The following is a 72,089-nucleotide window of genomic DNA, read 5'->3' on the forward strand; positions in this document are numbered from 1 at the left end:
AACCCCCTCACACCATAGCTATCCGAAAATGGCAAGGCTAGGATGAAAACATTATCACACCTGGAAAAACCCATGCCATAACAACAAAGAACCACATGTAATACCATGCATGCCAAATCTTGTTGAAGCTACTTGATCCTACTCTTCCTTGCTTTCTCCTTCCTTCCTCTTGCCTTCTCTGCCTTTCTTGATCCAATGCCAAAGTGCTCCAAGAAAACTTTGTGTCCAAGAGTGAGTGAGAGAGAGAGAGAGAGAGAATAATGAGAGAGCTCCAAAACTAAACTGACAATAAGGTACCAACTGATCCTCATAAGCCTTTTTATCAATTAGGCCTCTATTTTCTTCATTTTCCATTATTTTCCTTCATTTTCCTCCTCGCACGCAACATGTGACCTTTCACCTTCTTTTTCTCCTAATTTCCATTATTTTCATAAATTAATGTGTCAAAAATGCCATTTTTCCTTTCCAAAGCCTTATCTGTTGTCTTTGCCAATTTCCTTAGCCATAATAAACCAAATGAACACCCACACTAGGATGTCTTGCCCAACATTAAGCTTGGAATAAGTGTCCCATCAACCGTGGTTATTATTTTTGCCTTTATTAACTTTTATTACATGGAATTTTCACCAAGGTTGTTACAGAACCGACCCCCTTGGAGGACACTGCCCTTGGTGTTCAACCACACCTATAGCTCAGCAAAAGCACTGAAAAGCAAACATAGTTCCCATGGAGCTTTATAACATAGCTCGATGCAGTATTTACAATGATCACCCTGTTGAAAAGCAAACAAACATGACACCCCTACCGCTTATTAGAGCTTTATAACATAACTCATGGTGGTATTTACATCCATATACATATGTACATATATCAAAACATCACCCAAACATCTACCAAAAACATATACCAAAACATTTTCTCAACCAGTGAATAAGGAAGGATACATAGCTCACATCTGATCCGCCATCTCCCATGTAACTTCATCGGGCCCAAATATCTTCCACTACACTTTAATCTACTTGATTGCTTCATTCTGGAGCATGAGAACCTTTTTCTGCAATATACATTGAGGCTCTAACTGAAATTATCCATCTAGCTCCACCTGCAATACAGACCAATCAATCACATGATCAACATCTCTAACATTCTTCTTAAGCAATGACACATGGAAAATATCATGGAATTTCATTGTTGGAGGTAGTGTAAGTCGATAGGTTACTGGCCTAATCCTCTCAATAATCTTGAAAGGTCCACAAAACCGTGGTGCCAGCTTGGCACATGATCCAATCCGCAAGGAGCTCTTCTTCAGTTTGATGCGCAAGTAGATTTGTTCCCTAACTTGGAACTCCTTGAACAACCTATTCTGATCTGCATAACTCTTCTACCTACCCTGTGCTGCTTTCAAATTCTTCTTGATTACCTGCATTTCCCTCTCCATTTCCACTAACTTGTTTGTTCCAATCAACACCATGTTAACTGGATCACTCCAATTGATGGGAGTATTACAACTCCACCCATACAATGCCTCAAATAGACTCATCTTCAAAGATTCCTGATACCCATTGTTGTAAGCAAACTCTACCAGTGGAAGATACTCTTCCCACTTTCACCGCTGATGCATCAAGTACATCCTCAACATGTCCTCCAATACCTTGTTGACCCTCTCAATCTGTTCATCTCTCTACGAATGATAATTTGTACTGAAGGCCAACTCCATGCCAAAAACTACAAACAACTACCTCCAAAACTTGGAAGTGAACTTTGCATCTCTGTCTGACACAATCTTCTCTGGAACACCATGAAATCTAACAACATCTCTGATGAAGACCTGTGCTACATCACTCACTGAGAACGTAGACTTCACTGGAATGAAGTGTGCAACCTTCGTCATTCTATCCAAAACAACCATGATGGAATCATGTTGTCTCACTGTCCACGACAATCCTGTGATAAAGTCCATGGAAATGACCTCCCATTTCCACTATGGAATCACAACCTATTGTAGGAGTCCACTTAGATGCTTACACTTTGTCTTTACCTCCTGACAATCTAAGCATCTAGCCACAAACTCTGCTACATCCTTCTTCAGATTCAGCAAATAATAGAATTTCTTCGTTGTTGTCAATGTCTTCTGATAGCCTGGGTGACTTGAATATGGTTTCGCATGAAAATCCCTCAAGATCACCTTCATGAGCTCACTTTTGTGTGGCAGATATATCTTGTCTCCAAACCTGACCAATCCATTTGTTGTAAGACAATAGTCCACATCTTGTGCACCTGCACTTGTACCTGTACCACTACATGTGTCGTCTTGCAACATGTGTATAATCTCCATATACCTGACATCCTTTTAACCTGCCTGAAAGATCCTACCCTGTAGATTTGGCCCTTCGGAACTCATAGATTCCATATGATTTACCTATACTCGCCTGCTAAGAGAATTTGCAACCCATTTCTCCTTTCCTTTGATGTATCTGATCTCAAAATGAAACTTGTTGATCATTGCCAACCATATAGCTTTCATGGGGTTCAAATTCGGCTGGTCAAACAAGTATCTCAACCCACTATGATCACTCATTAACACAAACCTCATGCCAAGAAGATAGTGACTCCACATCTTCAATGCATGTATGATCGCTACTAGCTCAAAATCATGCATCAGATAGTTCTGCTTGTTCTCATTCAGTTTTTGTGACTCATAGCACACTACCTATCCTTCCTGCATAAGGACTTCACCAAGTCCTCTCTTCCAAGCATCTGTACATACTACAAACTCTTTGTCCATATTTGCAATCTTTAACACTGGTGCTTGTGTCAACAACTGCTTGAGCCGCCCAAAACTGGTCTCAAACTCCTCTGTCCATTCAAACTTATTACCTTTCCTCTGCAATGATGTAACAGGATAAGTATTCTGTGAGAAGTTCTTGATGAACCTCCTCTAATAACCTTCTAATCCCATGAAGGATCTCACCTCATCTACATTCCTAGGAGCTGCCCACTCCATGATAACTCTTATCTTCTCTAAATCAACTGTTATGCCCTCCTTGGAAACAACATGTCCCAAGTAATGTACCACAGTTTGAAAGAAACTGCACTTGTTGAGCTTAGCATACAACTGATGCTCTCTTAACAACCTCAACACTCTTGGCAAATTCGCGGCATGCTCTTCCTCATTTTTAGAATATACCAATATGTCATCAATGAACACAATAACAAACCTATCCAAATACGGACACAACACACTATTCATAAAACACATAAATGTAGTTGGAGCATTAGTCAAATTGAATGGAACTACAAAAAAATCATAGTGCCCATACCTGGTCCGAAAATATGTCTTGTACATGCCATCCTCTTTATTGCGTACTTGGTGATATTTGAATCTCAAATCAATCTTTGAGAACCCTACTACTCCCTTCAACTGATCGAATAAGTCATCAATCCTCGACAATGGATACATGTTCTTGATGGTCACTTTGGTCAACTGCCTATAGTTAATGCAGAATCTGACAGTACCATCATTCTTCTTCACAAACAATACCAGTGCACCCCGAGGTAATGCACTTGGCCTAATGTATCCCTTGTCAAGCATCTCCTTTAGCTGCAACTTTCGCTCTACCAACTTAGGTGTTCTCATCTTGTAAATTTTTTTTTTTTTTGCTGGTGTTGCCCCTAACACTAACTCAATAGAAATATCTACTTCTCTGTTAGGTGGAAACTCTAAAATCTCTGCGGGAAACACATCCTGAAACTGCTATAGAACTGAGTACCTACTCAAAACATCTACATCCTCAACTTCGTTACCTTTGTAGCTAGAAATATGCACTGCAAATAACACACACACTTTTCTGCGACTGTGCTTTGCCTGCATAACTGTCACCATCCTAGCTGATGTTGCTTTCTTCTTTCCCTATAAGGCTCTTGGTTCCCCATTGTCATCCAAGCACTCAATGGATTTTTCATAACAATCCACCTTGGTCCTATGAAAGTATATGCAGTCCATACCCAATAACATACTATATGATCCCAACGAAAATATGTTCAAGTGTGTTGCAGTGGGTGTACCATTCAAATCAAAACATAAGCTCTTACCCAATGATGAACTTGCTTCTTTGTACCTGTAGCCAACTGCACTAACCAAGATTCTGCATGCACTTATTTATTCAAACCAAACTTATCCACCATCTCAGGACTAACATAACTATAATTAGATCCAGGGTCAATCAAAATTGAAACAAATTGATCACAAAGCTTACCATCCATCTCAATGATAGATTCTTAATGGTCTACCTGCTTATTATCAAGTGTTGCATATATACGAGGAACACTATGACCAACATCCCCAACAATTTGCGCCTCCTGTGAAATATAGATCTAAGTTATACCACCCTAATTATGTGGTCAATCTCTCCTAAGGTGTTCATTATCGCATGTCCAACACTCCAACTGTCCATCACCATCACCTCTATAATGTTGCTATGATCCATGTTCCTGTCTAGCAGCATTGAACTTCTTTTTTGGTGCCACATTTTCTTTGTCTTTTGCATTATGAGGCCTTGTTCTTTTCGGCTGCAATTTATCTTTACCTTTATCTTTCTCTTTCCATCATTGTTGAGTTTCACTCTTACGCTTTGACTATTCATAGCAATGCTTCGATTTCCCAATAACTTCCTCTAGTGACTAAGGCTCATCATACTTAATCCTATCTCTAAATGCTAATGGAAAGTCACTGACAAATCACTGAAATTTAGCCTTCTCATCTTTAAGATATGGTGCATACCTCAATAGCTTCGGGAACTTAGTCATGTATTCTTCGTATGTCATTGATCCCATATTTAGCTCATAGAATTCATTGACCTTACTCTCATAGTACCTTTTTGATAAGTACTTCTTCCTGAAAAGCCTCTTGAACTTATGCAAACTCAAGTCCTTTGTTCTGATGTCTCTAACCCGCTTCACATCTTCCCACCAAATATCCACTTTACCTTTCAGCTTGAAGATCGCATTTTTTGCCTTCATGTTTTCTGTGTACTCATGCAACTCAAAGATCTTGTTCATCCTAAGTATCCAAGCCTCTCCATCTTCTGGTTTCTTCAAGTCTCCATCAAAGGTAGGTGTCTTTTCTTTCTTAATTCATCTGGAAAGTATCCCCTATCACTACTCCTATAAGGATGATAACAATGAAAATCATGATGCTCGTCAGAACCAGTACTACACTAGTAGAAAATGATGAAATTGATGACTAGGTGACTAAAAAAGTTAGTCACCACGATTATTTCAAGTGAATTACTACTAAATTTGAGCAATTTTAAGTGACCGAACTAAAAATGACTAACTTAAACGACTAATTTAGTCTAGGGATAAAATATACGACTAAATAATAAGTGACCAAACTAAAAGTGACTAACTTAAATGACTAATTTAGTCCAGGACTAAAAGATATAACTAGATAATAAGTGATAAAACTAATAATGATTAGCTTAAATGATTACTAAAGTCTAAGAATAAAAATATGACCAAATAACAAGTATATGAATTAGTCATTTATGTTAGTAATTTTTAATTATGTCACTCCGAAAATAGAAAATTGCAATTTTGATATTGAAGTGTTACATTTCACTACATGAATCTTTGAATCCATCTACATTGTTAAAATTTATAGAGAAAGGGGTCTCTGAATCCATCTACAGTGTTAAAATTATGAATACCCTTTTGTGTCTAAATTTTAGCACTGCAAATGGATTCAGAGATCCCCTTCTTTGAATCCATCTGCAGTGTTAAATTTAGAGACAAAGGGGTCTTTGAGTCCATCTGCAGTGTTAAAATTTAGAGACCCATTTAAGAGGGTCTCTAAATCCATCTGCAATGTTAAGTACATAAAAATGACTCAAAATGACTAAAATGTTCTAGTCATAACATCTGACATAAAAATGACTCAAAATGCACATACATTATCTTGAATCCCTTCTAACAAAAGCTATTATCCATTCATTCTGAATAAAAGGTGATATGAGATTACTTTTGCTATGAAATGTTTGATTTAAATCATTTACTTGTAATAGTTCATGAAGAGCGTTTTCATAAATCTTTTGGAGTTAATATGTTTCACATTACCTTCATTTTGAACATATTCTAGAATATTGGCCTGGTTGAAATCTCCCTAAAACATAACATATGATAAAAAAGAAATGCTAGTAAAGAAACAAAATTGCATAAATTGTTTTCTTTCTTCTATGCTATTGTTTCCTATGCTACCACCTTACAACATTTACTTTGAAACATGTTGTGCAGTTTCTAGTCTTATATGTTTGATGAATAGAGTAATTAGAGTTTATATAGACTAATTTGTTATTGCCGTCTTGGGTGATATTCTTATACACTCCAAGACAAAAGAGAAGCATGAGTGATATTTGAGGACGAGGCTATATGTGTTGCAAGAGCAATAATTGTATACCAAGTTAAGCAAGTGCACTTTCTATCAAACGAAAATCCATGATTTAGTTCAAAATGTCTTAGAGGAGGGCATAACAATGGACCTAGGGAAGCTGAATTAATCCTTCAAAGGTTGGCCATCACCAACGAATATTTCAAAAGTGAGACTCTTTATGGGTTTACCTAATTACCACATGATATTTATTCAAGGTTTCTATAAGATTGTACATTCAATTATTTTGTTGCAACATAAATGAGTATAGACTGAATGGACTACAAATTGTGAAGATAATTTTCAATATCTGAAATATTTATTAACCAATGCACCTATTCTAAAGAATTCATATCCAAATGAGGATATTTTTAGTGTGCATAAATGCATGTAAAGAAGGAATTGGTGGACCCCTTATGCAAGATAGGCATGTCATATGAATTGAAGAAAATCAAAGTACATGAAGGAAATTATGCTACCCATGACTTGGAGCTTACAACTATTATCCATGCATTGAAAATGTGAAGACATTATCTTATGGGATGAAATTTTGAGTTGAAAATAGACCATAGCGGTTTGAAATACTCACATAGACAAATTAGATGGTTGGAATTCCCTAGTGAATTTGACTTTGACATCAACAACATTAAGGGAAACAAGAATAAAGAGGCTAACAAACTCAACATTAAGAGGGTGCATGTAATGCATGATTCTATAACTATTATCATATACAACATAGACTTAAAAAGAATAATTTTGGAAGATTATGATCAAACTAACACTATTTACAAATTAAAGAAGGCTTACAACAAGGTAATTCACACCAAAAATTTAAAGACTACATGCTAGAAGAGGATGGAAACCTCTTGCAAAGGAACACAATTTTATGATCCTAATTCTCAATAATTGAGAAATTTAGTGATAAGAGAACTGTGTGATGCACCATATGTTGGACACTAGGGTACCAGAAAACTATTGTAGCTATAAGAATCCAATATTTTTGACTTAGTATGAAAAAACATGTGGTTGATTACATAGCCAAATGCATGTAATGTTAGAAGGTAAAGGCTAAACATAGACATCCAACATGATTTCTATATCCATTGTCCATTCCTAAATGCAAATGAGAAATTGTTACCATAAATTTCATCGCCAAGCTACCAAGGATAACAAGGTGAGATGATTCCATCATGGTATTGATGGACAATCTTACGAAAGGAACACATATTATTTCAATTAAGTTGATTGATAAAGAATCCAATATTGTGGAAATTTATATAAAAAGGAAATTGTGAAGTTATATTTTGAGTTGGGATAACCTAGAAAACAAAGTGATTGTTGGGATATATATTATAAAAGAGATGTAAGAACATATGTTAAAGATACGTAAAAATATAAAGGATACAATATAAGATAGGTAGAAAGTTGCACAAACAAAGGAAAAATGCATAGATAATTTAGATTGGTTGGGCATGTGTTATTCAAAGTGAAGGCTAAAAAGAGCTCACTAAATTTGCGAAGCTACCCAGAATTGGTAGCACAATATTGTGGGCCATTTGAAACCCTAGATAAAATAATGTTGGTTATACACATTCTTGCATTAATTACATCCATGAATATTCATAAAAGTGTTTCATGTATCTTTATTGAAAAGGTATGTGCCTAATCCTAACCTTGTGATTGATTAGACTATGGTCTAGGTGGAGCACAAACAAGAATTTTGGGTGGAGCCAATATGCATCTTTGACTCAAAATTTGAAGTGATCCTATACAAAGCCATTATCTTGGTAAAGGTACAATGGACCTACTGCAATCCTGAAGATACCACATGGGAGCATGAAGAGGCTATGTGGGAGGACTACCCATAGATTTTGCATATTTTGAGGAAATATGAATGTGCATTTGTGCATAAATGACTAAAGACTCCATTTTTTATAGCTAGGATTACTAAATTCCATAGCTTGGATATTTTAATGTCCAACTAGTGGTTGAGACCTCAAAGGTAAGTGGGACAACCTAAAGGATTGTGATGGAGAGAAGGGAGTACTCTTCCTTGGATTATGTAGGTTGAGGGGAGTGAGAGTTGGGCATTTGGAATTTCTATAGGAGTTACTAAATTGTAAAATTATAGAGTGCTAAGATGTAATTTTTTTTATGTATATACATGTAAACCTATATGGTGATGTGCATCAAATATAGTGAAAAAGTGTAGGGGGAGGAAAATGTAACACAACAATTTTGATCACTAGATTAGAAATGTATATTTTTAAATATGATGAATGTGTAAATGCCAAGATATATAATATGTAAAAATGTAGCAAAATATTGCTAGCATTATTGGATTTCAATGGTTTCATTATGTAAGGTGACCAATGTGTGAAACTCGCAATAGTCGGGAGGAGACATCAAAAAAAATTATCCATGTTAAGGGTTGGTGTGGTCTAGGCCTAGTGTGATTGTCAAGTGATTTTGATGGCTTAGATGCCCTAGGTTATGGTTTCTTATATCACATGCTAGTCCCACAAGTCATGGACACACTATCAGACAAAAAACTATATGTAAACTTTTATATTGAAAATAATAATATAAAATACATCATTGGTTATAAAATGGACAAGAACATATTCATGGAGGACCTATCATTCCATAAAGGAGGGGGATAAAAATGGGTCCAAGGGTAAATCACACATGCCTAAAATCCCATGTTATTAGCATAAATTAAATGTCATTACCATATAATCCCCATTTGACTTATTAAAACCAGTCATTGAATGCATTTTTGAGGTTGGTAGAAGAGTCATATCAATTAGTTATTGAAGCATGGGCTAAGTACACTCATGAGGGGAGTGGTTTTATTGAATGCATGTAAGAGGTGGGTGAGAGAGTCATCTCACCTAGATGTGAGAACATGTGATGAGTAAAATTATCTTTTGAATCATCTGAGTCAGAACATGCATAAGAAAAGGAATTTGAGTAGAGGAGATAGCTAACTTTCAAAAATAAAGAGGACAAAAAAACTAGATTTTTGGTGCTACAAGAGGAGAAAATACAATTTGTGTTGAAAACCAATCTCTAGTGTTGATATTTATGATAAGAACTAGCTTTGAATGTTTGTGAGGGGTTCTCATTTAGAAATCACTCAAGTGCTTGTGTAAAGGTTGACGTTGTAAGTGCTCCACTAGTAGCTAGATTTCCTAAATCCCATAACTAAGAGATTCCTTACCAATCTATGTTAGAGCCCTAGAGGGGATGGAGATTGTCTAAGGGACTATGATACATAGAAATAAATATCATCCTTAGATTGTGAAAAATGATGGGAAAGAGAGTTGGCTAGTAGGAATTATTGTAGGGGTCACATCACTCTTAATTTACTAGGTATTGGTATCTTAGTGTTGACTATAGACATCCATAGGAGCATGCTCACCTTTGTGGAATCATAATCCTAGATTAGGTGCGTCCTATTGTAGAGAGAATTAGTCCAAAAATAACTATGCTTGGATGGAATATTTGACATTTGTAGCTAATTGTGTAAGACATAAGGATAAATATTCCAATCACTCTATTATTTAATATGTAAATGTTATGCTTAAATGTTATGTATGTTTAAATGTTGTTTTGCATGATTAATTCATCTACATTCTTTAATTTTAAAATCATGGACAGTCACATGAGCCTATATGTCAGACAACATACATTCATTTCTTTCAAAATGGTATTAGAGTTGGATTTATGGTAACATGCCTTAGACTAAGGGTCTAGGTATGTCACTCATCGTCTTATTGGTATGTTGTCAAAACCTAGCAAATTTTCAAGTAGAAGAATAAGTGTGATGAGGTTTAATCATATTTATCTCAAACATCCACAAAGAAATGCAAAAAAATACCCAGACAATAGAGAAAGTAAATCATAAATGAATCCAAAGAAAAATTATTGGTTCTTATTCATCTCACAATGGATTTTTTTATAGTTTTACAAAGAGATCATCAATTGAAGAGTCAATCCTTAAATTTGGCATGCATACAAATTAAAGGCTAGAAGAAACAACAAAATATGCAACTAACTAACAAACTAGCATTTAAGATCTAGAAAGGGATCCTTCATGGGAGGTGAACTACTAGTGATGATGCTCCTTGGTGATCATGGCCTAATGTGTCACATTAGGTCCTCCCAGCTTAGATGGATAATTTCCCCACTTTCTTCTCAATTTAGTGATGGAGCTATGTATGCGAAATTGCTATTAGATAGGTTATCACTAAACTTGTGAGCACTACTAAAAATGATATGATGAGCAAGGTTACAATGATGTGCACGAGCATATGAATCAAACCCTACTCAATGTGTAGATGAAAAAAACTATGCTATAAAAAAAATGAAAAATATGTTGTTGTTGTAAGCTACCAAACACTACTAACATCATAGTGTGCCCATCATAAAATTCTAATATATAAAATGAAACAAAGATCTTATCCAAGATGTAAAAACTCATTGTGTAAGTATCTCACTCTTACACCCAAAATATTTAATCTCTAAGAATATTTTGACCTTCAAAATGATCAACATGCATACTTTTGTGACATTTCACAATGAATAAAAGTTATTATTTTACACACCATTTAAAAAACAAATGTCTAGAAGAAAACAAATGTCAAAAATCTTCAAATAAATTTAAAACAGATTGCTCAAAATTGAGCGCCTAAAAATATATCTATCCATCCCATAATTTAACACATTTTGCTCAAAATTGGGCATGTTGTTAAACATATTTTACCATGATCTAATTCCCACCAAAAAAGCAAAGGCCAGAACAATAGTTTTGCACAGCAATATCGATCTCCAATCTTCCCTGGAATATATGGAAATAGGAGGTCACACTGGATCAATATTTAGGATATCTAGATTGATTCCCATTCTTCAAATTGATTGAACTCTAATGCCTTAGTTGTAGATTTGTTCGTTTTCACACAGATTTGTTCTATGTTTTCATAGGAAATTCAATAGTTATTCACAGACAGCTAGGGTATCTCCCCCGATCTTGATCTTGCGAAGATCCACCATGATGAACGAGGGTGTTACTTTGAAAATATCGGCATCGATTGAAAAAAGCCCCTTTAGCCCCTACTCAAGTCTCTGTAACTTCATCTTGCAATCCTCAGATTTCTTGACTCTGAATCTCAATATTTTGGCAATCTCCTCACAACTTCGATATTATGCTCTAGGATGGCTGAGTCGATGTGAGCCACAATTCTTGCTTTAGGGTTTTGTCCTTGAATAACCCTGAGAGGTCGAATGCAAGGGAAAGAGTGATAATGTCGAATGCGTTGAAGCGGGCCAGCTTCGGAATAAAGAACGTTGAATCAACATCGTTAAGGAGGCTGACATCGACATCGCAGTTGGGTTGTGGGGGTTTGAAGCCCTGCCAAAACCAGGGGACCTCCATTAGCTCGGTGAGGGTTATCCTCATCTCAAGGTTGGGATCTAGGAACCGGAGAATGAGTTGCTGGACGTCGGAGGAAAACTAGGGCAGGAATTTGAAGTCCCCCTTGTGGATCTTCTTATACAAGGCCATCAAATTCGCATCATGGAATGGTAAGAAACCCGCCAGGAGAACGAAAAGTATGACCCCGCAAGACCAAATGTTGGCCTTGGCACCGTCATAGCCCTCCTTTTGGTATCTATTTGAGAAAATATTGAATATTATACTGAAATTCTTGAGTATGTAAATTGCTGGCAGGACTATATAAAAGCAATGGATACCTAATGGTCTCTTGCAATGGAGGCCTGGATCAGAATAGGTTTGCTCCCCTTTTGTCTATCAGAGGCATGCACATCTAAAAATACAACGAGAACAAGCCCAACAACACATACTCCTACACCAATAAACTGTTCGATTTTGTATCTTGTCTTCAAGAATATCCATGTAAGGAACAAGACACAAGGAATTGTCCAGCAATCCAGCAACATGACACTTGTTATTGATGTATAGTCATATGCCCTCACCACGACATAGTTAGCTTCAACATCCACGAAAGCCAACAAAACATAGTAGTACCACCGAGCCCGAAGCCATCTCCTGCGATATATTAATTGACTTCCAAACACAATTGACAGAAGAAGATAATTCAAGAAGGACTGTGAGGTCGGTACAACAATTCCTCTACGGGTAAGCTCATTTGAGGAGAATCCAGTGGATGTTATCAGCAGAGAAGCCACCTGACCCAGAAGAAGGGCTATCAATGTCTTCTTGGAGCAGAGTTTTTCAAAATTTAGAGCGCAAAATGGAAGATGTGAGTTGCAATATGCAAGCTGGTTTATCTCCACCTTTTAGATTTTGTTCCCTGCATTATCATGGGTAGCATGCTTACAGGGTTTGGAATCTGGTTGATTATCGTTACAAGTGTTCAACTTGTAGCTAATCCATGGCCCTAGAGGTCTATTCTATGTGTTGTTGTTATAGGCAAAGAAATAATTTTTCCTAGTTGGCACAATTGACATCTCTATTTTCTTTCCCTTTTCTTCTGAAGTAACTTAAAGAAACACATTCCAAGGTTTATGGGTTGCACTGTATAACATGGGTCGACTTTGTCTTTAATGTCAAGTTTGAGGTGTGACTCTCCTTCCAAAATATCCTGGGACTTGCACCCAACCTCATCCGTTTTTGACACATGCCATCCAAGGATGTGGAACTCTTCTACCAAAATTTCTTGGGACTTGCACTTGCCATCATATGTTTTTGGCACATGCCCTTTGAGGGGGCTGTAGGGCAGACGACATGAGAATGGAATCTTGGTGGATGTTTAATGCTCCATTGGCTTCATCAGTGAATAGGTGTGACTCCTTCCAAAATATCACGAGACTTGTCTCATCTGTTTTTGATACATGCCATCCAAGGATGTGGAACCCTTCTTCCTAAATTTGTCGGGACTTGCACCTGGCATCATCTATTTTTGGCACATGCACTTTGAGGGGGTTGTAGGGAAGACGACATGAGAATGGAATCTTGGTGGATGTTTAATGCTCCATTGGTTTCATCAGTGAACTGTAGCTCCAACTATAGTTTGAGCAAAATTGCTCAATGATCCAGAATTTTTGGTAATAGGTTCCCTATTTCAATGCAAATGTCTAATGTAACTTTGAAGTTATTGCAATTTAGGATCAATGTCAGCTATCATATATTTGATTTTGTTTCAAGTTGAGAATTGGTTTTCTTTCAATCAACATTTTTGATAGTTTTGTTATATGGCATTAGCTATGCTGTTCAGGTTATGTCATTACTATGGAATCCATTTGAGACTTGAGCCTTATGAATGTTCTATGCCTGTGGAAGATATCATTCCTCGAAGTTATAGCTGTTGACCTCATGCTTCTTAACAAATTTGTCATTATTTCAGTCAACTGCTTTAATGTAGGATATAGGTATTTGATTTCTCTGAATCCACTGTGATATCACATTGAGCCTTAGACATGTGTTGGAAGGTCTAACTTATTGGCTCAGTAACCAACTTCCAACCAGGATGTTAAATGTGTCTTTTGGGCAATTTATTATCTTTGTGCAATTTTTGCATTAATTTAAGGAAGAGCAAATGTAAATGACTAATACTACTTTTAGGTCTTGGAAGGTTCTGAACCAAGTGAAAGCACTTCTCAACTTGGTGTCGAAGCTGCTTAAGTAGTTTCTCTATTATCTCCATCACTGCATTTATTCAGTCATGCACTACAAACCTCTCTTTGGATTCCTGTAATATCACTAGTGCAACTTTTTTGCTGCCTTTTTTACAAACCCTCCACGTTCTATAATAAACAGAGATAAAATTAATACATTAAACAAATTCGAACAATGTATCAACTTTCGAGGCACAATATCCAGTTATGTTGAATAACAGGGAAAATTGTGATAAATCATCAATTTTGTCTTTATTTGCTATCTAGCTAAGTTGCATGAAATGTTGAAACATTTCAGAGTTTCCGAAACGAGTACGTTTAGAAATGTCACCTCCCAAAAATGGAAACGGTGATTAAAACATCAGTTGAAACATCATATATGTCTAGATATATATAAAAAAGGTTATAAATAAGTGAATAACACATTATCTTGCAAGAAAAAAGGGAATAAGACCCATAGATGACAATTTATAAGGAAAACCAAGTCTATATTAACTCTCATACATGATTACATGATGGTCAAGTTTTGGTCGAGTTTCGGGTACGGTTACAACTCGAAACACTGGGTTCCTAGAAGTTTCGTGCAACATAGCTGTCTAGTCATTTGCTTGAAAGAGGAAGATAGTAAGAAGAGGAGTTTGATATGAGTCTTGTTGTAGTTTTTCTTCCCAATATTTTGTATGGGTGAAAATATTTTGTTTTCTAAGATGGACTTTTGTCTGCAATGTTTGTTGTAGAACCACATTCAGTTTTACCAATCAACATTGTAGCCCTGTGCAATCATACTAGTTATATGCCCCTGCCTAGGATCAAGGCTCTTGCAAGTAGTGTTGTAAGTACTAATACTAACAAGATCACATGAAGTTAAACTATTAGCATTATGTTTTGGTAACTTTCTTAATCATAATGAAATTTTGTTAGAAATTGTGAGGGATGGATGAGACTGTCATGTAGAACACTATGGATGTACTCTGATTCATGATTTTTTGATTCGTTTGGTTAGATATTCTACACACCACTCTTACGTCATATATGGTCTTGTTTGGGATTGGAGGCTACTTCTCGAAAGAACTTTATTAAGTATATGACCTCTAGTTTTAGTTGCATTGTTATTCCTGGTGGTGTTCGAGAAATATTTTATATGGAGTATGGTACAGAAGTCAATTCTTCTCCACTGTCTGTGTAAATACTAAATGTTCATTTTATGGTAATGATTATGAGGTTCTATTTTTATTGAGCAAGAAATGCTTTCTTTTGTCTTTGTGAAACAGACAATAGATCAATAGGGAGAAACATGAGAGCTAGTGGGAACTTAGAAGCACTGGTTTAGAGAGAAATATCACTTAGGCACTATGCAAATGTATCATGTTCTTCAAGGAAATAGTATATGAATAGGTGAACTTACTTTAAAATTACTACCTTTTCACAAGTTGCTTTTTTGAGAAAGAGGCATGGATTTGTCCGTGTGGCTATTGAAACTGGCTGTCCCTTAGTCCCTGTGTTTTTCTTTGGTCAGGTTGGTGAACGTGAGAATCATTTATTTAAATTATTGAAGTTGTTTCCTTGAGATATCTCATTCAATTTTCAAAATTTCTTTTTTCTTTGTTTCTAATGTTTATTATTAGTATATAATGATACCTTACTATGCCACAACCTTTGTATTTTTTGACACCTTAGGTTTTAGCCTTTTACTAATTTTCCTTGTTCTTACTTGATATTTTATTCAGACTGAGGCATATAGATGGTGGAGACCAAGAGGAGAGCTATACAATCATCTTGCACGAGCTATTCGGTTCACGCCATTAGTATTTTGGGGAAATTTTGGGTAGTGATATTGGCCCTTCCTTTCAGTTTTTTGTCGATTTTATTTAATGACATTATCGTATTTTCCTTTGCCTTTTTTCTTGTGCTTCAGCACTGAAATATTTTCTCCTTTTATGTTGCTAGTAGTGTTTCTGGTTTAGCTGCTTCAAATTTGAAATATGGACTCTAGGGAAATTGCAAAGCTTAAAGGTGCATTTAGTTGTTTTATTTTAAAGCTTCCTTTGACTACTACTGAATCAAATTATGGACAAGGCACTTTATAAAAAAATGTGGGTTGCATTAAGTAGCTATCGGGAGCTAAGAGACCCTGAAGCCTAGATATCTAGATAACTTACAAGCCAAAAAATAACAAATGCCAGATAGGCCATGTGTATAGTACAAACTTTAAAACGAAATATATTGAAATCAAAGTAGGGCCAGTTGTCCCACTCAAGTTGTCAAGTCATGCAATAGTAGGAATCATTACTATTAGGTAAAGGATCTTCTTTGTCATTTGGGGGTGGCCCCCAACCTTGAACAATGGACCTAAGACCAGTGATAATGGGATCCCAAACATCATCTCATTGATTGGGTTTGGGAGGCTTCTCATCCTTAGAGATAGCAAGATCCAGGCAACAAAATGTTTCATTTTGGAAGGGACATGGAGGATTTAGCTATGGTGAATTTTGTAATGCTCCCAAAATGCATGTCCAGTTCAGTCTCAACGGTGACCTTTAGACCAAAGAGACCGAGCAGAATGGGCAGGGTTAGTAAAGGGTTCCTTGCTCATGTTGCAAGGTGCAATACCTTAAAACTTTAGAGGTTGGAATAGATACCCAATCTCTATCTCCACCTTGCAAACCTATACTTAGATCTGCAAATGGAGGTTTGAAACTTTGAACAAATTAGGAAGCTATCATCCCAGGTAAAGCATTTACTATGCTAACTTTGGTTAAACAGATACTCATTTCTTCTTTTTCATATGCAAAATTAGATTTCAATTCCAATAATTTTCCATGTTGCATCAGTGTCAATGTTCCAAGGAAGTTTGTCTCCTAATAGGGTGGCTTTCTAAGAGACACAGTGTTAGTTTTACCTCTTGCTGCTGATATGTTCTCCTTCAGCAGAGGTGTAGTAGGTTCTATAGCAGCAGTACCTCAATTCCTGTCCATAGCAGAGAGAGGCACACTAGTTGAGATCACATCAGTGTTGATGCTAATTTTAGGCAATAATGGTATGTTTTATGCTTTAGAGAAATTTTACTTCAATTTCTTTATTAGCCCAGTATCAATGTTCAGATTAGCAATCACATCAACATGATAGTAAAACGTAGATAGAACATAACATAAAGTTGTAGTCTAAAAATTATGCTTTTTTGCCTAGAAAGTTATGGAAATTCTGGTCATATTTTGAAAAAATCCAGCAGGGATTTTTGTAAATCCAAGTAAAAGATTTCAAAATTCATAATTCTAGGTGCCCTAGACCTTTTTGATGATGCTGAATCCATTTCCACCATCAAAAACATGATTCAAACACTATACAAGAATTTTTTAATTTTTTTCCCCAATTCCGGCCACTTTTGACCGTCCAGGCAATTCAAGTTATGGAAATTCTAGTCATATTTTGAAAAAATCCAGCAGGGATTTTTGTAAATCTAAGTAAAAGATTTCAAAATTCATAATTTTAGGTGCCCTAGACGTTTTTGATGGTGCTGAATCCATTTCCACCATCAAAAACATGATTCAAACACTATACAAGATTTTTTGAATTTTTTTTTCCCGGATTCCGGCCACTTTTGACCGTTCAAGCAATTCCTCCACCTCTATAGACGACTCCAAACATAAACAGTAGAAGACAAGCCAAGGCAAGAGGACACAACATGTGGCACTAGCCAGGGACAAACCCCAATGTGGGGAAAACCTTGATCAAATCTTCTTTTAGTCTTCAATTGTTCAGCAAAGAGAGAGAGAGAGAGAGATAGTACAATTTACAAATATGATAATTTATAACAACAACAAAAGAGCCCCAACCAAAAAAATCAATGCTGGTCAACAGGGTAGATTTTACCCTCAGCAAATCGGTCAACTTTAATCAACTTTGGCCTCCAAACAACAAGATAAAACAACCCTCAAAACAGTCAAATTCAGCCCAATGAAAGTTTGGTCAAATAGACCACCTGCAGTCAGCCCTAGCTATAGTCAACGCTGGTGAACATTCAACGTTTAACCTCGATTTCTGTGCCCAGAAATGTGGCCTGCCCAAACAGAGATAGCCCTCACAAAAACACAATCAAAGGAGGTCAACGCATGCTGGTCAATGCTTGGTCAAACTGTCTAGAAATTTGGTCTCCTGAAATTTCAGCCTCCTAAAATTTCGGCCTCCTGAAATTTCACTCTCCTGAAATTTCAGACATATGGAGAGAGAGAGGCCCATAAATCCGTACCTAATCTACGAGGAGAGAGAGAGAGAGAGAAGTGTGAAGATGAGTGTGTCCAAATGAGGCGAAGGCATCATGTATTGTAACAAACGTTGAGGATGAATAGACGTGACTATTGGGATTTTGAGCCTACATAAGTTTGCTGGCCGACCTTGACAATTTGACCATAATCAAAATAAATTCATAAATTTATTTTTACATGTCGGAATCGGATGATCTTTAGATCAATCCTACACCTCTTAGAAAGAGGAATCCAAGAAAAATATCAGCTGTCATAAATAAGATGACGCATGTGGAGTTTGGCCCTAGTTGCCAATTTTAACAGTTGAGGAGCAACAATGCAGTTATGTAGACTCCTAACTGGAACCTGCAAAAAGATTGTCATCCTCCCCGACTACCCCTAATCACACACACACACAACTGATGAGAAAATCTAGAAAAATCCAAAATAACATAAAACCCATAACTTATGGTCAGTTGTTTCGGAAAAGGATGTTGGAAGCTTCTGAAGTATATATGGATTTGAAGACGTCAAGGCTTGCCCAGAATGGGCCCCATATTGCACATATTCAGATATGAAAATTTTCATGACAACGCTCTGGAACTACCCCAAAGATGTCTTCAAGTTCAACACTCTAGTCTAGAGTTTTCTCCACCATGAATCATGAATGGCAAAGTGACGAGTCCTCTTTTATAGGCTCTCCTTGCAACTACCTTTTGGAAAAAAATAATACGAGCATGCCTTACAAACCCTCAATAGTAGGGCACTTCACTTCAATGGGTCAATTTCATTGATTTAGATGCTTTGATCAAGTCAAACATGCCACGTGTCATTCCTCCAAGTTGGGCACCCCTCTTGAAGAGTGGTTATGCTTTGAAAAGGGGCTGATCTAGGGGATTGTTCTGCTTCTTGTGCCAAGTGTCATTACCAATGTCTTTAGTCTTCCTTATTCTGAGGGCTTCCAATTATTTTATTGTTTTACCTATAATAAAAGCCAAAAAATAGGGACGTCCTATGTAAGAATGCCAACAAGGGGTCTATCTTGGATTCCCTCCTAACATGTAGGGTGCTACTCAAACAAAGTCATCATGCCTCCAAATATGTGAATTTGCCTTGAAAAATGTGAGCAATGCCCAAAATGACCTCCAATAGTCCAAACTGCATCAAATAATAGAGAAAGGTCCCCTCATAAACCAAGTCTTCTACCAAAAGGCTCTCTTAAGCCCCCCTTCAAATATAGCACTCAAGATCTCATACACATGAGTTGGTAACAATAGCCCATGGGGTAGATCTATGAAGACAACTACAAATTCATTAATCAACCTTTGCTCTTCCCCTTTTTTTGTTGGTTTTTGTTCCTATACCTTGACATGCAAAGCTTTCATGGAATTACATTGAAGGATGAAACACAAGTTACTTTTAACTAGTTTTGTCATTTTGTTTGTGGAAATCAACTTGTTTGCATTATGTTGCGACCTAATCATAGCTAGTGTCCTCCTTCAAATTTCATGTACTCATCCAAATTCATTGGAAATTTGGCGAAGGTCTTCAACCTCTACACTCATTACCACATCAATGTCAACTAAAGCCACGATGTAGATATCAAACTTAGTACATAGTTGTTGAGTTGTACTTTCAATGATTTAACCACTCATGTGCACTCCATCATAACATCATTGGCTACTGCGACTTGGAAATTTGGCTATGGATTGACTTTTGACTTCATTGATAATACTAACTTGGAATCTATAAAGTTATGGGTTCTGCCAAACTCAATAAGCACAACTAGAGTCCTCCCCTTGACCTTGCTCCTTACTTGCAGGGTTTGATATTGGGTTACCCCATGTATGGCAATGAGGGAAACTATTGGAATCTCTTGTTGATCTTTGTTATCCATGTGAGTAATTTATTCCTCATCCTTTGCTATCTACTCTGGCAATCATGTGGATCTTTCGAGGGGACTAGCACTTGTGTGCAACAATATACATAGCAACTAAACTTGGAGGAGAAATATTTTCTATATGTAGGCTAGCTTGGTGAAACTCTTTAGAGTAGTAGGTCATAGGGCCTTGTTGCTTCGTATTCTGAAAGGGTGAGAAGTAGTCTTCTTGGATGTAATCCTGAAAGTTCAGATAAAAAGCAGTGACATATTCATCTCGAGTAGTAATTTCATGTTGATCACCTTCATGTTCCTTCATTTGCCACCAATAAAATGTAGGTCCTTCTAGTGTAGGGTTGCAAATTGGATTTTCTAATAGTCCTCCATAGGATTTAATTGAAAGACATGTAACAACATACAAATCCAAACCGTTGGTTTAGTCTTTTCATTGACTACATCAAACTTGGGAATGGTAATCCTCTCAAGTAGTGGTTGGTTGATTAATATGATTTCCTTTTGAATTATCTTGATTTTGATGACTCCCATGTTAGGCCTTCCTCCCATTAATGTTTCCTACAAAGAATTTCAATCATTATCATGTCGGTTAGCCTTTTTCTTCGATCTTGGGGTCTCTGTTGATCTTCTTCCTCAATACTACTGCCTTCTTCCCTTCCCTTTTTCTCATTGCCACAATTAATATATAAATGGATTAATTCACTTGTTTCACGAGGTCTCTCATTCCATCCAAGGGAATCCTTATGGCTTCTTTCACTAATAATTCAATCTTTGGCTTTCTAATTATCTTCCCCATGAGATGCTAAAAAAGAAGCCATAGTTGGTGACTGCCCATGAGACCAAGAAAGTGGCTTTGATACAATTGTTATGAACCAAACAATTAGAAGCTGATTTTTTGTTTTGAAAGAAATTTGAATAGTGGTAAGTGTTAAATCTCCTAATACCAACCCAGATTTATTTACCTACAACAATTCTTCGTCATTCATTAATCTAGGAAATCAAGGTTTTCAACTCACAAAAAATTACAAGGAAAAATGCATTTACTGGAACTTTTAACTTGGCCCACATACGATGAATTTGGCCCAAGGAATTCAGCCTCTATGAAATCAACCTATGAAGGAACTCGGCCTGGAGTATTCCGGCCCAACAAATTGCCAGCAAATTGACATTGTGCCTTCCCTTTGAGCTGCCATTGTGCCTTAGGAAATTCGGCCCTGGCAAATCAGTTTCTCCAATCAAATTGACCTCCCTCTCTCTTCAACAACTTGGCCCTCCAATCTCCAACAATTTTTCCTCTTGATACACCCTCGAATCCTCCTAAACTTTTCCTCCTATGCACTTCAGTCTACTGAGCCACTCACACTAGAGAAAATCGCCTTCTCTTTTTGTGTCCCCTCTCTTGTGTCTTCACCTATTCCTTAGGCTTCTTTTTATAATCTTCATTAAGCATTGTATAACATGGGTCAACTTTGTCTTTAATGTCAAGTTTGAGGTGTGACTCTCCTTCCAAAATATCCTGGGACTTGCACCCAACCTCATCTGTTTTTGACACATGCCATCCAAGGATGTGGAACTCTTCTGCCAAAATTTCCTGGGACTTGCACCTACCATCATATGTTTTTGGCACATGCCCTTTGAGGGGGCTGTAGGGCAGACGGCATGAGAATGGAATATTGGTGGATGTTTAATTCTCCATTGGCTTCATCAGTGAACAAGTGTGACTCTCCTTCCAAAATATCGTGGGACTTGTCTCATCTATTTTTGATACATGCCATCCAAGGATGTGGAACCCTTATTTCTAAATTTGCTGGGACTTGCACTTGGCGTCATCTGTTTTTGGCACATGCACTTTGAGGGGGATGTAGGGCAGACAACATGAGAATGGAATCTTGGTGGATGTTTAATGCTTCATTGGTTTCATTGGTGAACTGTAGCTTCAACTATAGTTTGAGCAAAATTGTTCAATGATCCATAAATTTTGGTAATAGGTTCCCTATTTCAATGCGAATGTCTGATGTAACTTTGAAGTTATTGCAATTTAGGATCAATGTCAACTATCATATATTTGATTTTGTTTCAAGTTGAGAATTGGTTTTCTTTCAATCGACATTTTTGGTAGTTTTGTTATATGGCATTAGCTATGCTGTTCAAGTTATGTCATTACTATGGAATCCATTTGAGTTCCTTATCAACAGTCATCAATGAATGTTTCACATGCCTCTTCTATGATGAATGCATGGCCACTACAAAGTTATTATTTGACTCCCAGTCCCATAGGAGTGGCGAGAGACCCAATCAGAGTTTCTTCCTTCCAACCTTGGATGGTGGAAATCATTGATTTAATAATGGAAGCACACATGATATGATTTATGGCATGTCCTTCAATTTATGCAAGGCCAAGTTAGCTTCAAGAGTGGATACCATTGAAGAGAGATAATGGAAAAGCACCTAGAATTCATATGGCTCATCCTATGACTGTATAAAATTTGAATGCACACAAAAGTGTTGCAGAGCAACTATGGGTAGTTATATTTGGAATGTGTGAGATCATGTGGATGTATGGATATTTGATGGGTAATCTCTTGTTATTTTCTCACATCAAGTTTAGATTAGAACACCAACTAACTTTTGCACAATCTCTTAATTTTTATGCTTGTCTATTGCTTTTTGTCTATATTGCATGCGTTAAAGGGAAGTGGCCAAGAAATTCTTTCTTTATTTACAGTTCTCTTTATGAGCTCTTTTTTAAGTGGAAATCATTGATTTAATAATGGTACATACATGATATGATTTATGGCATGTCCTTCAATTTATGTAGGCCCAAGTTAGCTTCAAGAGTGGATACCGCTGAAGAGAGATAATTGAAAAGCACCTAGAATTCATATGGCTCATCCTATGACTGTAATAAAATTTGAAGGCACACAGAAGCACTGTAATGCAACTGTGGGTAATTATATTTGGAATGTGTGAGATAATATGGATGCATGGATATTTGATGGTTAATTTCTTGTCATTTTCTCACATCAAGCTTAGATTAGAAGACCAGACAACTTTTGCACAATCTCTTAATTTTTATACTTGTCTATGGATTTTTGTCTATATTGCACAAGTTAAAGGGAAGTGGCCCGAAAATTGTTCTTCCTTGTTAGATTTTATATATGAGTGGACACCCTGGAGGATGTTGGTGATGCCCTCCATCTCTTAGGGCATCTCTTCCAAATAGGGGACATTTGGGAGATTCCCTTCTTAGAGGGGAAACACTCTCAAGTGTCGCTTCTTACGCATGAAAGTCTAAACATTCCTTTTCCATGGGCTATTTTATGGTGTCAACATTGATTTGATGCCATTTTAAGCCAACTACATAAAAACTAAATCATTCACCAATTCAAAGCCTAACCTATGTCCAAAAATGTGGACAACTGCAATAGCTTTAGAGGGTCCTTTTTTGAAGTTATATGCTTGGAGATTGTTATTTGTTTGTTGGGTTAGAGATTCAAAGGGTAGTAATGAATTTTTGTTGTGGGAAGCCAAAATATTGAACAAAATTGGGTTTGCAGTTTCAATATTCAGACCAATAAGTTATTCTTTTACCTCCAGGTTCAATTGAAAATATTTTTTTCATTTTGAAATCATTTTCATTTCTGGTAGCAAGCATTTTTCTTTCCTTATCATTCTTCTTTATGATCACAACTTTACAAGTTATAATTTTGAAGTGGAGGAAGATGACCATATTGTATTTATTTAGTATTCATCATATTTGTTTATGTATTTCTCTATGCATGGTAGTACACACAAATGATCAAGAATAATGATCAATTCTTGATAGACCTTGTTTCTTTGTCCATGTTGAGTTGGACCTAAAGCTTTATAGAAAATTTTTCCTTAATGCCATTTCATAGAGACATATAATCGAGCTTAGGATTAGCAGATGCTTCCATCACTGTGTCTATCATTTAGAACCAAGATACAATACATTCATCTATTTGAAATCTGAGTGCCTTTAGAGCTAGAACTTTGTAGAAGTACTTGCAAGAGTATCGAACTTGAGGGCTTCATATGAAGACACGAAGAAAGAGGAGTGTGTATAGGGAAGTGCAGGACACGTGTTTGATACTTCCACACATTTTGAGGGCATACCAATAGAAATGTCATTGTTGTTGGATACATTGGTGTTGGTTAGTTTCAAAAAAGTTCTCTGTCAAATATGTTGTTTTCATGAAGTAATATTTCCAACCAAGAGGATAAAGACTTGGCATGCCTAGGACATAGTGGTGTTGTTTCTTGCATGTATTTGTGATTTATTAGTATTCCACCACTAATAACTTCATTATGTAGCTGCTCGTTTAGTAATATATTACAACAATGACTTGTTAAAGGAAAAAGATTTTAGTTTGTTTGAATGCCATAAACTGGAAGAAAATTTAGCTTTGAATTAGAAAAATGGAATATATTTTGAAAAATATGTTTTTTGATCAAATATTATATAGGCCCATTGCATGATCATTAAAAAAAAACAGTCATGACAATAAACAATGATTTTGGAAAAATGAATTACATAACTCTCTAGCTCAAAAACATGTTCTCATATTCAGTTTTGTGTGCATTAGAGAAAAATGAATGAGTAACATTAAGTTTGTGTTGAATATTTATAGAATCATTTTAGAGATTTAAAATGGAAATTTCATGTGCTAATCTTGCTCAATTAATTACAGGGAAAACAAGGGGCATACATAATTTGTTGGCTTCTGGGAATTGGATTCCTTTTCTCTCGGAATGGTACGCTGACAATTGAAGATTACTATGTTGAAGCTATATTCCCGGTTAGTATCGCAATTTATAAAGTTTTGTCTTATTATTTTCTACTTTATTGTTGTAATCTTGTGTCAGCAATACTTTGCTCCACCCATTAGATTTCTACTGACTAGTTTTATTGTTGAAGTGTCACTGCTTCTTAAAGATAACTAGAGGAAACGATACAACTACAAAAGTGAAGCATGAAACATTCTTAATAGAAATTGCTAGCTCCGATGTGTTTGATTATGTTGGATAAAATCAAAATTGTAATGTACCATAAGCATGGGAATTCAAAATATTGGGATAGAAATGTGTGCGTCTATTTGCATTTATTACTTTAGTTGAAGATAACATTTCATGAACAAATGTTGTACATTGAGAACATAGTAGGTACAAAATTTATTCTATGGTGACATTTTATTTGCTTTGTTTATATAGGTCATCTGGCCACATAGTGGCCATTATTTCCCAACTAAAGAAAACTTGTTTGAGTTTCTTGCTTTTATGGGGGAAAATGACATTAACAATATTGCTGATGTTGAGGTATATATCGTATAAATCTTTTATAGTCTACTTTAGTTTATATTCCAGTGTTCATCGACTTTCATGTCTTATACTTTGCAATGTATATTTTTTTCAGGAAAGGAACTCAGTATTGATGGTAAGAAGCAGGAATTGAAGAAAGAGGAGAACAATAACACTAGAACGACAAAATGCAAATTAAAGAGAAAGAGAAGAGCATTGGTCTAGTGGTACCCATAGAGCCAATATCCACCATAAGACACAGATAAATACCAATGGTCAAATTTTTAGAGTTTATGAATTCACCTACAATGCCTTAGCAACACAAGGATAAAGTTTTGAAGTGATGAAACAATATTTCATGTGTAAATTGTACTCCAACCAATATTAAGTTGGAAACTCATATTGTAATACTTGACATTTTATATAATATACTTTATGTGGTTGGAATTATTTATAGTTGCACTTGATATTACTTAGTATTGTAATTAACATATGTAACTTTGCGTTTTCATATTATATGAACATGTACATTGTATGCTATTTTTTTTTTTAATTTAGTTGCAAAATCATACTAATTAATTTATGTTGATTAATAATGAAAACATAAAATCAATCTAAAACTACTAAATTAGTAGTTTATGTTTATTAATGATGAACACATAAAATGAATATACGACTAAATTAGTTGCTTATAATGATTGTTAATGAAAATAAATGAAATGAATATGATACCACCAAAAAATATAAATGACTAATGCAAATGATAAATTCGTGATTACAAATGATGACTAAATTTTGTATATATACGATTATTAGTAGCTAATTTACAGTATCTTATAACACGACTAAAATTTAGTCATATATCTTTGGTCATTAATTGGTTTCAAATGATGACTAAAATTTGCATATATATGACTATTAGTATCTAATTTACAGTATTTTATAACACGACTAACATTTTGGTCATATTTATTTGGTCATTAGTTGGTTTTCGGGTGATCTTTTAGTAATATATTTGTTGTATATTTAGTCATTAATTGTAACAATTAATGACCAAATCAATGACTAAATCAATGATTAAATTAATGTTTAACTTAATGACTAAATTAATGTTTAAATTAATGACTAAATATATTACTAGACAATAAAATTGAGACAACCAATTAATGACTAAGCTAAAAACGACTAAAAGTTGGTCACATTATAAGATATTGTAAATTAGCTACTATTGGTCACCGACCAAAAAATAGTCATTTATATGCAAATTTTAGTCATTTTTTTAGTAATTAATTAGTCATTTTCTACTAGTGCTAGAGTAAAACCTGTATCTATCACCTCTCCAATCTGGAGTGTCCAAAAATCTTCCATCTCTATCCATGTCATCTCTATTCGACCTATGACCACCATGATACCTACTGCCATATGCCCCATTAGTTTTGTCCTCCTGCCCATGGTTGATCCAAAGTGGCCCCTATCACTGCAATTCTGACAAATTCTGAAAGAGTATTGCATTAACCTCTTCTTGTTTCTCTTGTACCTACGTTATTTTGTCATTGTCCACCTTACAACTCCTTATTTCTTCCTTCAAGCTTCTCAATGTGTTTGCTAAATCAGAAGAGTGCCCCACACCACATTGCTCATCTAATTCATAGGGATAATATTTGTAATCTACCATCTTGATAGTCATCTTTGATATTCTTCCTGCAAGTTATATCATGTTAGCTAAACCAAATCACAATAAACCAATGTACCTTAGCATAATTTGGGGAGGATATCTCATCTGCAAGATCAACCCAATCAATGTAATACATGTACAAACATAATCATGATAACATATATACATATATATATATATATATATATATATATATATATATATATATATATATATATATATAAGCATATAAGCATATAAGAATATAACTATCATTCTAGCAAGAGTCCATTCATCAATGCATGACCATATTAACTACACATACCATGACCTCATGCATGACAACAACAACCATACCAATGTACGCTGACAATACACAAGCATAAACAACATGTAACCAATCATACACTCAATACGACACACTTCACAACAACAACATCCTATTTCACATGGCGACATCACTACAACCATGATTAACACCATGCATATGCAACAAGAAAATAGACCATAAGGATGATTAACACACATGCAACCGACATGAATGCATGACCAACACACACCACCCATTTAGTCCAAGGGGTGATCTGGATCTGGGGAGGCCCCCAAGTTCTAGAAATTTGTTCAAGAAGAAAAAATGAGAACACAAAATAAACAAAATGGCAAAGACATATTTTTTTATTAAAACAACGAATAATGGTAAAAGCTACATTGTGATGCATAATCTGTCCTTTTACACAATGTGACTTGTTACTTATAGCCTTTTTGTGGTTATAAAACCACAGGTAAATTCCATGGGTGGGTGGGTAGATACCATGGATGATTGAATACCATGGGTAGATATCACTTATAATACCATGTGTAAATACCGAGGGTGAATGAATACCATGGGTGGATGCCACTTACAATACAATGGGTAAATTCCATGGGTGGATAAACACTTTGGGTGAATGAATACCATGAGTAGATGCCACTTTCCATTCATACCATTCATCCCTCCTTAAGAAGCAATGGTCCCCATTACGTGAAGTTCCCTTCTTAGAAACTTGTGTTGAATATGAAGGGCTGCTAAAGAGAAGGGTTTTGTGTGGTTAACGCATAACCGTGATGAACACAAATTCGATGACAGAGATATCCTGTAATGCTTGTGACTAACTATGAGACTGAAAGTGTGTGTCATAGCAAATGGATTTTGATGAAGTGTGAGATTTTGGATGAGTCATAACCATGAAAAATGAAGATCCAAGGATAGAGATACCATGTAATGCTTGTGACCAACTGTGATACTAACAATGCGTGGCCTGGCAAATGGACTTCGATGACAAAGATTTTGTGTGGTTGACCCATAACCGTGATGTTGATTATTGATGAACTAGTCGGTGCCTATATCGCCTGGGGTGGGAGGGCATGTCTCCAAAGAACCCAAGCTGGGTGTTGCTATGCTGAAACTAATGAATGTGAAGCAGGTGCCTACTAAAGTGGGGTGGGAGCGCACGCCTCCAAAGGGAACGCACTTTGAATGCTACTCTAGATATAAAAACTAACTTAAAATGGGAATAACTCGGTCAATATAACTCATAATCTTTATTATAACCTGCTTTTTGAAATGGAATAACCATTTCCCATCTTCCCATGTCATTGAAATCTCTATCTAGACACCCTGGAAACTCAGATTCACACAACGATTGTCCTGCCATCACAAAAGTTCTGAAAAAAGTAGCTGATTTTTAATCAGTGATATCTTCCTCATTCGAACTCTGATTCGACCAATGTTTTTTTTTTAAATTGGGTGAATTTTCAAGAGGAATTCATATATACAATATTTTTTCTGAAATTATACACAAAAAATGCAAAAAGTGATAGGATAACGCTGTCCACGAATTGCCATCAGAAAAATTTCTACAACACAACTAATTTTAAATCAATGATATCTCCCTCATATGGACTCCGATTCAGCCAATTTCTTTTTTGATTTTGGGTATTTTCTCACATGAAATATAGATATATTATTTTTTTAGTAAATTTTGGACCAAAAGTTTTAGATTTGATCTGCAGACTCGTCGACCAAAAAAAGCTTGCAAAAAAATGAAAACAAAAATTATTCCCACTTTGCCCAAGAAAGTGCTCTGTGGAAGTCGTAACATGTGCATGAATTTTGTTGAAGATTTTTGCAAAAATTTGAAACTGAAATATGTGTCAAACCCTCATTCCCATGGAGCCATAACCTAACTTTGATACCACTGATCCGGATCTTGGGGGGAAGCCTCCAAGATCTAGAGAATTGAAATGCCAGAAGAAAAGAGGAGAACACACAATAAACAAAATGACAGAGACTTTTTTTTTTTTTAATTTAAAAAACTAATAATGGTAAAATATACATTGTGATGGACAATCTATCCTTTTAAAAAATGTGACTTGTTATTTATAGTATTTTTTTAGTTATAATACCACATGTAAATTCCATGGGTGGGTAGATACCATGGGTGATTGAATACCATGGGTGGATCTCACTTACAATACCATGGGTGGATTCCACTTACAATACAATGGGTAAATTCCATGGGTGGATACATACCTTAGGTGAATGAATACCATGGGTATATGCCACTTTCCATTTGGATCAAGGGGTGAACCATGCTACGATACCACTCTGTAACACCCTCCTCCCACATCTACCCAAGTAACCAGCCAACCGAGGCAAACATGTGGTGAGAGGATACTGTATTGGGATTCAACCTACTAGGTGACCTTAAGGAATTGGAACCAACATAAACACACCATACAAACCTTCCACATCAGCAACATAACTCCCAAGAGCCATCCGAAGCACTCATGTAACCAACCCCTGGGACCAACTAATGTTTTAGACCATTAAACCTTCGAATACTCCCTTGATATGGATAAGCATGTGTCCAGGAGGCTCTAGAGGCTCCCAAAACATGGGTATGCATGCATCCAGGGACTTTTATGCCCAATGTTGTGCCTACATATCCGAGATTTGAGCCACGTTTTCAAGCCCAGAGCCCATGTTTAGACCAAACCCCTACTAGCCATGACACTTTTGGAAATGAATTTACACAAGATAAAAATGATGCATTTGCAAAAGCAAGGAAAATGTCTAGACCAAACCCCTACTAGCCATGACAAGCATTTCATCAAACATGTCACAAATATGTAATCTACAAGTGTAAACAACATATTTGAGCATAGGGGTTTCATACTTATCTGAGCATCACAAAGAAGCATTGTTCCCTTATATCACTTATTGAATTATCATTTATTAGGTCATAGATACATTATTCATTCATTTACAAATAAGAACATGAGGAGAGCCATACATCATCACTGTCATAAAACATGCTTATAACTAGCATAATAACAACAAAAATATCAAGGATACATCAGCCATAAATTCCACATATACACCAATAAATTTACATATAAGATATCAAGGAAATAACCTCTTGTTAATGGATGCAAAATCCAACCCGAGATGGGACTACCATGTTCCACCCGACCATAGAATGGTTGATCCAATTCTCTCTTCAGCCATTCACCCCCGTGCCATATTCCAAGCATGAATGTGGGACTTAAACCAAAAGAACCAACCAGGGCATCCCGAGGATAAACCACCTCACCCTCATCAATAAAAATCAGGCTTTACTGTAATCCATCTCGGATCCCTGGGCCAAAACAATAAACATGTAATAATGGGCTTTACCATGATCTCCACTAGATCACTAGGCCAAAACAAGCATGGATGCCACCAGATTTCTCCACCTACACCATGAGGAATTTTCCTGCCTCTTAGTCTCCAGGCTTCATAGCGATCCATAGTTCGATCTAGGGATCAGTAGGCCCTAAATCGAGACTCCACCCTCTAGGATTTACCATATATCCCGCCATTCACCTACAAGGATTCCTAAGCCTAATCAAGGGAAACCACCTCTAGGATTTACCATATATCCCACCATTCACCAGCAAGGATTCCTAGGCCCACCGAGGGACACAATACCTGGCTTTACTACAACCCATAGCCTGGTTCAGGGGCCACTAGGCCAATGGATTTACCGTAGTCCACCGTCTAGTTCAAGGATCACTAGGACATGTGTTCTTTCTTTCAGACATCTACCTCACTCAGCTTTGAATACACCCGAAAATCCAACTCAACCAAAACATGAGAACCCCATCACACAATGGCTATCCAGAAATGGCAAGGCTAGGCTGAAAACATTTTCACACTTGGTAAAACCCATGCCATAACAACAAAGAACCACATGTAATACCATGCATGCCAAATATAGAAAGGAAAACACACATGCAAATTGATACCTACAAAGAATCCTACTGAAGCTTCTTGATCCTGCTCTTCCTTGCTTGCTCATTCCTTCCTCTTGCCTTCTCTGCCTTTCTTGATCCAATGCCAAAGTGTTCCAAGAAAATTCTAAGTGTCCAAGATAGAGAGAGAGAGAATAATGAGAGAGCTCCAAAAATAAACTGACAAAAAAGTACCAACTGATCCTCATAAGTCCTTTTATTAATTGGGCCTTTATTTTCTTCATTGTCCATTATTTTCCTTCATATTCCTCCTCACATGAAACTTGTGACCTTTCACCTTTTTTTTTTTCCTAATTTCTATTATTTTCATAAGTAAATGTGCCAAAAATCTCATTTTCTATTTCCAAAGCCTTAGCCATTGCATTTGCCAATTTCCTTAGCCATAATAAACTAAATGAACACCCACACTAGGATGTCTTGCCTAACATTCAACTTGGAATAAGTTTCCCATCAACCGTGGTTATTATTTTTGCCTTTATGAACTTTTATCACATGGAATTTTCATGAGGGCTGTTACACCTCTACTCCGGTTTGCTCAATTTGACCAATCCCTATCCCTATGAATACTTGTGAAAGAATTGAGACCAGGTTGGCCTCCTTTTTCACCACCCCTCCTATCTACGTAACTACTACTCAATTTGTGCCTATCAACGTCTTCTGTACCACCTTTGACTGCTCTATTACCTCTTGTTTTAATTCATCGAGTCCATATAACTTTGTCCATTGGCTCCCCCCTTCTTCACTATCAACCATGCTAACTAGGAAAGGAAACTCAGCTTATGTTGGAGGCACTTGTTCTGGTAATGTATACAACCAACAAATTGAGGCCCTTTAGATGGAGAACATGGATATCAAGCGGAAACTTCATCAACAAATTAATTATCTTATCTTTCTCACTGAGGAAATTCACTTGCTGAAGGATAGGCTCCCCTGTCAGGATGACGAACTTGATGTTATACGGTGAAAAATAGAGAACCTGAATCAAATGACTCAAGCCACAAAAAACAAGACATTTCTAATACTTCTTCAAGCCATCCCACAGGAAATTGACATTTGGATCTCAACAGGCATCTAAAGGAGGCTTTCTCTTTCCTTTTTTAATGAGTTCATATTGTAAATGCATCTTCTTGCAAGAACAATTTTTTAAGATCTATGAATATCAATTCGCTATTATAATCTATTTCCGTTATATTTGTTTTGGTACATCAGACATGCTTCTGTGGAGGAATCTGTGAAAGAAGATGCAATGCATTATATCTCGTGTATTTGTTGCGATCAGGTGCAAATTTTAATATAATGTCTACTCATTTGTGTTTAAAAAATATAAATATTTGGAACCAAAACACATGTTTGAGGCTAGTTGTAGGACTAATAGAAAAACTCTAACTTCCAAATCGTATAGTTTGGAAAGTATAACAAATTAGAACATAAATTTTTTACTATAGGTACTTTATTATGTTTCCTCAAGCTCTCATAAATTTCCATATTTGAAACTTCTCAAAATAATTGAATACAATGAAAATGCAAACATGACACAATTGAAAGAACCAAACCTAAAGATTATATGTTGTGAAAGCAAATGTTATTTTTCAAAACCTTAAAATATCATAGCAAACCAAAATGTACACCGTGTGCACCAAAATTGAGTATAGAGTAGAAGAGTTGCACAATAACTCAACTAATATAAGACTGAGAACTTTTTTCACATACCTCAGTACATTTCTATATCCAAATCACATATTTCTCAATAATAACTCCACAATTTAATTACTTTCCCTTCCAGAATATATATTTTGTTCCTTTTTCCTTAATAAATTATAGATAAAATGGTATAAAATTTTAAAACATTCACCAATTTTCTCTACATGTGTGTTTAATGTGACATTTAAACAAAACACTACTCATATTGATATACATTATGGTGTGAAGTTTTAAAGTAGCTGAATTGTTTTCCTTTTTCCCTTTGTATAATTTTTCCATGAATGTGGGTTCCCGGGATTTAGCATAGGCCAATTATCTCTCCTTTTCTTGATTTATGCACAAACAGTAACTTTTTGTCGTGCACCCCAGAACATAATTATTTTTGTTTCATGTGCTTAGACTCATGGACCAAGTGTCATCAACTTCTATTAGCAACGTGCACTTTTAAGGTTACATTCAAAACTACCCTTTATATTGATTTATGCCCAACATAATCCCTTTATGTTTGATGTGGTGACATTCATGCTCAACACCAACATAATTGCTTGTGTTTGATGTAGTTGCATTCATGCACTAATGTCACGAAAGTGTGATGTAGTGTTAACCCAGATGAGAGGGCTTGAATCCCTCCACTTCTTTATACTTTTAGGTATCTTGGGCATTAAACACTGAATAACAAAAGTGAAATGTTGGCTAAAAAGTGTAGGTTTCTACATGCATTCCGGTTCTCTGAGCCGTTAGTCTATCAAAAAACCTTTACAATTCAAAAACAAATATCGATATTACTTTTTATAATATCAAGTAAGGAAAACTGAGATCATATGATAACCATATATTTTTGTTTAAAATTATTCTTCCAAAATGATACAATCTGGAGCTTACTATATTATAGAAAGCTAGCATATCATTATATTTTTATAAAATTCCTCTTCGAAATTGAATCATTTGCAGCGTTCTTACTATATTCTAGAAAGCTAGCTTATCATTATATTCTTATAAAATTCCTCTTCGAAATTGAATCATCTGCAGCTTTCTGCGTTGTAGAAAACTAGCATTTGATAGACCAGTAGCCTGAGAAGATTTTGTCCCTGTAGTCACAAGAGGTTATTAGGTTACAAGGTCTTATTGAACCTTTGGAACCCTCTTCCAAACATAGATGTGTTAGAGATGTGTTAGAGATGTTACCGTGTAAACATGCCACTCCATTAGGTATGTTAGGAGAAAACTGATCCATCCATTGCATGTAAAAACCAAAACTACGCCAAAATTAACATAAAATAAGATTGTTATATTATTGCTATGAGAAGATTGCAAGAACATTGCTATTAACTCAAAATGGTGTCAATAAAATTCTAATATCAACAAACTCTAAATGACTTTTTGCCAACAAATTTTTCAAATAGTTGTTTGGCCACAGTAAAATTGAAATTTCCACCAACATAGGTTGACTGGAACATACTGAAGATTGTTTATTCCTTGAAATCCATGGTCCTATTTAGATCTTAGCTTTTGTCCAAACTTTCTTGCAATAACACGGTCACTATTTTCTTTGAATTTCCAAGCATGTCTTCCTCTTTAATTTCTCTTTGACCAATATTCCTTTTTTTCCGCTTGCTCTCTCGTATCAGGATATTGACAACCATTACTGGCGTTCAATGCCCTCATTTACCACTGATTTTACCAGTTCATGGCTAATTGGAGTCCAGCCCTATACTTTTGTAACCGAAGTGGTGTTACCCCCAACAACCCTCATTCAATTGACAAGAAAGTTGTCATAAAACTCACATCTATGGATCTGCATGAACCCATTTACCCCTCTCTCAACAGTTTGTCATTTCTCCCCTCAATTGAGCTTTCAGGAAGCGTGGGCCGTGTAGATCCATAGATGTGAATTTGAGCACAACTACTTTGTCCATTGAATAACAAGCACTGTGGCTAAAGCCGCCGAAGTTGCACTAGGACACGCCCTGACTCTAGTCTGCATGGACTCTCAAAGCTTGGCGTTGATGAGGGAACTAAAATCCAATAGTGGTTGATGATTGTAATGAGAGAAAAGAACAGGAGACACAACAAAGCATTAAGGGAAAATAATGGGAACAACATACTAAAGCCGACACAGAAAATATTTTAGAGATAACATGATGAGTTTAACTGAATCCAGATGGAACCATTTCAACAGGTAATTTACGTGGACATTTCTGACAATGTAAAGATAATGAATGCAAAGTATCAAGATAGAGATTGGTTAGGGCAGCACAGATATTGCACCAGACACTGATGGTAAACTCGCCCTTATTATCCCTACCACAGGCTAGGTTATAACGTATCCAAAAATAAGTTGACCCTTCAATTAATTTCATGTTGACCAAAAAATTATAAAAAACATATAAAGTGGACATTAGAACTTATAAATAATTAAATTTATTTAATTTCTGATTGGTGCAAAAGAGAGGGACTCTTATTTAGTAATCATTACTTCAGATTTCTCATTAAATAATGAAAACTCATTTGCACCATGTGGAAAATGATGGGTGACATGATGTGTTATTGTAAATTAATTTGTAACCTTTATAATCCCACTCTCATTTCCTTCCATACTTTGGAATGACATGCCGCCATATATTGTGAAGCTCCTCCGCGCGTGGGCATCTATTGCCAACTCTACATAACAACATTCATTTTCTTTTCTTCCTTAAAACCTGGTTGGAGGCTTACGTTCTCTGTTCATGCCTAGTATTCATTAAGACCATATCCCGCACACTTGTATTCATTAAGCCCATATCCTAATTTACACATTGAGTAATGTGTTCATTAATTAATGATTGTAATGTTCATTAAGGAGCCCACCCTCCCTTCCTTTCTTGTCTCTGCTTTAACGCCCTGAAGCAATTGAATTTATGAGGTGATCTTTCTATATTTTTTTTTTGTGACACTACACTTGTGTAATGAATTCGGTAATTAAATGCATATCAATTTGTTCAAATGCCAACACTCATAAAACCCCTGAAAATGTAATAGACCATGATGATTTCTACCAATTCCATGTCTTACTGGGGCACATTCCTGTTGAAGCTACATCAAATATGGCTCGGGAAGCCAGGTCGATTGAGCAATACACCCCATCAAAATCATAGTAAGCGCTCCTTGAATTCTAGGCCCTAATTATCATAGAACTCTTCTCATTCTTATACGAGGGGAATTTAACATTACCTTACTTGCAACTTGCAACTTGCAACCTATCTCTTATAGGTGGCAGTTCCGAAGGTGGTCCTCTGGATAATATTCCATGTAGCAGGGGTCATTCCAACACATCGTTATTGCGAATCTGGTTTCGAGCATCAAGATGGATTTTAGATGCAAGTTGTGTTTCGACTACATTTATAAGCCGAAGCAAAAATTCCGTGTAGAATCAAGAGCAAGAACCTTGGGTTTATTTGTAACCCATTGAAGTAGGGAGGATAACTGAAAGCCAAGTGGGTTGCATCTGGCGACTACAACCCTCCATAACCTTTGTTTCCTTCCTAGCCCGCTTTAGCCTTGACTTGATTTTTCCTTGAGTTTCTCCTTAGCTCTCCCATATTTTGAAACACTTTACAGAGCATTCATTAATTAACGACTGTAATGTTCATTAAGGAGCCTACCCTTTCTTCCTTTCTTGTCTCGACTTTACGCCCTAAAGTAATTGAATTTATGAGGGGATTTGTCTATATCGTTTTTTTTTTTGTGACAATACACTAGTGTAATCAATTCGGTAATTAAATGCATATCAACTTTACACTCTTCCACCTTTAGTTCATTGAAATCACCAGAAGAATAGAGGTATCATGAACTTTTGGCTAAAGAACTCCTATAGCAGGTAGCAGAATTGGCATTGAACGAAGTCACCAGAAAAATCGAGGTAGCAAGCACTCGTTGTGAAAGAACAGTTGTAGCATCTGTGCAACTGATTGAAGGTATGGCTTGCTATAGTATTTGTACTTTTGTTTTCTCGCTCATTTTCTTCTGTGCAGTTTGCTCATTGTAACTTTCTTTCCTGTGTGTTGTTGTGTGTGTTTTATATTTTAAGATGAATATATCTCATGCTATCAATGTTTATACATTTATATAGGTTAATTCACTAAATTTTAATTTGTTTTTGGTTAGCAGTTTTTATTTAAATTAGTTTTACAAAATAATATGTGAGTATGGTGGTATTGAGTATATTCTAGACCTAGTCAGGTGTCTACTATTGAAATAAGTTGGTAGATGTTGTTACGTGTCTAGAAAACTAAAATTGAGAGGGATGCCAAGGGTTTTGAGTTTTCAAACCCCTGTTAGATCTCTCATGATGGTGTTCTTCATTGCCGGGTGGTCTCTTATATGGCTACTTGAGCTCCATATGGATTCCACATTCTTACATTTATTTAAGGCCATTTTTATTTTACCTGTTTTTACTACAAGATCCATTTCTTAAAAAATATTTTTGGTTCCTTGGCTTCTTTAGATGATATTGTTGAAATCTAATGTCATTGCATTAAATCTAGCAGGAACTCATATTAGGTAAAACAGTTTTAGTTGAGTTTAATTTAAGCTTTTTTTAATAGTTTTGTGTTGACAGGTTCTATATATATTTTTCTTCTATGGATGCTCTTTTCATGGGATATAAAACTGAATTTAGAATTTTTGTTATAAGTTTTGATTACTATTATAAAATCATAATTTTGGTAATGGTTTTCAACGTCTACAAATGCATAATATGCAAGAAAAATACAAGTAAGTTTCTTTCCTTTCAGAAGGGTTCACTTTTTGAAATGTTCAGATATTTGTACTTGTAGATGCTAAACATCCATTAAGGTATCTTCATTTAAAAGAGGGTACTTTCTACCCTACAGAAAAGCCAAATTGTTGATGGATTCAAAATGGATGTTGCCATTTCGTGATTTTTTTTGGCGATTATGGATAGTTTATCTTCAATATCATTCAATACTCCTATGGAGGCTGTGACATGGTGGTATTGAGCATGACTTGCTTTAGGGTCATTTTTAGCTCATTCGAAGGTGTATATTGCCTTTACCCTCTTTACGATTGTCTTCCTCGCAAGAGTCACCTGATGCCCACTTTAACTTTCACCTCAACTGAAAATGCATTTTAATTCTTTAACACTCGCAAAAAAAAGCATTTTGATTCTGTAACATGCAAAATACTATTCCAAAGGCTACCTATAGGTATGCCTTCTTGTTTTGAGAGTGTGTGTATCAAGAATAAATCCTACAATAAGAAGTTTTCGCTGATGAGTTGGTAGATCATGACCTCTATGTGGCATGTTACTGCCTAAATATGCATGATATATGCAGTAACTATGAAAGAGGGGGCACCCTCGTGATTAATGCCCAAAGACACTATAAATGTACATGCAAAAGATCAAAATGAATGACAAAACAGAAATTGAGTAACAATGTAACATATATTATCTAAAGTGTTGACTGAGCTGTGGTCCAAAGTTGATGGGTGGAAGTTTTCCACTGCTGGCCCAGGTTTTGTAATATCCCTCCCTTAATAATAAATAATAAATAATAAGAATAATAATATAATAATAAATCATAAATCATAAATAATAAAAATAATTAATAATTAATAATAGAAATAATAAATAATAATAAATAAATCACTTAATAATAAATAATAAAAATAATAAATCATAAATGTTAAATAATAAATGATATTAAAAATATATACAAAGAAAATAAATAAAAATAATAAAAATAAAAATAGTAATAACCATACTAAAACTCTAAATAAGAATAAATAGAAATAAAACAAGAAAACTATCAAAAGCTTTTCTTGTTTTATTTCCTTCTTTTTGATAGTTTTCTTGTTTTATTTCTATTTATTCTTATTTAGAGTTTTAGTATGGTTATTACTATTTTTATTTTTATTATTTTTATTTATTTTCTTTGTATATATTTTTAATATCATTTATTATTTAACATTTATGATTTATTATTTTTATTATTTATTATTAAGTGATTTATTTATTATCATTTATTATTTCTATTATTAATTATTTTTATTATTTATTATTTATTATTATATTATTATATTATTATATGATTATTCTTATTATTTATTATTTATTATTAACGGGAGGGATATTACAGGTTCAATTCCTAGCAAATGGAGCTCTTGTATTTTACATAGGAATCCTTGGAGTAACATGCCCCGAAAGTGATAATCCATCATGACCCAATCCCAGTATATACAAATAGATTCAAAAGTGGGCTGGGTGTTTGGGGTGAAATGTATCCTTGATTCAAGCCAAAAATAAAAATATGGATATTATGCATGCTACTTCCCTGTCCTAGGCACCCTCCTGAAAATATGTAACTATCTAAAAAGAGCACCCATGGGCTGGCTGACATGGAGCAATTTTAATTTTTAGCCAACACCCTCTGTGCGGCATCCATTTGAGGATTGTCTTCTTAGCCTACTTTTGCATCATCTTAGCCTTAATCTATTCCAGTTATTTGTACCTAATTATTTTAAACCAGCATAGATTCATCTTAACCTTAGATCTATTAAGCACAAAGAGCGATATAAACAAACCCCCATGCAAACCTCTCAGCACTTAAAATATTTGGGGTTAAGATGGATCTAGATTCTATGCTGGTTCTTTTCTTTTACTTTTTATACTGCCCCATTTTTTAAAACTAGATTTCGGATGTCATCTGGAATTCCATTTTAGTTGTATGCATGTTACACACATTACATGTCTCAGTAATATAGAATGCACCTCACTTCTGTCTGTACAATCATAATTTGGAATCAAACTATGGTTAATCAAGCTTGTAGCTAGCTCATTGCATGCTTATGAACCATCACCCTCACCTGTTAGTGATTACTTCCAAGTTCCACCAGTTACTTCTACATGTAGTGATGGAAGTAAATAATGCAAATTCTTGGCCTCTAACCAAGCAAGCACAAGATTCTTAGTAATATGGACATCATTGTTGAAATCTAAAATTCAATTGTATAAGTGGATGACCAAAGTATTGAGGTGCTCCAATGATTGTTTCTTTCTACATTGTGATCAATATGGATCATCACATAGTAAATAATTAAAGCACTGACGTAAAGAAGGAAATTCCTATGCTGCCACTATTGAAGACTTTTCCAAAAAGGAAGATATTGTTATTGCAAATATTATTGTATAGATTCACAAAAATTCAATCTTGGGTTCATTGTTAATAAAGAGTGCACAAGAATATTTGGTTCAAGATTCCTTATAGTCATATAGGGGAAATGTGAGAGAACAAATCAATTATGACATTACCTTCATCAACATGTGGTTGGAATTTGATTTCTAACTATACCACAACAACCCACTCATGGTTGGAAATGCAAACACTTTTATTATGAAACACTAGGGAGTCCATTATAGCCAAGATCTAACCTTCAGACATGCAGAATATATAAGATTCTTCCACAGAACACATTATGATATATGCATCCCTGCTGCAAGATTAAAAGCCATAAGGACTACAAAACTTGAATCTTCGCTCAATTCACCAATGTTGAGCACATCTTGATGATGTGCTTGATACATTTGAAGCTTATTCTTGTTTGATACAGTGCCATAATTATAAGCGCAAATGAAAATCAAAAGTTCGAAACCACACACCCCCAACAAGGCCCTCCAAACAAGACATAATATCGACATCTAATTTTCTTAAGTAAAAGGCCAACCAAAATTATTCTATTGTAGAGTTGAGGCTTCTGTGATCCATATCAAGTTTACAAAAGATTTTTCGACGAAGATCACATGAAATACCATTTGTCGACACATTTTGAACCAACCAGAGTGGTTCATCATCAGGACAAGTTGAGGAAACAGATCCAGCTTAGCATGTTCAATACACTGAGCAGAGCCTCCAACGGCTAAGTTGACCAACAGCTAATTTTGACTATTGGACCGGGATCAAAACGTTTTTAATAATTTAAGGGAAATAAGTTATATTAGGTGACCAATCCCTTAAAATATATATAAAAATATAAAAATATAAAAAATAATTAAAATTTGTGATAATAGTTAGTTAATACCTTTTTAACTAACTATTATCACAAATTTAAATTATTTTTTATATTTCTATGTTTTTATATATATTTTAAGGGATTGGCCACCTAATATAACTTATTTCCCTTAAATTATCAAAAAAGTTTTGATCCCGGTCCAATAGTCAAAATTAGTTGTTGGTCAAGTTAGCTGTTGGAGGCTCTATTCAGTCTATTTAACATGCTAAGCTGGATCTGTTTCCTCAACTTGTCCTGACGATGAACCACTCTGGTTGGTTCGAAACGCGTCGACAAATGGTATTTCATGTGATCTTCGCTGAAAAATCTTTTGTAAAATTATTATAATTCTACAACACCATATATTATAGAATATGATACAATCCGTACCACCTAAGGAGCACAAAACTATCAAGAAAAAAGAACCCATTAAATTTTAACTCCATGGAAAATTTTCAGTTTGGTGCTTGAAGGAGAAAATGATTAAATAAATAAGGATAGTGATGTAAAGCATATAAATGGAGAATTACCTGTCTGCAATTGATAAATCACTATTAATAAATCATAATTTTGGTAATGGTTTTCAACGTCTGCAAATGCATAAGATGTAGACAAAATGCAAGTAAGGCTCTTTCCTTTCAGAAGGGTTCACTTTTTTAAATGCTGAGGTATTTGTACTTGTAGATGCTAAACATCCATTAAGGTATCTTCATTTAAAAGAGGGTACTTTCTACCCTACAAAAAAGCCAAATTGTTGATGGATTCAAAATGGATGTGGCCATTTTGTGAATTTTTTTGGCGATTATGGATAGTTTATCTTCAATATCATTCAATACTCCTATGGAGGCTGTGACATGGCGATATTGAGCATGACTTGCTTTTGGGTTATTTTTAGCTCATTCGAAGGTGTATATTTCCTTTACCCTCTTTATGCCTATCTTCCTGACAAGAGTCACCTGATGCCCACTTTAACTTTCACCTCAACTGAAAATGCATTTTGATTCTTTAACACTTGCAAACAAAAGCATTTTGATTTTGTAACACGCAAAATACTATTCCAAAGGCTACCTATAGGTCTGCCCTCTTGTTTTGAGAGTATTTGTATCAAGAATAAATCCTACAATAGGAAGTTGTCGCTGATGAGTTGGTAGATCATGACCTTTATGTTTAATCTACAAGATTATTAAATTACAAATGGTATTTCTAATTTCATTTGTTGCATTTTTAGAGTAACTGTCCCAATTGAGTTCTTTCATTCTTAGGAATTAGGAGAATTATAGAGGTAGTAGGAACTGGTTTCAAAAGAATAGTTGTAGCATAACATAGTTACCAATCAAATGAGAACTATTACCTCAAAATGGGTACTCCAGCCCAAAAACCCCCAAAAAACATGAAAAAAACAACCCAAAAATGAAAATTGTTTATGCCAAAATGATGCTTTTTTTACGGTAAATTTGCAACATTCTTTTTAAATGGAAGTAAAGACCATTTTTGTTTTGGAAAATGGATGAAAAAAACACCCTTAAAAAAAGTGTTTATTTTGGAATAACAAAAAAAAAAATGGGTTACAAGTTTGACACTTTTTAGCAATGGAGTTAAAGGGAAAATATTCGGACTTTGAAAAACTGTAAATACCAACAATTCTCATACATGATGTTAAAGATAAAATATCATGTCTTGAATCCTGATAATTCCAACTATTTCCATCCATGTTGTTAAAGATAAAATATCTTGACTCTAAAAAACCTTGAAATTGTAATTGTTTTCGACCATAGCATTAAAGATAAAATATCATAATTCAGAAACACCTTAACATTTTGACAAATTTTCAACATTGTAATTAAAATCCTTCAGTTTGTAACACATTTCAACCATGAAATTATGGACAAATTATATGACTAAAACAATTTTAAAAAATGAACAAGTAAATGAAAGATTCATTATTCTAAGTGTAATTTTTAGCAATGGAGTTAAAGATAAAATATATTGACTCTAAAAAACCTTGAAATTGTAATTGTTTTAAACCATAACATTAAAGATAAAATATCATAATTCAGAAACACCTTAACATTTTGACAAATTTTCAACCTTGTAATTAAAAACCTTCAGTTTGTAACACATTTCAACCATGAAATTATGGAAAAATTATACGACTAAAACAATTTTTAAAAATGAACAAGTAAATGAAAGATTCATCATTTCAAGGGTAACTTTTATTTCAGAGGATAAAACTATAGCTCTTTTTAAAATTTAGCTTAAGACAACTTATCCTATTGTAAGAAAAACCTAAAAATCAACCATGAAAATGAAGTGTTCTTTTTAATGAGGCATTAAAATTTCGACAATTTTAAAACTATCTTACACCAAATGATAACAATAAATAATATCATGGCAATATTACTGTATAATTTAAAAAATCAACATGAATTTCTAATATTTATTTATTTTTAATCAAAATATCAACTTTAGTAGATTGAATATCGCATACATTAAAGCATATAATCCAAAAACATAGAAATGACCCATAACTTCATGTAAGATCACATGAAAGTCAAAAATATTTATTTCAAGTTACCATGCAAACATCTCTAAATACATGAATTTCTTTTAATTAAAACATTAAATCCAACAAACATAGAGATGAATCATAACTTCATGTAAGATCATATGGAAGTGAAAATATTTATTTCAAGTTACCATGCAAACTTCATTTACATAAAATGTCTTAGAAATTTATTCAAAATCATCCATAGGATCTGACACACCCATAGGATTCGGCACACCATCAGAATCTACATCTTCAGATGAGTGATAGGATGCAGATGAAGATGACCCATATTCTCCTCTTTCATCAACTAGAGCTCCATCCGAGTCAACATGCATGCCCACCATTCCAAGTTTCAAAAGTCTTCTAGATCTACGACTAGGTTCAACAGACTCCCATCTCAACACTGTTCCTTCTGGTAGCAACATCTTCAAAATATCTATGGTCTTGAAGCGAAGAGTTCCTCTCTTTGTTAAATTGAAGTCATAGACAAGTATGTAAACATCCTCCAATTTTAATAGGTCTATGTGGTTACGATTTATATTTGTACCCTTTCTTTTCTCTTTTTGCAAATTTGTTTATCAACTACCATCTCTGGCTTGTACACATCATTGAATGGGTGGGTATTTGTGGCATACCAATGTACCTCAACAATTGTAATATCTTCATTTTCTTTAATGAATTTTATAACCTTCGCAACCCAAAATGGATAGCCAAGTGGATCTCCATCTGTTAATACTGCTATCATGCAACCCTCCTTAACATCCTCCACAAAACCCCTGTAAAGGTCTTCCATGGCTTCACGTTGTGCACATGATCTTCTAGAACCAATATAGATTTCTCTTTCCTCTTCCTGTTGAGAATTAATAATGCCTTGAGATTGTTGTTGTTCAACAATGTGTCTTTCCTCCTGTTCATTTGGCATATTTTGAGGCCAAATAAATGGAGTCTTCAAAAGTGTATATTCATTTCCTGATATTGAGATGATATCACTTTGATCATTGAAAAAAGACTCCCACCAAACTGAATCAACAATATCAAAGTAGTCATATTTATCTCTAATACATTTTTTTATTTCTTCCAAACATTCAGAATAATTTTTCTCTCTCTTATGCTTCCGTGCATTATTGAGTTTAGCAACTAATTGTAACAATATTACCTTTGATGCAAATATTGGATGATCTAGAATGAACTTAAAAAAAGCTAAACCTGAGGACGATCCCCATTCTGCAACAGTTGAATACTTCTTGCCCATATATGTGTTTTTCCATCATTTTTTTTGATACGAAATTGATGCTTGAAGCTAATGTCATTAAGTTGTTCAATGCATTTCTCCTCACCATGCGATCCCAAATAAACCTTCACATGTCAATAGTTTTTTCCAGCACATGAAAAATAGGCTCTGGAATATTTGCTTTCTTAATACATTCAATTAATGATGGAAGGCTCCCAACATTGTTCCTCCTCAATGTTACTGAAAAACGACTAACCATCTGATAAATATGGTCATGAGTGTGCCCAACAAGAAGGAAACCAACCTTTACCTTTTTAAAAATTCCCAATTGAACAAGCATGTTTAGATATCCAAAAAGAACTTTATTTTTATTTTCACGACTTGTGTTGTCCAATTGCAGATACAAAACTTCAGGAAGAATACCAAACCAATGAGAAAGCACATTATGGATTATAGTTATGGTAAGATTTGCATCATTATGAATATTTGGAGCTGTCAAGTAAACCCTTGGCAACATCTTCCCATTAAAGACCATACAACCAACCAAGTTAAACTGAATAAAATTTTCTTCTTGTAAATTTTTTGGTATGCGAACAAAATATGGCAGAAGTGTTTTCTTTTGGTCCATACCATCAATTATCAAACCCAAATAATTATTTGGATTATCATAACATGTTTTTATATGTTTATATAATTTTTGTCTTTCACTTGTTTGTTAATTGTGATGCTCTTGAAGTGCTTTGACAATGGAATCTGCACATAAAATAAAAGAAATCTATTAATAAATATATTTTCATAGTTTTTTTTTGTAGGCTAAGGTGTTGCTCTCTTTTTTCTATTACTTCAAATCAAAATACACATCAAAATAAGGTTGCCTTCCACTCGCCGTCTTGGGGAAACCGAGTATTTAGGCCACCTGAAGTTCTTAATAGCCGACCAAAAATAAAAGATCCATAGTCTGGTTATCCAAGCTAAATACACTAAACAGTCTTTCAGGTTTCTAATCCTACTTGCTTGCATATAACAATTTTCTACATCTAACACTTGAAACACACTGAAATTATCTATACTATGCAGTTTCATCAAAATTAATACATATCTAAAATTACTCAGCTTCTGCCTCTGGACGCTGGGTAGTCTCCTTGTTTGCATTCTGATTTCCTTCCTTTATCAATTGCTGGATCTCATCCAGCTTCTTTTCCTGCATCTCCAAGGTAATCTGGATAATTCGGAGCTCCCTCCTCAGGTTGGGAACTCCCTGCGCAAGTTCAACCATCTCTGTTGCAGCTTGCTCCAGAGCTTTAGCCAGCAATCTTTTCATCACCCAGTATATATGAAGGGACTGTTTAAATAATGACATTCTACCCCTAGTGTTACCAGGGTCGTGGAGAAGGAACTCCCAGTCCTCCATCTCGGAGTCCGACTGAGCTTGAATGGCATCTTCCTCCATATTCTGGATAATTCTTCTAATTCTGGGGCTCGTGTTCTGGTTATATGCCTTCTCCGCTTGCTAAATTTTCCTGTCCAGCGACCGACTTGTCTTTTTCCCCGGTCTCCCCCTCTGCCCTCGTCATCCTCCCCTTGCTCCTCGGTATCTGCTCGCTCCTCTGCCTCTCATGCTGCTCGGTTCCATCCCGCTTCCCGCATGTCTGCTTCCCCTCTGTCTGCCACTCTGCCTTACCCTTCCTCCCCGTTGTCCCAGCTGCTCGTTGCTGGTTTGCTGGTTCTCCCATCCTTCTACAGTTCGGCTTCGCTCCTTATCCCGCCTGCACTTATCTTGCCAGTCCTCTTCCTCCTCAGAATCATCGTAAACTTCATATATCTCCTCAACTGTCTCTTCCTTCGCAACCGCCTTGCCTTTTCTGTCCCTTTCTCTGCGTACCTCGGCTTCCATTTCTTCTGCAATCCTTGCTCTCTTTCTGGTTTCCATGGCAACCTCAGTAGGTTTTCGGCGCAACCTCTCTCTGTAACAGCTCACCACCACCTTTCCTCTCCTCGCTCTCTGAGTTCCTAGGCAATTTTCTCGTTGTCGAATCCTTTGTTGCCGCTCATTTATAATCCTTCTTTCCCTACTCCTCTTACCTATCAACTTGGCCTTCCGCTGCCACCTGTTGCTTCGCCCTCTGCCTTTCCTATCAATTATCCGACTTACTTCATTTCCATTTATGGATTCTGACATACCTCTTTTTCCTCCTCTCCGATCACTTGCGTTAATTGTCTTGCTGCAAGGTGGTTTCTTCATTCCTGTCGTCGCACACTCCTGCTGTACTACAGCATGCCTGTCCATGATATCCTTTCTTCGCCTTATCTGACATTCATTAAATGTCTGGGCTTGCTGATCCATCTCACCTGCCCGTCGCACGAATGCTATGATTCTCGTTTGTTGCTTGTTCATTGTTTTCATTCGTTGCTTGTTCATGGTCATAATTAATAATACTGGCCAATTCCTCCCACTCTCTGTTGGGCCGCAACGTTCTCCACTGATTGTCAATCTTGCCGTTTCGATCCTTGCAACCCCAATTCGCAAGGAAATCTGCCGCTCGGTTTCCACTCCTTTTCACATGATTGAAGATTTTATATTCAATTTTTTTAAGAAGATCCGCTATTTCTTGAACGATCCCTGCCGTGCGCCAACTATTGGTGACCTGCTCCCAGTTCTTCCCGTTATTCAGTTTCTTTAGGATTTCAATTGCCATCTGAGAATCTCCTTCTATTTCCAGGTTTCTATAGCCGTTTCGAATCACAATTCTCAAACCCTGGTGAATCGCCCATAATTCGGCCTCATTATTTGTCATCTCGCCACCCCACTCTGCATAGATCCATCTGGTGTTTCTCTGGCTATCTCGGAAGATTCCTCCGAATCCGGCATTACCTGGGTTCCCCTTTGAAGCCCCATCAAAGTTTAATTTCATAAAGTTGTCTTTGGGGTATGCAAACTTGTCATAGCTTTGAGGTCTCGTACTAAATCTATCAATTTTTTTGTTATGCACCATTTCATAATTCAAATTTAGGTTCTTTAGAATTTTCTCCTCTCCCTGATCTGCTTTCCAGTCTTCCACATCCCACTTCTCTACCAAAATTGATTCTCTAGTTAAGTTCACTACTCTGTTCCATATTGTTACCGTGTTTTTAGATTTGTCCTGGAAAACTCTGCGGTTCCTTTCTTTCCATACCATCCAAATCACAAAACCGGCAATGAGATCCCAGGCCTTTCGGATTACTTTACATTGAAATTTTTCTTTCTGACATTGGAAAATCACTTCACTTGTTTCTCTCAGAGACCTCTCAGGTTTCTGGAATAATTTCCCGATTTCCATCCACAGGCTCCTGGCACAAACACACTTGATTAGCAGGTGCTCTTGAGTTTCCACTTCTTTATTACACAAGTAGCATTTTGAAGGCCCACTGAAACCTTTCTTTTGAAGTTTATCCCATGTCAGGATCTTATCCTTAGCTACTAACCATGCGAAAAGGGTAATTTTCGGCCACCATTTTTTGCCCCAGATGACCTTCCAGTCTTGGTTTTCTTCAGTGGTTCCCTGATGGTCTGCCAGATAGTATGCCTCCTTGACTGTAAAGGATCCTTTCATTGACTTCCCCCATCTGAGGATATCCCTACCCGTTCGCGCTTTTACTTTCCTGGACTCTACCTCTTCCATGAACGCTTCCTGTTGTTCTTGATTTATCTCAATGCCCCATTCCTCTGGTGTTGTCCATTTCCGCCATATTCCATCCAGTTCGTTTTCTTTCCAATAATCTTTGACGTATATACGATTGTCTCCTATCCTATCCTGTATGTTCTGGATTTTTTGTATTCTGCACATTTTCCCCCTTTGTTGCCAATTCTCGTCCCAGAATTTGGCCTCCCCTCCTCCTCTAATTTCCCAGAAAACGTTCTTATCTACTATATCTCGATTTTGACGGGCTAGATCCCAGATTGCCGAGCCCTTCGGGGTTTCCTGCATTCGGTAAATACTCTCCGTAGTATCTGGCATATTGTACTTGTGCCTCCATAGTTGCTTCCATAGATCGTTGCCCCCTCTCAGCCATCGCCACCAAAGTTTTGCACCGAGCACCTTGTTGAGTTTGTCCGGATCGCGCAGACCCAATCCTCCCTCCTCCTTTCGTTTCGTCAGATGTTTCCATGATACTAAGGCCCACTTCTTCTGTTGGGACGAACCTCCCCATATGAACTTCCTCAGGATTTCTCTGATCTTAGTGCAAACCCCTTGAGGCACTGCCATAATCGATAGTGGATATATGGGGATTGCCTGCAGCACTGATTTTACTAGAACAATCCTTCCAGCAATGTTTAAGGTTCTGAAGGCCCAGTTAGCCACTCTGTTTTTTAATTTCTCTAGGACTCCTTGCCAGTTTTTCTGTCTTTTAGAGTTGAAGTCCAATACGTTTCCCAAGTATTTGGTTGGGAGTTTCCCTTGCTTAAAACCTAGCATCCTGGTCAAGTGGCTTTTAACTGACTCTATGGTATTGAATATGAAGGTGCAGGATTTTTCCTTATTGATTTCCATCCCAGATGCTTCCGCAAATAAGTCCAAGACCTTCTTCAGATTTCTCACTTCTTTTACGGTTGGTTCCCCAAATAACATGATATCATCAACGAATTGCTGATGGGTTATTGGCAGTTCATTACCCCATAGTCTTAGCCCTTTGATTTTATTTGCTGCTCTTTCTTTTTTAAGGTATCTGCCCAGACCTTCTGCTGCAAGAATAAAGAGGAAAGGAGATAGGGGATCGCCCTGTCTTATTCCTCTAAAAGCCTTAAAGGTTTTCGAGGGGGTTCCATTGATTAAAATTGAGAAGTTTGGAGTTGATATAAGACTGTGAACCCACTTTATCCACCTATTCCCAAAACCGAAACTTCCCAAAATTTCTTCCAAGTATTGCCAATTGATTCTATCATAAGCTTTCGACAAGTCTAGTTTAATCATCATTCCTTTTTGCTTCTTTGCCTTCAGAGAATGGATTACTTCTTGAGTGACCACTAGACCATCTAGAATTTGTCGACCTTCTACGAACCCGGTTTGTTCAGGAGATATCAGACTGTCTAGCAGGGGTTTCAGTCTTTTGGCCATCAGAGATGCAATTATTTTGTAGATAACATTACATAGGGCAATGGGTCTAAATCCCTTGGCATCCTCTGAATTATCGTTTTTAGGAATCAAAGTGAAAAAAGTGGAGTTAAGAGCTGGCCATACCTTTTGGTTTATACGAGATTATTCTATCAGGTCCAGAATTTCCTTTCCCATAAAGTGCCAGCCCGCTTGATAGAAATCAACCATAAAGCCATCCGGTCCTGGCGCTGTTCCCTTCTTCATGCTCATCACTACTTCCTCCACCTCTTCCATACTAACTGCTCTCATTAGGGCTCTATTCTGGTCTTCAGTTACAACTCTTGGAATTGCCGTGCAAACTTCCTTTATAGCTTCAGACCTGTCTATTTGAGGTTCAGTCAGTATTCCTTTGTGATATTCCATCAACACTTTTTCAATCCCTTCTTGATCAACAATCCTCTCTCCACTCTCGTTTTTGATAGAAAATATTATGTTCCTTTGCCTGTGTTGTACCATTGCTTGATGAAAAAATCTAGTGTTCCTTTCCCCCTCCCTGAGCCATTTTATTCTAGATTTCTGTCTCCATAAGACTTCTTCCTGCTTTCTCCTCTCCTCAAGTTTTCCTAAAATTATCCCTTCTTTTCTGCTGCTTTCCTCTGTTCTCCCTTCATTTATTATCCTTTGTTGCAAAGCTTCCATTTCTTCTTCCAGCTTCTGCTTTTCCTCCATGATATTTCCAAATTCTTCCTTATTCCATTTCTTTATCCTTCCTTTTAGTTCCTTAAGTTTAAGTTGGAAGGTATGCATTTTTCCTTTTCCCTGTACTGTGCTTTGCGACCACCATTCTTCCATTTTTTCTAAGAATTCCGGGTGTCTAAGCCAAAAGGCTTCAAATCTGAAGGGCTTCTTGCCAAGATTAGCCTTAATATCCACTTCCAGTCTGATCGGCCAGTGATCAGAGCCAAGAGATGGCATGATCTTTGCTTCTACGAATACATCTCTGTTCATAATTGTTTCTGATACTAAGAACCGATCTAATCTGGATGCTATCTGATTTTTTCCCCCTCTCCTATTGTTCCATGTGTAGACTCCATTGATAGTTGGTAAATCAACCAACCTCAGACCATCTATCATATCATTGAACATTTCCATATATTGGTCTGTTTTCCTTATACCTCCCTTTTTCTCTTTTAGGGACCGGATTACATTGAAATCCCCTCCTACAATCCATGCTGTCTCCGGGTGTAGTCTTCGAGTTGCTTGCAAATTTTTAATGAAGTTTTCTCTGTCTCCCGGAGTATGAGGTCCATACACCCCTGAGATGATAACCCTTTCCTTCGTCCCCGCTATTCTTCCCATGCCTGTAAGGATTCTGGTCATACTGGTCCAACTCTCAAAAATTATCTCGTTTGGGTTCCACAATATTGCAATGCCTCCCGCTGAACCGATTGCATCCTGTCCCATGACTTCGTATTGGAGTTTACTATTTTTGATTATTCCTTCCATCTGCTGCATGGTGATCTTTGTCTCTTGTAGAATCATGATGCTTGGTCTGTCTTTTTTTAGTTTCTCTTTCATATATCTCTGTTTACCCTTACTATTCAGACCCCTAATATTCCAGCTGATAATAATCATTTTAAACTCTTAGAGGAGTGGAAAAATACCTCGGAAAGAGGTATCACTTTACCTGAGTTTATCAATATTTCGCCAACTGTTTGTATCGTTTCATTCATTGTTTTCCTCCCTCTTTTCCTGCTGCTTTTGCCAGTCCCGCCTATTCCAATCTGACCTTTTTCCTGTTCTCCTGATATGGTATCCTGTTTTTCCATATTCTCCCCATTCCTTTCTTTATATTTTTGAAAAGTCTCCTTATATAGTTGTTTTTGGCTGTCTGGTATGAATCTTTCGTCTAAGTTTTTCCATTCCTGAATTAGTTGTCTCATAATTCTTTCTTCCTCTGCCTCGTTTTCTTTCTGACTTTCCGTTTCCATTTTGGAATGGTCCGCTAGTATTTCTATATTTTCAACTGTTTTCCTTTCATTCATTTCTCTTGTTCCTGTATCTTTTTCTCTGGTTTCCTTGATTATTTCCATGGGTTCATTTTCTGGATCTTCTTCCTCTACCACTTTGTCCTCGCCCTCTTCACTATTTTCCTGGAGGATTTTGAACTTGTTTTTACTTTCAATGCTCAGTGATTCCGGTTGTGTCTGCACCCTTATTCCTTCTTTACCTACTTTCTTCTTTCTGGTAACCTGTTGGAAGCCCTTGTCAGTCTCCTCGGTTCTCTCTGCTTCCCTTTGCTGTTCTTCTCTTTTCCTTGTGTATTCTTCCTCCTTGTTTAAAGGGCATTGTCTATATAGATGACCATACTCATGGCATCTTCTGCATCTGAAGGGGATATGCTCGTAATCTAATGGCTGTTGCCAAACTTCATCGTGGTATTCCAGTTCTATGAATTCCGGCAGAGGTTCAGCTATATTCATGTATACACACAATCTTGCGTAAGATGTATACTTACATTTCTTCGTTTCTTCTGCTACCTTGACAAAGGCACCGATCGTATTACCTATCCCTTCCATAATCTCAGGGTCCCAAAATTCCACTGGTAATCCAAACAATCTGACCCAGATCGGGGCTTCCAGCATCTTTTCGTTGTCAGGATTGTATCTTTCTTCCCAGTATTTCATGAACAGTCCTGCATTGTTCATGAAATATGGTCCTTCCTCAAAAACCCTTTCTTTATCCCCCAGATTCGCAAATATTGCTGTAAAAAACCCTTTTGCTCCCAGTTTTAACTCTACATGCCATTTTGGTATCCACCTTTGGTAAATCCACCTGTATAGTTCTCTTTCAGTGGGCCAATACCCGACGAACTTGCAGATCAGTGCATGATCTTTCATATAACTATTGTACTCCTCCAGCTTGTTGTTGGGTATGACGTATCTGGGTTTCTTCTGTGCCCTAGGTAAGCACTTTCCTCCGGTCTTCATTTGCCACAGCTTGCCCATCACTGGTGCTTCTTTATTATTCTCCCTGGCCTCATTCTGGATGCCGCTGCCGCTTGCCTCTCCTGCAACTATGTTTTTATAGGAGGGGATCTCTCCCCTCCCTTGCCGGTTTTCCATTTTTGCGCTCAGCACCAGCTGCTTGAGAAATTTCCGTTCCTGCGCGTGGTTTCTTGTTATTCCCACCGCTCCGCCCCGACTTCCCCTGCTCTTTTCCCCTTCGCTCGCTTCTTCCAGCGCTCCCTGCTATTCCACCTGCAAACCCTAGCCCGCCGATCGCCTGGTTTCCATTCGCCTCCGCTCCCGATCGAGAAAGGTGAAATATATTTTCATAGTTGATAACTATCCAATTTTTAAAAATAATATTATGAATGCATAACTCTTTCTGCCCCTTGAAATTTATCTCTTTTTTATTTAAGAGAAGCACATGTACTGCAAATTCCCATCCTTGTATTCTTAGGAATATGAACGTTGTTGAGTTCGTTCCTCCATATCCTTATAAAATATGAATATGTAATAAAATTACCATCTCCTTCAACACCTCCTGCATATTCTCCGTATAAGTTGTAGATTTCTTGTCTTGAGAAATTATCTGGAATATGTATTGTGTCTTTATTTGACATACACTCTCCATACTTTAAAAATAAGTCTTTCATTCATGACATTGCAGTAATTGCTGATGGTCCAACCTCTCTTTTATAACGTACTTCTGAATAATATGTAGAGTCTTTTTCCAGTCTTTCTTGGATTCCTGACAAATGAAAATTACCAACTGAATGCAACATTTTGAAAGAGTTTCTACAGATCAATACATTCCCAATATGATAATCATAACCTGCAAGTGTAGATTGTATGCAACCCACTAAAAATGAATTTTGCATGCTTTTATTCATTGGCAAATATTTCTTCCTTTGCTCCAAAGTAAACTTGAAATCCATATGTTTCAAGCAATTCTTTCGACAACATTCACTTGAACTCACATCACTGATAGAACTCCTACTTGTTAGATATTTTGGCCTAACCCTTGTATAACTGGAATATTTTGGATTGATATGAAAAGGTCTACTCCTACTCCTAGGTACAATATTTTCTTGCAACGTCTCCCTCATTTCCTTATTATCTGCAGAAGCATTTTCATCATCAATAGGAGGAATATTATACTGATGAAGGTAGTTAGAAAATTCATCACCATCACTGCTTGGAAAATATTCATTACCATCCTCACATGAAGGAAATTATTCACTACCAACATCTGCGCTTTTGAAACCTTGACTTAGACGAAATTCTTCACCATATTCATCCCTTCTTTTGAAACCCCTCTTGGAGGACTCAATTCATCATCACAACGACTACCTTTGAAACACTCACTTAGAGAAAATGCATTATTGACATTTGTTCCTCTAAAATTATCATTTTCAAGAAACTCTTCATCCTCCCCTTCATCACTGGTGCTCGCATAATCCTTAGGATTATGACTAAGTGGAAATTATTGATGAGCCTAATAAATGGGTAATAAAATGGGCTCATTTTACCTCCTAACCTAGTTAAATCAACCATTCTCTTAGCTTATTGTATGATTTTCTGATTATATTTATGCTTATAGGGTGAGTTGATTTAGTTATTATGCCATGTGGTCTAACATGTATTTAATGTAGATTATTGATGGATTTCGAGGTCAAAGTCAAGGATCCAGTGGTCAAACTGCAGCAATAACTCGAAGTAGACAAGAGGAGAGGAATTGTAGGAGGGAATCCCCCTCATTTATTTATCCTCACTTCAAATTCCACTTGATTTAGCTCGGAGTACAAGTAGCCGAATCATGCACTAGAAGGCAGCTGAGCAAGTGGAAGATTATTGATAGTTATCTTGAGTTTTGGGAACCAAGCCTCCCTGATTTTAAGGAAGCTATTGGTAGCTTCAGATGTATAAGTAGAGAGGCCTAGCGCCTCACTAGGGTTGATTTTTTTTGCTTGTGTAAACTCTGCTCAAATTTCGAGCTTACTATTTTATGACATTTTTATGTAATCTTGCTATTTTTTGATAATGAAGATGGAGTCCTTTTTGAGCTAGCACTGAGTTACCTCAGAGGGCTGAAGCTCTTGGGTTAGGGCCCAATCCAAGCATCCAAGCTTACCTTTACTTGTATTTGTATGCTTTACTTCAATTTGTAGATTAGTTTGTTGTTAGATGCATTTCTTTTATGGTTAAGAATAGGTTGCTTTTGATGAATTAGTAGCTTGTTTCCATTTGTTCTTTCTATAGTAGGTTAAGCAATGATTAGAGAAGATTCAAAAGGCTAACAATAGTGCCTTGGCCTCTCTTCCTTCCTCTGGGCCCATGATTTGAGGCAAAGACTCTCTTGCTGCCCCAAAAACACATATTTTCCTCATTCCTAGGACTTCCAGTGTTTGCAGCTCTCTAGTAGGTTGATAGTCCAATTTTGCTTTGCTTTAGATATTCTTTATCATTTTCACTTCCTGAATTGCAATAGTCCCTTTGCATGCTTTCCTTTCTTATAGAATTTCCCATCATTTCCTTCTATACATCATAGTTTAGGCCATTTTCATGCAAAACTCTGTTTTTCCTAGGATGCACTCATTTCATTGGTTTCTTGATTTTCTTGGTTGAATGTCAGTTTCTATGCAGCAGATCTCTTCCAGCAGTAGGCCAGCTTACTATAAATCACACCCTCCATCTGATCCATGCCCTATAGGTCTCCCAAACCTCACCTCAATTCTGCCCTAGTTTCCTTCAATTTTCATACAACTTCTTCTTCTCTCCTTGAGCAAACCCAATCATCTTTCTCTCTCCCAGTGATTCATGGTAGACCTTAGGCACCCTAACACCTCATTCCAACCTTCATCCACCTTTTCCACCCACTCTCACACCCTCAAAACAACGAAAATTGCTCTCGGCCTGCTCCTGTAGTTTCCCTGTTTTCCTCCTGTAATTTTCTTGTTTCCTCGTGTAGTTTTTCCTGTAGGCTTTCTTTTGAAGGCTGAGTGTGGGAAAAGCTTCCAGAAGGCCACCTAAGATCTCCTAGGACTCATCCACACCATCCTACATCCTCCCAAGCTCCAAAACCACCCTCTAATGCCACTTGTTCACTACCACACTCACACACAATAAATTGGATGCATGTTAAATTCACATAAAAACACATAAAAATCCAAAAATATTTTTTTGCTTATTTACTTCGAGAAATAACATGGTTAGATGTTGTTTACTTCCTTGAGTAGGTAATGGCATTTCTTTCATAGTTTTCATAGTGTTTTCGACAAAAGTAGAATTAGCTTGTTAATTAGGACTTACTAGGTTTTGCTTTACATTCCAGTCTTTTTCCTTTCTGCAGTTAGAATAGAATAGCATCTATAGAGTAATATTTCTTTCCTTTCATCACACATAGAGCTTCTTCTGAAATATATAGAAGTTAGCTTGAGTTCCTAGTGATCTCATGCCGGCTGACCAAGTGACAACCTGCAGTGAGAACTAGTACTTGTGCATATAGCACCGACGCTTCCAAGTTTGTTATGAACTACCAGGTTGATAAAAGTAAAGTTGGCAGCCCAGGAGTTGCAGAATTCTTGCTACAATACTGGCGCTCACCACTTTTTGGCGCCGTTTCCGAAGAAGCGTATTTTGTGATTACCTGCTTTCTTCTATTTCCTATTATAACATTCTGCTAATAGTTTATTGCGGAAAAAGTAGGCTAGTCATTCTTTTCTTTCAGTTCTGCATTTCCTTGCTTTCCTTTTCAATTCTGCAAATATCCATTCAGCAAGTTCATTTTAGCTAGTTACAATTTGTTTTTTTCAATCACAATTTCAGTTTCTGTAGGTACTTTTAGTGTGGGGAAAAAGAAACAACAAACCAACCAAAAATATTTCCTTTCATGCCTCATAGGAGTAGAGATACTTAGGAAATTTTTTTCCCAACACCCCCACTACTTCACTCAACCAACCTTCTCTCTTCTTCGGCGATTGCAATCAAAAAGAACCCTTAGGTGAACATCCAGACATATTTGAAGAACCTATCGGGCAAGAAGAAGAAGAAAACATTCCTCTGGAGCCAATGGCTGAAAATAGAAATGCTAGGGGAAATGGAGAGAGAATAGAGGGTACCTTCCCCATTTAGAAGACCAATGGGGACACCAAAATGAAGAATATAAGTCCTTCAGCCCTACCTCATTTCCATGGTCTGACTACAGAAGATCCTGACACCTTCTTGTTCGAGTTTGCTATCATCTGTCGAACTTATGACTATGCAGAAGATGAGAAAAAGTTGAAATTGTTCCCTTCTACTCTCAAGGACATAGCACTGCGCTGGTTCATGGGATTACCTGGCAATAGCATCACAACTTGGGCTCAGATGCAGTAGGCCTTTAACAACAAGCGAGACTATTGTAGGTCAAAAGCTACTAAAGAAGAAATCTTCTGAATGACCATAGGAAGTGATGAGTCCCTGGAAGACTATGAAGAGAGGTTCCAGCTCAGTTACAAAAGGGCCAGGTGTACACTTGACCCTGAGTCTCTGAAGTTGGTCTTGCTCGAGGGAATTCAGGAAGACCTTTTAGACACCCTCCATCTACTAGCCGAGGGAGACATTTACCAACTATCCTATGAGGACATAAAGACAATTTTTAGAAACCCTTCTAGAGTAGCCAGAAAGAAAGGTAGGGGGAGTCAACCCATAGCCAGTGCCTTTTCCTCCAATTCATCCATTAAAGTTGAAATTGGAAACATGCTGGAAGACTTCAAGAGTGAGATGTTGCAGACTCTTTCCATGCAAATGGATACCTTACATATCAAAAGAAAACAAGAGGAAGCAGAGAGGGCTTTGGCCATTTTTTGCCCTAGATGCACCAGCAGGCATCCTAGGAATGAACGCCCATTGAATTATAAAGAGGTTTGTTCAGTCTATGAAGAAGATCATTCTACAGATAAGTTCCCTTCCTTGCCTAGACTTAAAGCTGTATACAAAGGGGCTGAAGGAGTCACTGAATAGATCTGTTACATAAACCAAAGGAGGCCGCATGGACCTAGACCATACCAGCAGGGGATGTAAGGGACATCTCTGGCATAATACAACCCCAACCAAGTCACCTCCATACCTTCTTGGGGCCCCCCTGCTCATCCTTCCTGGTCCATGCCTCCTCCTTGGTGCTTCACATCTCAATATCATGCCCAACCAGCCACCAATTCATTTCAATCCTATGCTCAGCCGCAACCTCAATGGAATGCATCTCATCAGGGGTGGAGGCCCCAATACAGCTCTCTTCCCACTCTTCTGCCTCCACCACCTGCCCAACCATAGCCATTACCTTTTGCTCCACCTAGGCAACCCCAAATCCCTACCCAGCCAAATCCGAACCCAAACAACAGACATGCTTAGCAAGTGTATATTGGGGAACCATCATGCCCAACTTATGCTGTGGAGATTCAAGAAATTAACTTGCGATCCTAGAAATTTCTCCCAGATAGCCAGCCTCCACCCAGGGAGGTTGAGGAAGATAAAGAGGAAAGTGAACCTAAAACAAATCCACCCTTTCCTGAGAGACTATCCATGACAATCTAGCCTACCCCAGAAGAGACTGAACTCCTGGGAGAATTGAAACATTTATGTGTGAAGATACCACTTCTCCAAGCCATAAAAGATGTGCCTATCTACAATAGGTTGATCAAAGAGAAGTGCTTTAGGCATCCAGGAAGGTGTAAGAGAGATGCCCCAACCATCAATGTCATAGGAAAACTGTCCGACTTGATGTTGGGGCAGATAATCTGTCCAAAATATTTGGACCTTGGAAGCCCAGTAGTTGATGTCCACATCAATGGCACAATGGTCCCACATACCTTAATTGATCTAGGAGCTGCCATTAATGTGATGACAAAGGACACAATGCTCAAACTTAACCTCCAAGGCTCCTTGAGGAAGACCACGATAGTGCTGCAACTAGCAGACTGCTCCATAGTGACCCCTGAGGGGATTGTGGAAGATGCGATGGTATCCATTGATTCTTGGGATTACCCTACTGATTTATTAGTTCTCCAGCCAAAGGAAAAGCTCACTGGGTATCCTCTCATTCTGGGAAGACCCTAGTTGGCTACAACCGATGCCTACGTCAGCTGTCGAGCTGGGAACATGACCATAAAGAATGAGCACATGTCCAAGTAGTTAATCCTATATCCTCCTACCCAACCCTTGCTAGAACATGATCTACCTCTCTGGTTGGAGGAGGAGGATGAGGATGAAGTTTATTCTACACCACTTTGTACATTAGGAATTGCCATGGGGGGAAAACTGCAAGATGTGGATGATATGATTGAAAATTTGATTCACAATCCACCTCTCAGTGTATCACCATTAGAAGACATAGTAAGAGAAACCTAAAACAACCCCTCAACTGATCTCTGTGTGGCCGACCCCACTTCTTTCGATGTTAAAAATATAGAGTTCGGCTCAGAAAGAACATTGAAAATCAATCCATCCCTATCTACTTCCCAAGAGAAGGAGCTATGTAACATGCTGAGAAAACATCTAGATGCCTTCGCCTGGAGTTATAAGGAGATGAAGGGAGTGCACCCTTCAGTATGTACTCATCATATATACATCAAGGAAGATTGCAAGCCAGTCAGGCAGCCTCAAAGGAGGATGAACCCGACACTTAAAGATATTGTTAAGGAAGAACTACAGAAATTGCTTGATGCAAGATTCATCTATCCCATCTTTGAAAGTGAATGGGTCTATTGTTTGGTGCCAGTGCCAAAGAAAAATGGTAAGTGGAGAATTTGTGTCGACTATCGGGAATTAAACAAAGCCACTAAAAAGGACCATTTTCCTTTACCTTGCACAGATCAAGTGTTAGACGGTCTAGCAGGGAAAAAGTTTTTCTTCTTCCTAGATGGGTTTAGCGGGTCCAATCAGATTCAAATCAGCCCAGAAGACCAAGATAAGACCACTTTCACTTGTCCTTTGGGTACCTTTGCATACCAGGTCCTTCCTTTTTGTTTGTGCAACACTCCAGCCACTTTCCAAAGAGTGGTATTGAGTATATTTTCTGAACTGGTTCATGATGCAGTAAAAATATACATGGATGATTTTACTCCTTATGGCTCTAACTTTTAGGAAGCTTTATCTAACCTAGGAAAAGTTCTAGATAAGTGTATTAAGATGAACCTATCCCTCAGTCTGGAAAAATGTGAATTTGTTATGACTGAAGGGACCGTGCTAGGACATGCAATATCTCAACAAGGACTACAGGTGGACCCCAATAAAATTGCCATCATCCAAAGGGTCCCACCTCCTCAAAAGGTGAGAGATGTCAGAAGCTTCCTAGGCTTAGCTGGATACTACAGGAGATTCATTAAATACTTTAGCAAGTTAGCCTCTCCTTTGTTTGGCCTCCTAGGAAAAGATGTTGAGTTCATATGGTCATAAAACTGTCAAGAAGCCATAGATACCTTCAAGAGCAAGTTAGTGACTACCCCAATTCTCAGAGGTCCAAACTGGGCCCTACCCTTTCACATTCACATAGATGCCTCAAACAAAGCAATAGGAGTAGCCTTAGGAAAAATTGATGAAAAGTTATCTTATGCCATATACTTTATAAGCAAAAACTTGTCAAAGGCAGAGTTAAACTATACAGTGACCGAGAAGGAACTCCTAGCTGTCGTGCATTCCTTAAACAAATTCAAACATTATATCACAGGCTATCAAACCTTTGTGCACACTGATCATGTTGCAATTAGATATTTAATGAACAAACCATATGTAAATGCTCGCATTATTAGATGGTTGCTTTTACTGCAGCAATTTGATCTGACCATTATTGATAAGCATGGTAAAGAGAATGTTGTTGTTGACTTTTTGTCTAGAGTAAATTTACCTGTAGGTGAAGAAGGAATGGTGGATGACCAAATGCTAGATGAACACCTATTTTCTATATCATTACTCTCTCCATGGTTTGCTGATATAACAAAATACTTGGTTTCAACACAGTTCTCACCACACCTATCCTCAAAAGAGAAGAGCAAGATAGTAAGGAAAAGCGCCCCTTTCACCTAGATTGGAGGCAATCTCTTCAAACTTGGCCTAGATCAAATCTTGAGAAGATGTGTCAGGGAGGAGGAAGTCTTTGACATCCTCCTGACCTATCATGACGGGCCTTGTGGAGGTCATTTTGTAGCAAAAATAACCGCCTTCAAGATATTGCAAGCAGGCTATTACTGGCCCACTCTTCATCAGGATGTGAGGAGATACACGAGCCAGTGTGATCGGTGTCAGAGGATGGGGAAACCCACTCCAAAGGATGAAATGCCCATGCAACCTCAAGTGACCTTTGAGCCATTTTAGAAGTGGGGCATGGACTTTGTGGGGCCTATCAACCCCCCTTCAAAGCAGAAGCAGTACATCATTGTGTGCATCGACTACCTGACAAAGTGGGCGGAGAAAAAAGCAATCAAAGCAACGACAGAGGAAAAAGTAGCTGAGTTTTTGAGGGAAAACATATTCTACAAGTTTGGGTATCCGAGAGAGTTGGTCACAGACCAAGGCAGTCAGTTCACTTCCAACTTGATTGAAGACCTGCTCACACATCATAAGATCAAGCACAAGACTTCCACCCCTTACCATCCACAAGCCAATGGGCAAGTGGAGGTCACTAACAGAGCATTGGAAGGGATCCTAACCAAGGTAGTGAGTAGCAATAGAAAAGATTGGGTGAACAGATTAGTTGAGGCCACTTGGGCCTACAACACAACATGGAAGACCACCACCGGGTTCACACCCTATGAACTGGTCTATGGGAAGAAGGCTTTGCTGTCAATAGAGTTTGAATTCAATACCCTAAGGATGATAGCTCAGCTGGACCTAGACCTCAGCCATGCACAGAAGGAGAGATTACTTTAGCTCAATGGATTAGATGAATATAGATTGCAAGCCCTTCTCCATACAGAGGTAGTTCAGCTTCAGAGAAAGATATGGCATGACAGAAATATCAGGGAGAAGCAATTCTAAGAGGGAGATTTGGCACTACTCTATGATTCAAGGTACAAGGATTTCAAAGGCAAGCTGAGGACAAGATGGTTGGGACCCTACACTGTGGAGAAATGCAATGACAATGGTTCAGTTCTGATCAGAATCATTGATGATGAAGCCATCCCTATGCTTGTCAATGGACATCGGTTGAAAGTCTACAAGAAACCCCTCTCCAAGTGAGAGTTTATCGAAGATTTGAATAAAACAATGATGGTAGTGGAGCATGTCTTAGCTTCCACTTCACCCACTCACTGAAGAAAAAGAGAAAAATAAGGACTCAAGTGAAAACCTCCATGAGGCGCTTGAGTCCCATCATTCGGTTGAAAACCTCTTCTGAGGCGGCCCAGTGATGTCAAAAAAAAAAGGGGAAAAGAATAAGATCCCTGGGTGAAAACCTCCCTTGGAGGTGCCCAGGGTAGACAATTAAGGTGAAAACCTCTCTGAGGCGCCCTAGTTGTTTTCAAAAAAAAAAACAAAGAAAAAAGAGAAAGAAAAAATGAAATTTTATTGCATTGCAGGTTTGCAGGAGGACTATAGGGAGCAGAAGAAGGTGCCAAGGGGACCCTGACATTCATACCAACATCCATGTCATCTTCTCCACACCTTCCTCCATCATTTTTGGCATCTCTTTCACCCCACTATACCTCTTCTTCCAAAACTGTGTTTTCTACAGGAGGCTCCTGTAGGAATTACAGAGAGCCAAAAGTGTCTACAGGAGGTAGTTTGAGGGACAAGAAAAGCCTCATGAGGAACCTATAATCCCTCTTACCATCTTCAAACCTCCTTGCCATCATTTCCAAGCCTGCATCACACTCCAAACATCATTTTTTTTTCCTTTCCAAGAAAAAACACATAAAAAAAGTTTTTCAGTTTTGGAAAAAAAAAAAAAAAAAAAAATGAGGAAAATGCACCATTAACTTTACCTGAAGCTTACCTACTATCCCTCCATCATTCATCTCCACCTCTGGCATCATTCTTGAGCTCCAAGCACAGGGAAATAGCTGAAGTTTCAAGGGGAGAAGCAGCTACAGGAGCTCCTGTAGGAATTCCTGTAGCAGCTAATCCCATAGAAGTCCAGCACCAGCAGCAAGGGACAACACATCTAAAGGTTGAAAAGGCACATGCAGCTCAGCTCCAGCAAAAGAAGAACTTGCAAAAACACACAACAACACATCAGCAAGCAGAGACAACATGCATGAGGGAAAATGAAGGCATGCAACAGAGAAAGCCACAACACCTCACAGTCAATGGCAGCAAATACACTTGGATTACAGGTAAGTAGCTAAGTCACTCCTCTATCTGCATTTGTGTAATTAGGAATCATACAAAGGCAACAAGATGGTTGAAATCGAAAGAGGGAAAGGTGGCTAGTTAACTTGGCCACCTTCATTTAGTTGACTCCACTTAATCGAGATATCACCCACACGTGCACACAGTCAACTCAAGCAAAAGATGCAAAGGACAGGTAATGGGAGGAAGAGTTAACTCCGATGCAATAATGAGGGGATGATTACGAGGGGGTTAACTGAGATATCACAAACACGAGCGCACAATCAACTGAAGATGCAAAGGACAAGTAGTGGGAGGAAGAGTTAACTCCGGTGCAATAATGAGGGGATGATTACGGGGGGGGTCATGATGACCAAGAATTTGGGGACCAATGGTCCTAATCTAGGCAACATACACCTTGCTAGCTCAGCACTCATAACCGAAAACAACCATAAAAGGTAATGAGCACTCCTCCCCATGCATTCTCACCACCTTTTCTTCAGTTTCTCCTCGTAACTCAGCCACACAATAGTCTTCTTATGCCCCCACAGCCTCGTATCCACCATCCTCCATTGATTTCCTCCATATTTTTTCTCTCAGCATCTTCTACAGGAGCCCTACAGGTTTTCTACAGGAGCACCTACAGGAAATCTACAGGAGGGACAACGGGCTTCTATAGGAGGGGCAGTGAGTCATTTTGAAGGGAGGAAACATGATTTTTGGCACAAATTTCAGTCTGAAGAGGTAGGGTTCATGAATGCCCTCTATTGAATATCAAAATGTGAAAGAGTTGGTCTCAAATTGAAGATAAAATGAGTCTTTAAGAGGGTAGAAATACATAAAAAAAAAAAAAAAAAAAAAAAAAAAAAAACAGTCCCCTCTGTTTTTCTATTTCACTCAAAATTCTTTGTCTCCACCTCCATATCTGGTTTTTCAAAAGAAGTACAGGTAGTATGACAAGGGAGTTTATGAGAAAAGATCCCACTAACTCCACTAGACTCCATGCACATCCTCAAGTGGTGGAAATATTAACAAGGGAAAACTGGATGAATTTCTTTGAGAAGTTTAGAGGGCTTGAAGATGAAATTGCCCATGAATTTGCTCTCTCTCTGGTCCCTCACACAAGAACTCATGCTACTGTAACCATTAGAGGCATGTCCATTGAAATAACCCCTGAATTCATCAGTAGGGTCACTACCCTTCCTCTTGGGCTGCCTTGGAGTAAATATGAGAAAACAATTGGCCAGGTTGCTAAGAGGAAATTTTCCCAAGATAATGAAACCACTATTGAAGACAAGAATGGAATTAGGAGGGCTAGTGTACCATATCCCTGGGATGAGGTTAGCTACCAAGGTGAAAGAATCTCCTTCCAAGACACCCATAAGCTATGAAAGGGGGACTACAAGATCTTCTACATGGAAGGGAAAGGCAATTCTACAGGACCCCAAACCAGACCTACAGGAGGCTAAAACAGTCCTACAGGAGGCTAAAATAGTCCTACAGGAGACATTGTCCAAACTACAGGAAACAAAAACTTAAGGAAAAGATAGGAGGGCAGCCAGAGATGAAAGAGGAAGCACAAGAGCTACAAGAACATGACCCCCAGCCTAATCTTGAATCCTATTACAGACTACTTCAGGGAGGCAAGATAATCCCACAGAAACTTGTAATTCCACTGTTTTTCTAATTGGAAAAAGAGAGAGTGATAACGCATAGGTGGATGCACATAGCCAAGTCCACAGGAGTTGAGGATATTGGCCACATGGAAAATAACTTAGGGGAATGGGCAGGGAATTGAGTGCTCTCAAAGACAGAGAAGCCATTACAAGAAGCCACCTTGAGAATGAGAATGAATTACTAGGGAGACAGTTACAGGAGAAAGAGACTCATTTTGCATACATGGCCAACTTATCCATAGAAGCATTACAATGTAGAACACCAGCCAAATCTTATGGCCTCTATCTGAAGGATCAATGGCTTCAATTCCAAATAAAAACTTTAGCACAAAGAGGCATAATTCCTTTCCAAGACTACAGGCAGTTCATGGATTTGTGTGACCAAAGCACCTCCAAGGACAAAGCAAAGATGGCAGAGTTCTATCTACACAACATGGCCCTCATAGACCTGAATGTGTGGGACTCGAATGCCAAGCTAGGGGATCTGCAATTAATGGCCATGGCATCATGGATGAACCATGAAGAATTGAGGGCAGCAAAAATGAAAAGATTTTTAATAAAAGAGAAGAATGAACCATTGATGATAAGAGTTGAGCCATTAGATCCTATGGCATGCATCATCACACACAACCTGCTTGGCAATGACCCTTAGATTGCCCCTAAATATCTAGCCAATCAAGAACAAGCCATTGCAAACTTTGAAGATATGTTTAAGCTACTTGGGGATGACTGTGTGCATGCATGCATGAGAAGATGGAGCACCCTACCCCATAGCTTGCAGATCAGAGAATACCATTCCCCCATGAGGCTGAAGGAGGCATTGAAAAGAGTGCTAATGTACAAGTGCTCCACACAAACGCTGAAGGTCAACTAGATTGACCTCAAACTAAGTCCTCCACTCATATTAGGCATGCTGGAAGGCAGAAGAGAAGCAGAAGAGAAGGAGAAGTGGAAGGACATAGATAGAAAGGCAGGATTTTATGGAGAACATGAGCAGACCACATCAGAAGCCTGGAATGCTAGGGAGCCCACCAGGGCCATACAAGATGAAGAGATTAACTAGGTTGCTCAGAGGATGAGCAACACCTTCAGTAGGGGGGTGATGATGAGCCTCATAAATGGGTAATTATATGGGCTCATGTTACCTCCTAACCTAGTCAAATCAACCATTCTCTTAGCTTATTGTATGATTTTTTGATTATATTTATGCTTATAGGGTGAGTTGAGTTAGTTATTATGCCATGTGGTCTAACATGTATTTAATGCAGATTATTAATGGATTTCGAGGTTAAATTCAAGGATCTAGTGGTCAAACTGCAGTAATAACTTGAAGTAGACAAGAGGAGAGGACTTATAGGAGGGAATCCCCCTCATTTATTTCTCCTCACTTCGAATTCCCCTTCATTCAGCTCAGAGTACAAGCAGCCAAATCATGCACTAGAAGGCAGCCGAGCAAGTGGAAGATGATTGATAGTTATCTCGAGTTTTCGGAGCCAGGCATCCCTGATTTTAAGGAAGCTGTTGCTAGCTTCAGATGTATAAGTAGATAGGCTTAGGGCCTCATTAGAGTTGGTTTTTTTTGCTTGTGTGAACTCTGCTCAAATTTCGAGCTTACTATTTTATGACAGTTTTATGTAATCTTGCTATTTTTTGATAATGAAGATGGAATCCTTTTTGAGCTAGCACTGAGTTACCTCAGAGGGCTGAAGCTCTTGGGTTAGGGCCCAATCCAAGTAGCCAAGCTTCTCTTTAATTGTATTTGTATGCTTTACTTTAGGTTGTAGATTAGTTTGTTGTTTGATGTATTTCTCTTATGGTTAAGAATATGTTGCTTTTGATGATTTAGTAGCTTGCTTCCATTTGTGCTTTCTGTAGTAGATTAAGAAGTGATCAAAGAAGATTCAAAAGGCTAGAAACAGTGCCTTGGCCTCTCTTCCTCCCTCTGGGACCATGATTTGAGGCAAAGACTCTCTTGCTGCCACAAAAACACAATTTTTCTTCATTCCTAGGACTTCTAGTGTTTGCAACTCTCTAGTAGGTTGATAGTTCAGTTTTTATTTACTTTAGATCTTCCTTATCATGTTCAATTTCTGATTTTCAATATTCCTTTTGAATGCTTTCCTTTCATACAAAATTTCCCATCATTTCCTTCTATACATCATAGTTTAGGCCATTTTAATGTAAAACTCTATTTTTCCTAGGATGCACTCATTTCATTGGTTGCTTGATTTTCTTGGTTGACTGTCAGTTTCTATGCAGCAGATCTCTTCCAGCAGTAGGCCAGCTTACCAGAAATCACACCCTCCATCTAATCCATGCCCTATAGGTCTCCCAAACCTCACCTCAATTCTGCCCTAGTTTCCTTCATTTTTCATAGAACTTCTTCCTCTCTCCTTCAGCAAACTCAATTATATTTATCTCTCCCAGTGATTCATGGTAGAAATTAGGTGCCCTAACACCTCATTCCAACATTCATCCACCTTTTCCACCCACTGTCATACCCTCAAAACAGCGAAAATTGCTCCCGACCTCCTCCTGTAGTTTCTTTGTTTTCCTCTTGTAATTTTCCTGTGTCCTCCTGTAGTTTTTCTTGTATGCTTTCTTTTGAAGGCCGAGTGTGGGAAAATCTTCCAGAAGGCCACCTAAGACCTCCTAGGACCCATCCACACTGTCCTGCATCCTCCCAAGCTCCAAAACCACCCTCTAACACCACCTGTTCGCTGCCACACTCACACACAATAAATTGGATGCATGTTAAATTCACATAAAAATCCAAAAATATGTTTTTTGCTTATTTACTTTCAGAAATAGCATGGTTAGATGTTGTTTACTTCCTTGAGTAGGTAATGACATTTCTTTCATGGTTTTCATAGTGTTTTTGGAAAAAGTAGAATTAGCTTGTTAATTAGGGCTTACTAGGTTTTGCTTTACATTCCAGTCTTTCTCCTTACTGTAGTTAGAATAGCATCTGTAGAGTAATATTTCTTTCCTTTCATCACACATAGAGCTTCTTCTGAAATCTATAGAAGTTAGCTTGAGCTTCTAGTGATCTCGCGCCGGCTGACCAAGTGACAACCTGAAGTGTGAACTAGTACTTGTGCATATAGCACCAACGCTTCCAAGTTTGTTACGAACTACCGGATTGATAAAAGTAAAGTTGGCAGCCCAAGAGTTGCAGCGTTCTTGCTAAAATATTGGCGCTCACCAATTATTACTCTCTATTCATAGTCAAATTATCATTTGCACAAAATTCTTCATCCTCCCCTTCATCAGTGGTGGTTTCGTAATCCTTTGGATTAGGATCAAGTGGAAACATTGAATTTCTATTTAATGGAAACTCTTCATCCTCCCATGCGTCAGTGGTGCTCTCATAATCGTTAGCATTAGGACTAAGTGGAAACTTTGAATATCTATTTATTGGAAATTGTTCATCCTCGCCCTCCCCTTCATCAGTGGTGCTCTCATAATCCTTAGGATTATGAATATGTGGAAACTTTGACTCTACAAATTCTTCATACCCCCCTTCATCAGTGGTGCTCTCATAATCCTTAGGATTAGGAATATGTGGAAACTTTGACTCTGCAAATTCTTCATCCCCCCCTTCATCAGTGTTGTTCTCATAATCCTTAGAATTAACACTATGTGGAAACTTTGACTCTGCAAATTCTTCATCCCCCCCTTCATGAGTGTTTCTGTTTCAAACCATAGAGGGCCTTTTTGAGTCTGCATACAAGTTTTGCATCATTTCCAAGAATGAATCCTTCTGGTTGTTCAATATAAACTTCTTCTTCTAAATCTCCATTCAGGAACTCTGATTTTACATCCATTTGGTATACTTTGAATTTCTGAAAGATAGAAAGAGCAAGAAACATCCTTATGGCTTCAAGTATGGCAACAGGTGCAAAAGTTTCTTCAAAATCTATACCTTCTTGTTGAGCATACCCTTTACAAACAAGTCTGGCCTTGTTTCTAATGATTTCTCCATTTTCATTTAGCTTTTTTTTGAATATCCATTTAGTTCCTATAATATTTTTATCATGAGGTCTACGAACTAATTCCCAAGTATCATTTTTTTCAATTTACTCAAGTTCTTCATCCATGGCCTTGACCCAACATTCATCTTTGCATGCTTCTTTTACATTTGTGGTTCGATGGAGGATAGTAATGCTAGATAGCTTGAGGTCCCTGTAATAGATCTTCTTGTCTATACACTTGCCTCTTTTTCCCCTAAAATTTGAGCTTTTGGATGATTTTTTGAATATACCTGGACGGAGTATTTTCTTCTATCATTATCTCTTCTTCTGGTGCTTCATTGATTTCTTCTTCAATATGATTTTGATTTGATGTGGGAAAATAATCCCTATTTTCTTCATTGTCATAATCTTTTGTTGATTTTATTTGTTTTAGATCTTTGCAAGCTTCATCAACTATAACAACAATGCTTTCAAAAAATTCCCAAGTATTTTACTATAACATTTATATCCTTTACTTCTGGAAGAATAAATAAGAAGAATACCTTTATCTACTCTGGGTTCAAACTTACCAAGTTTTTCATTAGTCCTTTTGATATAACATTTGCTTCCAAAAACTTTAAAGTATTTTACAGTAGGAGTCTTACCATACCAAAGTTCATGTGGAGTTTGAGCGTTGTTTACCTGAACATTTGCTTGGTTGAGAATAGTTACGGTAGCGAATACAGCTTCCCCCCAGAAGGTTGCAGGAGTTCTAGATTCATCTAGCATAGCTCGAGCCATTTGTTGAATAGTTCTATTCATCCTTTCTACCACTCCATTTTGTCGAGGAGTCCTTGCGGTGGAGAATTTCCTTTTTATTCCATGTTGTTCACAAAATTCAAAGAATTCATCTGAGGTAAATTCTCCTCCTCAATTAGATCTGAGGCATTTGATTTTTCGATCTGATTCATTTTCAACCAAAGATTTGAAGGCTTGGAATTTTTCAAATGCTCCATCTTTATGTTTTAGAAGACCTATCCAACACAGTTTGGAAAAATCATCAATGAACAAAATAAAGTGTTCTTCTCCATGAGGTGATTTTTTCCTTGATGGTCCACATAAATTATTATGGACAAGTTCAAGAGGCTTACTAGCTGACCCTTCCTTTTCCATGAAGTGAACTCTGGCTTTCTTGCTGATTTGACATGGTTTGCATATTGTATTTTCTCGGATGCTGATATCTGGAAGATCACGAACAACCTTGAATCTGCATTCTTTTCTTATTTGAGAAAAGCTTAGATGTCTCAATCTTTTATGCCACAACCAGTTTTCTTCGTTTCTTCTTACTTAGCATTGTTGTTGTCCTCCCTTGAGTATGTATAATTTGTTTGGAGTTCTTGTACCTTTGATCATAGTCTCTCCTGTATCAAGCTCACGAGCAACACCTCATTTTGATCGAAACACCACTTCATTTCCTTGATCACACATTTGACTGACACTCAACAGGTTATGCTTTAAACCGTCTACATACATAACATTTATAGTTTTAACCTTTTCTTTCAAGAAAATAGAGCCTTTACCTTTTATGACAACAGGAGTGTCATTTCCAAGTGAGACATTCTTTTCCTTTTCTAAGGCATTATAGGAGTTAAGTTTTTCTTTGTCACCTGCCATGTGTTTTGAGCATCCATTGTCAATGTACCACTGATTTTCTTATCCTTCTGCATACAAGGCTATACCACATCTTTCTGTTTGAGATTCTTTCCTTCTCCATATCTTGGGATTTAATGGAGTTTGCTCCTTTTGAGATGTTTACTGAAATTTTCTCCTGCATTCAAATTCTTCATGACCAAAGTTGTTACAAATTAACCATTATATTTCACTTTCAAGAAGAGAAAAGTTATTATAGGAACTTTTCTTGACCCCTGTTAATTTTCTCTGATTTCGTGCTTCTCGAGTCATGATGGTTTTGTAAGCAACACATTGAGCAGCTTTGTGTCCAAAATTATGATATGAGAAAGATTTCACGTTAAAGAAGTTCCTACGATTATCGAATCTATTGACCTAGTGATTGTAGTTTCTATTGATATTCATTTTTGGAGAAAATTGAGTAGGATTTATCTGAGGTTGGTTGTGGCTTCTATTCATCGTTGGAGTAAATTGAGTCTGATTTACCTGGTGGTCTTTTTTATGCCTTTGCTGGCACTAGTCTTCGTTGCATCAAGATAGCTTTTGGTGGAGGTTGACAGCTTCTGTGATTGAGATGCTTCTTCAGTATATCCAAGACCCAGGTCTTTATAATAGGAGAATTCTAAACTTTGATAATTTCATTTAAATTTTCTGATCCTTTAGCAAATCTAAGATTGAGAGATTTTGTTTTCTCAAGATCCTTTCTTAGACCCATAATTTCACATTCTAGTTTTTCATTGTGTTTTTCTTTTTCAATAAGTTGGTATGTAAAGGTATCTATAACCATTTTGGGTTTAGATATTTCCTCATGAAGGTCTTCCTCTTGTAAAGCATCCCAAAAATTATCATCGTCATAAGCCATGAGAAGTTTGTAATCTTGTCCAGTTTCATCTTCATCACTATTAGATAAACCATCACTATCTTCATGAATATAGTAACTCCTTTTATTTACAACTTGCTTTCTATTCCCTTTTGCATGTTCCTTTCCTTTTTCAAATTTATATTTATAAGGACATCTGGCAACATAATGACCAAATCTACCACAAGAAAATCATTTGAAGGGTAACTTACATCTAAACCTTCCAAAACCTCGTTGAAGCTTTTTGACAAAGTTTACCTCATCTTCTTCTTCTGAAATATGTCATGTTTCATTGTGTTCTTCCTTTCCTCTTGTTGAATCTTTGAATGTGGTTTCTCTCATATCTGATGGCCCTCATTTTCTCATCTCAAAGGCAGTTAAGATTCCGTGAAGCTGCGTCATAGTGATATTCTACAGATCTTGTTTTTCTTCTATGGCAGACACTTTGGATTCAAATTTAGAAGACAAGGATCTCAAAACT

General features: G+C 37.1%; 1 protein-coding gene across 1 annotated transcript; it reads right to left on the bottom strand.

The window, feature by feature from the left end:
- Positions 1 to 12,178: 12,178 nt before the first annotated feature.
- On the bottom strand, positions 12,179 to 46,502 carry LOC149139271 (uncharacterized). Its single transcript, XM_089450665.1, has 3 exons — positions 46,162 to 46,502; positions 41,804 to 41,807; positions 12,179 to 12,742 (listed from the first exon to the last, which is right to left on the bottom strand). Exons 1-3 carry the CDS (start codon positions 46,500 to 46,502, stop codon positions 12,179 to 12,181), a joined length of 909 nt encoding a protein of 302 aa, XP_089306791.1.
- Positions 46,503 to 72,089: the final 25,587 nt, after the last annotated feature.

This window comes from Pinus tabuliformis, chromosome X (genome assembly GCF_031772625.1).
Source record: "Pinus tabuliformis cultivar Carrire ecotype Pingquan chromosome X, CPIR1, whole genome shotgun sequence".
In the NCBI taxonomy this organism is placed as follows: Eukaryota; Viridiplantae; Streptophyta; class Pinopsida; order Pinales; family Pinaceae; genus Pinus; species Pinus tabuliformis.

Bases quoted from the DNA above. Each gene is read 5' to 3' on its own strand.
- LOC149139271 (XM_089450665.1), bottom strand. From the start codon at position 46,502: ATGGAGGAAGATGCCATTCAAGCTCAGTCGGACTCCGAGATGGAGGAC.